At 44.3% G+C, this 60,948-nt stretch overlaps 1 protein-coding gene across 1 annotated transcript; it reads right to left on the reverse strand.

Moving 5' to 3' along the window:
- Positions 1-12,147: 12,147 nt before the first annotated feature.
- On the reverse strand, positions 12,148-39,357 carry TIPARP (TCDD inducible poly(ADP-ribose) polymerase). The gene is made up of 6 exons (XM_073579006.1): positions 39,203-39,357; positions 33,252-34,196; positions 19,297-19,465; positions 18,996-19,177; positions 15,416-15,691; positions 12,148-12,806 (listed from the first exon to the last, which is right to left on the reverse strand). Exons 2-6 carry the CDS (start codon positions 34,169-34,171, stop codon positions 12,359-12,361), a joined length of 1,995 nt encoding a protein of 664 aa, XP_073435107.1. The 5' UTR covers positions 34,172-34,196; positions 39,203-39,357; the 3' UTR covers positions 12,148-12,358.
- Between the last annotated feature and the right edge of the window lie 21,591 nt (positions 39,358-60,948).

The raw sequence follows: 60,948 nt of genomic DNA on the forward strand, positions 1-60,948 counted from the left end.
GAACACAGATTTCATCCACGAATTGAGTGGACGATCAGTCCAGGAGGTGAAAGCAGCACTTTTTTTTTCCGGTACTACAGATTACAAAATAGTTTATTTTCAGTTGTACTATTGATTTATGAAATAAAAATGATGGCTACTCCTAAATAAAACAGGGCAAATTGTATTTTCTCCTAAAGCCCCTGAGCTGGGATGTTTGGATAAGGATTGTTATATCCATCCTGTCCGCCTGTACAGGTAAGCGCATTGCCCCCCTATAAGAGATAACCCCCGGCGGCATACTTATGGAGACCACCCAGAAGCAGAAAGGAAATCTAAATACTCTTACAAAATGGTTCCAGAGAGCAACACTAAGGCACCAAATGTTAGCACAGTGCAGGTGTTTGCACCACAGGTTCTGGGTGTTTATTTCTACGTTGTTTGGAAAGTGTACCTAACAGTGTATTAGGCAGAAACTGCAGTCACGCAAATGGGATTTGAGGAACAGATGCTGAGTTTCCTTTCCTGGAGAATGGAGAACAAGTAATTATGCACAAGCTTACTCATCTAGTAGCTAGCGAAATAAAACTAATTCTATGGAAGCATTTGCTTTGCAACCTTAGACAATAGGACATGGGTGTAACCATTATGGCCGTTACGGTAGCGGCCATGACTCATTGAATTGCTTATCATATAACAGCGGAAAATCAGATGTGCAGTGCAAGAGCTGGTGCAGGTGAGCCGCTCTCCGCTGTGGCTCAGAGGAAAGTGTTGAAAGTAAGGGCGTATTCACACAAGTGCATACCTGCTGTATTTTACGGCCTGTGTTACAACCCCAATTCCTGGGGGTGAGGTGGGCGTCTCTTTAGGAGTCACCGTTGTCTTAACCTTTGTTTCATAAATCAGTTGTACACAAGAATAAACTTTGCTATACATCTTACCAGGGAACATCTAAGGCCGGGGTCACACTGGCGAGGAATACGGCCGAGTGAGAGGCGTTAAAAGCACGCATTACACACAGACAAATGATTCTCTATGGGGCAGCTCCCAACAGCCATATATTTCTCGGGCGTATTCTACGGTCCGTGCCAATCACAGCATGCTGCGATTGTCAGCGTACTACAACCATAGTACGCCAACGAAAGTCTATGGGTGCGCAAAAAATACGCATTACACACGACCACTTGTGACTTGCGAGAAATACGCACCCGGTGTCTTTTAGAAAAGCCGGCAATTCAGTGCACGATACAGTAAACTCACACTGACAGGTTTAATAAAGAAACGAAAGAATGGATATATACACATAGAATACATATATATATATACACATACATGTCATTGTGACATACACATATATATATTTATATTTCACAGAGTTCTTCATAGCAGAATAGCCGCTAATTAAATTGCCGGCTTCTATCAAATCATTCCCCAGCCCGACATGAAATGACACATGGTTTACATTCAGTAAACCATTTCATTTCATGTTTTTTAATATGTCCCTGACTAATAATTAGTTGACGGTTTGTGTGCAAAATTTGGGTTAATTCGTTGTTACAAAAAGCGTGGGCTTCCAATTGCCCAATAGTGGTGGCGAGTGGGTTAATCTAAGGTTAATGTCACCATTCGATTATAAGGTGACATTAACCCTTTGTTAGATTAACCCATTCGCCACCACTACAGGGCAATGGGAAGCCCACACATTTTTTAACAATGAATTAACCCCTTAAAATAACAACTACAACTCCCAAATTTTGCACACAAACCCTCATCTAATTATTAGCCAGGGACATATTAAAAATCATGAAATGAAATGCACATATATATATATATATATGCATTCTATGTGTCTATATCTATTATTTCGTTTCTGTTAGAAACCCTATTCTGTGTGATACTGACTGCTGAGCCGTGTATCTAATCCTATCCTGTGTGATGAGCTGTGTATCTAATCCTATCCTGTGTGATACTGACTGCTGAGTTTTGTATCTAGTCCTTTCCTGTGATACTACCTGCTGAGCCATGTGTCTAATCCTGTTCTTTGTGATACTGAGCTCCCCCTGCAGTCTGTGTCAGAGGGTGGTCTGTGTTGGCACGGTAATAAATTGTGTTATTTCCAGCTTTACAGAAGGACGATAACACCATAGAAATAAGACTAATAGGTCTCAGTTACCACAACTGTCTACAAAGAAAACTGTTGCTGATAGCAACCAATCACAGCTCATTATTCATCTTTTAAACAGCTCTGGGACAGCGTGGCGAGTTTTGAGTGGCGACTTTTGTGTTTCGACTTTTATGTGGCGAGGTTGGTGTATATGTGGTGAAATGTGTGCCGAGGGTGGTATATGTGTTGAAGCACGTGGTAGTATGTGGCGCATTTTGTACAAAAAAGAGAAAGGGACTATGCATAAATGTGGGATCACCACGCCAAAACCAAGTATTTATAAAAATATAATTTTTATTATGAAATACAAAAAGCAGCAAGGAAGCAGCAAAAAACACCACACATAAAAACAATTAAAAAAATCTGATCAACATGTAGACCGCTGGCTGCAGAATGTAAAGGCACCAATATCGAATAATAACGTTCTCAATATCATAACATATAATACAGACAATATGATGGAGACGAAAACAACACACTGATGACTGGCCAGTTCAATAAGATCCTATACCAACATGTAAAGTGCATAGCACATAACCCAGAATATCAATCAAACCTTCCTGAAAGGAGCCCTGTAATACTTGAAAAATATATCTAATATGAGGAATATGAATAACAGATGTAACTCCCCATAGAATAAAGTCAGTAGCCCAAAAAAAGTGGAGGAGGGCTAGTAATGTATGGCAATTGAAGATCCCAAACAGGCATAAAATACATCACCCAAAGGCACAGTCAGTAAGTCCAGTCAAAGGTCGCCCCAGCGTCTGTGTATTGTGCCAGCAGCCACCGCGGTATACAAGGACCCACGCGTTCCGACACCGCTAGGTGTCTTTCTCAAGGTGAGTGCTATTACAGCCTCTAAGCGCCGCTTATTTAAGTCAGAGAAATCACAAATAAATCCAAACCAGGTGACGGCTGGCGGCGTACAGAGAGAATCATGAAGGCGGATGTGACCTAACAGCTTGATACGTATCTATTGCGCAGGCGCCGTCGCGCGGCAACCAGAGCGTATAGATTGAAGTCTCATGAGACTAGAGTATCCCGCGCGTGCAGGGAGAATCATGAAGGCGGATGTGACCTCACAGGTTGACACATATCTATTGCGCAGGCGCCGTCGCGTGGCAACCAAAGCATATAGGTTGAAGTCTCATGAGACTGGAGTCTCCCGCGCCTGCGCAGTACGGTCAAACGGATAACCACAACCAATCTTGTGAGCGCTATCAGCGTCCATCAAGGGTCAACGTCTCATAAGATTAGCGAATCACACGCATGCGCAATTCAACCCTTAGATGGCCATGATGAGAGGGCAAGCAAAGTATCAAACATACATATGCATAAACACCCTTGCAGCATGATGAGTAAATGTTAAAATAGTACACGCTCAAAACCTGTGGGGGATGTGTATCCCACAGAAACACACTGCAGCAAAATGGGCACTAAGTTAAATATTTTATGGGTAATAGCATTTATAGGTGTAACAGCAATTTATTGAAACACAGGAACCCACACCTGTTTGGTGAAGCACACGCATGCACACTCCCCCACAAGAATGTTTATCAAGACAATAAAGACAAGTATTATTCCATCAGCCAGATCCGCATTTGAAGTGGACTGAACCATACAAGCAACATAAGTAATAGTAACTAGGCACCAATCCGGGTGTATACTAGTTGGCCCTAGATCAGGGTGTCAAGAAAGACACACATAGTGCACCGTTGCTACTGTAACAAAGGGGCAGCGCTTAATGAGATGTTCACCTAGATCTATACACTCAAAAAGGTAGTGGTCAAAAACGCCACACCAAGATGTCATATAGAACAGCAGCAGTATGGAGCGCATTAGAGTTGATCTAAAACGACGGAAGACCGAACATCGTTATAATGACAAAAACGGAAAATCCCAAAGAAAAAAAGAGGGGGGGGGGGGGGAAGCAGCCACGTTATAATGCAGTCCTCATGATTTTTTCTCTCATAAGATTTTCTTTTTTCACAGGGTGAATTGTAGCATCATGGCAAGGGAGTATTGCTAGAAGACAGCCACATAAAGGAGAATTGAAAATCCAAAACCCGAGAGCAGTCACAGGCTCCAGTATAAGGGAAATCCCGGACCTAAAACCTGGGGGAGGAAGAACAAAAAAAGGGCGGCAGAAAAAGTTAGTAAATGAGATGCAACAGCCCAATCTATAGTTTCTTATAGAAGCCATTATACAGCAGCTCCTCGTTAAGACCACGTGGTGAAAGGCAATCCAGGTCATATATCCATCTCGCTTCCTGCCGGAGGAGTTCTTCTGAGATGTTACCCCCCCTAATGTTAACACGAACCCCCTCCAGACCCATAACCCTAAGGGAGTCAGGGGAGCCACCATGGTTGTCAAGAAAATGGGTGGCCACAGAGTTCAGCGGTTTCCCCTTACCTCTGTCAGCCCTTGCTGTCATAATATTCGAAAGATGCTGCTGTGTCCTGCGTCGTAGTTCCTGCGTTGTCTGCCCCACATACAATTTCTTGCATCCGCAAACCAGGGCGTAGACCATGTTGCGAGAACGGCAGTTGAAATACGCCTTCGGCTGTATCTGTGAGGGCAGACAAAGCGCCGACAAAGATCTGTTAGTCAAAATTCGAGGACAGATGGAACAGTCCCCACATGGAAACGTACCCCTAGTGTCATTACCAGTACGAATCTTGGTAATTGGGCGTCTGAAATGGCTATTGGATAGAATATCCTTAAGGTTCTGCGCCCTTCTAGCCACCACACTTGGGCGTTCATCTATAAAGCGACGTAACTTAGAGTCACTCAACAGGATGCCCCAATTGTTCCCAAGAATTTGGTAAACATCATTCCACTGATTGTGGAATCTCGTGATGAGACTAACTCGATTGCGCACTCCCCTTACCCGTGGATTGAGGAATTCCTCCCTGGGTCTGTTCCTGGAAAACTCAAAGGCCCCAGATACAATCCTCCTTGGATACCCTCTCTCACGAAATCTGTTGGATAATTGTCGTGATTCCCTCAAAAAATCTTCCGTACAGCTGCAATTTCTCCTAATGCGAATAAATTGTCCTTTCGGGATACCCTTGCGTAAATGTGCAGGGTGAAAACTCTCAAAGTGTAATACGTTATTAGTTGCCGTTGTTTTACGGAACAGCGTTGTAGTAATGCGATTTTGGCACACTCCAATCCTAAGATCCAAAAAATCCACCGAGCTGGAAGAGAAGGTGCAGGTAAGCCTGATGTTCCAACAATTCTCATTTAGCGTTGCTATAAAATCCATTAACTGGGTTTCAGATCCCAGCCAGATGATAACAATGTCATCTATATACCTAAACCACTTGAAGACCCATTTAGAAAAGCCATCTTGTTGATAAACGTGTGTCTCCTCCCACCAACCCAAAAAGAGGTTGGCATAGGAGGGCGCACACTTAGCCCCCATGGCTGTCCCAGATATTTGCCTAAAGAAAGCCCTGTCAAAAACAAAATAGTTTTTTTCGAGGACAAACTTTAGGAGCTCCAGAATGAACGTGTCATGACCTCTGTCACCCGTAGTGTGTTGATTTAAAAAATAAGAGGCGGCCTCCATACCAAGATTGTGACGCGCGGGATACTCTAGTCTCATGAGACTTCAATCTATACGCTCTGGTTGCCGCGCGACGGCGCCTGCGCAATAGATACGTATCAAGCTGTTAGGTCACATCCGCCTTCATGATTCTCCCTGTACGCCGCCAGCCGTCACCTGGTTTGGATTTATTTGTGATTTCTCTGACTTAAATAAGCGGCGCTTAGAGGCTGTAATAGCACTCACCTTGAGAAAGACACCTAGCGGTGTCAGAACGCGTGGGTCCTTGTATACCGCGGTGGCTGCTGGCACAATACACAGACGCTGGGGCGACCTTTGACTGGACTTACTGACTGTGCCTTTGGGTGATGTATTTTATGCCTGTTTGGGATCTTCAATTGCCATACATTACTAGCCCTCCTCCACTTTTTTTGAGCTACTGACTTTGTTCTATGGGGAGTTACATCTGTTATTCATATTCCTCATATTAGATATATTTTTCAAGTATTACAGGGCTCCTTTCAGGAAGGTTTGATTGATATTCTGGGTTATGTGCTATGCACTTTACATGTTGGTATAGGATCTTATTGAACTGGCCAGTCATCAGTGTGTTGTTTTCGTCTCCATCATATTGTCTGTATTATATGTTATGCTATTGAGAATGTTATTATTCGATATTGGTGCCTTTACATTCTGCAGCCAGCGGTCTACATGTTGATCAGATTTTTTTAATTGTTTTTATGTGTGGTGTTTTTTGCTGCTTCCTTGCTGCTTTTTGTATTTCATAATAAAAATTATATTTTTATAAATACTTGGTTTTGGCGTGGTGATCCCACATTTATGCATAGTCCCTTTCTCTTTTTTGTACAATTGTCTAGTTAACTTGCATGTGGTGATCCCTGCATGAGCATTTATTTGGTGCCCGCTCACCTGCTCTCTATGTGGCGCATTTTGTGTGTGTGTTCATATCCCCGTGTGTGGTGAGTATCCCATGTCAGGGCCCCACCTTAGCAACTGTACAGTATATTCCTTGGCGCCGTCGCTCTCATTCTTTAAGTCCCCCTTGTTCACATCTGGCAGCTGTCAATTTGCCTCCAACACTTTTCTTTTCACTTTTTCCCCATTATGTAGACAGGGGCAAAATTGTTTGGTGAATTGAAACGCATGGGGTTAAAATTTCACCTCACAACATAGCCTATGACGCTCTCGGGGTCCAGACGTGTGACTGTGCCAAATTTTGTGGCTGTAGCTGCGATGGTGTGGATGCCAATCCCGGACACACACACACCCACTGAGCTTTATATTAGATGAATATTGAATCTTATCCATTTGCTGTAGAATCATGCTTGGCCAGTGCTTTACCGCATGACATTTTACTGCATTGTTATGTATATTTATTCAAGCCGGTGCTAGAAGTGCATCATAAAAGTAAACCAAATCATATAGGAAATAACTTTTTTAATTCACTATATAAGAACCTTAAAAAGCTTCATAAAAGTCTGCATCAAAACCGTACATGTACAGGTCATGGCCAAAAGTTTAGAGAATGACACAAATTAATTTTTACAAAGTCTACTGCTTCATTTTTTCTAATGGCAATTTGCATATACTCCAGAATGTTATAAAGAGTGATCAGCTTAACAGCAATTACTTGCAAAGTCAATATTTGCCTAGAAAATTAACTTTATCCCCCAAAACACATTTCAACATCATTGCAGCCCTGCCTTAAAAGGACCAGCTAACATCGTTTCAGTGATTGCTCCATTAACACAGGTGTGGGTGTTGATGAAGACAGGGCTGGAGATCAATCTGTCATGATTAAGTAAGAATGACACCACTGGACACTTTAAAAGGAGGCTGGTGCTTGGCATCATTGTTTCTCTTCAGTTAACCATGGTTATCTCTATAGAAACACGTGCAGTCATCATTGCACTGCACAAAAATGGCCTAACAGGGAAGAGTATCGCACCTAGAAAGATTGCACCTCAGTCAACAATCTATCGCATCATCAAGAACTTCAAGGAGAGAGGTTCCCTTGTTGCCAAAAAGGCTCCAGGGCGCCCAAGAAAGACCAGCAAGCGCCAGGACCGTCTCTTAAAAGTGTTTCAGCTGCGGGATCGGGCTACCAGCAGTGCAGAGCTTGCTCAGGAAAGGCAGCAGGCAGGTGTGAGTGCATCTGCACTTACTGTAAGGCAGAGACTCTTGGAGCAAGGCCTGGTGTCAAGGAGGGCAGCAAAGAAGCCACTTCTCTCCAGAAAAAACATCATGGACAGACTGATATTCTGCAAGAGGTACAGGGAGTGGACTGCTGAGGACTGGGGTAAAGTCATTTTCTCTGATGAATCCCCTTTTCGATTGTTTGGGACATCTGGCAAACGGCTTATTCGGAGAAGACCAGGTGAGCGCTAACACCAGTCTTGTCTCATGCCAACTGTCAAGCATCCTGAAACCATTCATGTGTGGGGTGGCTTCTCAGCCAAGGGAAGGGGCTCTCAGTCTTGCCTAAAAACACAGCCATGAATAAAGAATGGTACCAGAATGTCCTCCAAGAGCAACTTCTCCCAACCGTCCAAGAGCAGTTTGGCGATCAACAATGCCTTTTTCAACATGATGGAGCACCTTGCCATAAAGCAAAGGTGATAACTAAATGGCTCACGGAACAAAACAGATTTTGGGACCATGGCCTGGAAACTCCCCAGATCTTAATCCCATTGAGAACTTGTGGTCAATCATCAAGAGACGGGTGGACAAACAAAAACCTTCAAATTCAGACAAAATAAAAGCATTGATTTTGCAAGAATGGACTGCTATCAGTCAGGATTTGATCCAGAAGTTGATTGAGAGCATGCCAGGGAGAATTGCGGAGGTCCTGAAGAAGAAGGGTCAACACTGCAAATATTGACTTGCTGCATTAACTCATTCTGTCAATATATCCTCATTGTCGAGCTGCCTCGACCCTTTACCTTTTTTTTTTTTTTTTTTAAACTATGAAGCAGCAGTACAGCTGCAGTCCAAATAATGCAGTGACTTGTAATAATCTCGTGGCTTGTAGGGAGTAGTTAAAGGGCATCTGTCACTAGGGCTCAACGCTCCTAAGCCGTCTATACAGGCATGTAGGTCATAGGAAGCTGAACAAAACGATATCTGCAATCCAATGTCTTACTCCAGAGAAATCCATGTTTTACTTAATATGTAAATGAGCTGTTAAGATCGATGAGGCAGACAGATCTTCCGGAGAATTGCTACTAGAGGTGATTTTAAATTAAAGGGATAGTTACTATCGTTAGACAGGTAGATCAAGAGAGCAGACTAGCAGTCATTACATGTCTCACACTGGTAACTCCCCATTCTGGTGTGAAAGAATATCTGAAGGCAGATTCTTGGGCAGATCAGTGTCCAACTCAGATATCAGCAGCTCATTTACACATTTTAAACATGTGGATTTGTCTGTAAAGAGAAATCAGATCGTAGCTATGAGGGCATTATTTTGATCAACTTCCCATGACCTTCTATACATGCGCAAACTAGACGCCTTAGGAGGCTAGTTCCTACTGACAAATTCCCCTCAACAATAAAATAACAGTACTGTGCGGTCTTTAAGCTTTAACCTCTTAACAACCCCCAATATGCATTAAAACAGCAGCTGCCAAGGGTACCTATTCCCTCATTGCAGTTTTAAAACAGTGATTGGGACTAAGACTGTAGTGCCCCCCAGGCAGAAAACCTCCGGGGTCACGGCTACCCGCGATCTTTGGTGCATGCCCGAGCACCCGATTCAAACGGAGAGTAGCGTGCACTTACGCTCAACACTAATGACGACATAATCGAATAACCTATCAAATTCGGTGTTGTACCTGTGGGTTCAAAGTGCTCACTATACCCCTGGATAAAATCCTTGAGGGGTGTGGGGTTCCAAAATGGGGTCACTTGTGGGGGGGGGGGGGGGTTTCTACTGTATAGGCACATCAGGGGCTCTCCAAGCACAACATGGCATCCACCAATTATTCTAGCAAATATTATATTCAAAGTCAAATGGCGCTCCTTCCCTTCCGAGTACTGACATGCACAAAAACCATAGTACTCCCCCCACATATGGGGTATCGGCGTACTCAGGAGAATGCCACAAATTTTGGGGTCAATTTTCTGTTACCCTTGTGAAAATAAAGTTTAGGTCTAAAGTAACATTTTGTGAAAAAAATGTAAATGTATATTTTTCGTTTCACATTGCTTCAGTTAGTCAGTCACTCACCTGAAGGGTTCACCAACTTTTGAGCACCTTGAGGGGTGCAATTTTTGGAAGGGTGTCACTGTTGCATATTTTCTGTCATAGTATACAGGCCCCTCAAAGTTTTCCGGTTGAGGTGCCACCTGCAGGTCATGTGTCTTTCTGCAGGTTTATGAAAGAGAATGTTTAAACTGTATTTAGTGATAAAATTGTGAATGTGTGGTTTGTTTGGCCGTTTTCTCGCTGAAGGGGGCAAGTTTACCTTTCAAATGGTGTATCGTATGGGTTGAAGTAATCGAAAAAGCAGTGCACATTTACAAATGTGTTGTTAGTGTGCTTTTGGGTACTGTGGTGCAACCTGCAGGTAATTTTTCCTTACTGCAGGTTTATGAAAATTAATGTTTAAACTGGATTTTGTGATCAAATTGTGGATGTGTGGTTTGTTTGGCTATTTTCTTGCTGAAGGGGGCAAGTTTACCTTTCAAATGGCATCATTTGTGTGTGGTTGCAGTATGAACGGGGATACAAAGGAATCACCGAAAAACTGTTTAGAAATAGAATCGATTTCCAATTTCACAAATAAACGCAAGTCATAAAGAAAATTTACTACCATCATGAAGTACAATATGTCATGGAAAAAAAAAAATAAAAATCTCAGAATCAGTGGGATACGTTGGAAGTATTCCAGAGTTAAAGTGACACTGGTCAGAATTTAAAAGTTTGGCTTGTTAATAAACACCAAAATTAGTTCAGTCATCAAGGGGCTTAGTTTCTAGATGTAAAGTTCAGCACATTTCTAATTAGTCTATAGTAATAATTTCAAACTCTTGATGCTGTGTAGTCTGTTACTCTATGAGCGAGTGCAGAAAAATGTATGAATAAGGCTATGTGCACACGCTGCGGTTTTTGCTGCAGATCCGCAGCAATTCTGCAGACGTGTACAATAGCATGTAAATCTGTGATTTACAATCTGCGGATTTTTAACTAAGGAAAAGCTGCGGTTTTGAATCCGCAGAACGAAATGACATGTCACTTCTGCGGATTCTGCTGCGGTTTTACCATCTCCTCCATTGTAGAGGTGATAAACCGCAGGCCAATCCACAGGTCATTTTACCTGTGATTCCACAGATACAAGTCTGCAGACCAATCCGCAGCGTGTGCACATAGCCTTAAAATAGTCGGAGGTCAATTTAGAAAGGTTTTACAATTTATCATATCTTCATCCTCGTGCCAGTGTTTACCTCCTTTTGCGATCAGTTTTCATAGAAGCAAATTATGATCATGTAAAATGTTTTAGTCTCAGTTTATAGTCTTCGGGGAAAGTACTGCATGCTGCGATATTTCTCATGGACAAAGGGGAGGGGTGAGTTTCTGAACAGCATGTGTCAGTGTACCATCAGAATAGAAAAAAAAAAAAGTTCTATCTTCTAGCACAGATTTATAAGCTTGTACGCAGGCTCCATTACACAAAGCTTGCCATCATGTTCAACACCACACTGGCTGTTCTCTGATCTTTTCCTCCCTTCTAGAGATGAGGGAGTCTGAAAGCAACAGAGTGTATGCCCAACCGCCACTTCATTAAGTCTCTATGGAGTTGCTAGTAAAAGCCAAGCGCTGCGCTCAGGAGTCCCATAGAGCAGGGTTCCCCAACTTTAGTCCTCAAGGCCCACCAACAGATCATGTTTTCAGGATTTCCTTAGTATTGCTCAGGTGATAATTGCATCACCTGTGCAATACAAAAGAAATCCTGAAAACATGATCTGTTGGTGGGCCTTGAGGACTGGAGTTGGGGAACCCTGCCATAGAGAACAAATGGAGCAGTCAGGCATGTGCACTGTGGCTCCATTCCTATAGAAAGAAAAATGCCCTGTTCTCCAGATTGGTGCAGGTCCTAGTGGATAGGTGGTCATTTCATTTCACTGGACAAAATGAAAGAAAAGAAACACCAGTTTTCCCCCCACAAAGTGCAGCCCTCACAACCACCAACAGAAAAGGTTTCCTGGATTTCCTCAGTATTGCACAGGTGAGGGCATTCTAATCAATACATCAGAACTACAATACTAAGAAGGGCCCGATACCGTGATCTGTTCAGGGCCATGAGGACCGGACTTTTGGAAGCCACGTTCTACAGAAACTCTCCATATAGCCCTAGCCTCAATGTGTCTGTCTGAGACATCAGATATAAAAGTATCCAGACCAGAACAAATTAGCCTTTCAACGCAAGGACATTTACTCACATAAATAAAACATTTTATTAACAAAAAGGCACACAATGAAACTGTTAACAATGAAACATATTTACAATATGCACATAAATTATTAACAAGTGCACTGTTGGTCATTATCACAGAGCTTGGAAGTTTCAGGGAGGTTTTGCCTTAGTCTCTTTGTCAAATTAAATAAGGATTCCTAGGCCCGGCTGTAGCAGCATCCTTTCATTCAGATGGAAACCGTGTTACCAACTTCTTCATACTGAATAATAAAATACGGGTAGCTCTGGTCATCGTTAAATATAACAAAGATCTGAGGTTCAAAGAAGTTGTCCACACAAGAATCATATAGGTCGCTGGTTATGTCTCCTGGGTTGAGTGGAGGAGGCCTCCTCATGGTGTGATTCCCTACGATGTATCTTCCGGTTAAAACCTTTGCCAGGAACATGTAGTGAACTCCTTTTTGTGACCTCTTTGAGAAATTGTGAGAATAACTTGCTTTCCTGGCAAAGTAACTGCCCTGTCCAAACATAGTGGCATGTTTCCCACAGACTCGTGGGTCAAAGTTATGTTTGCAAATCCCATCAACAACGTCCTGGGAGGTCCCGTGAAACAGATGTCTCTCGTTCATAATCCTGTCCAGTCCGGTCATCTTCCTGGCCATGAATTCTTTTTTCCTAGGAGAAAGGCGATAACACAAGTTATAATTCTGGTTCAAGGAGGCCTGGATTTTCCATCACAGTACTCCGCTTATGAAGACAATGGCAAGACTGACCACCATTGTTATACCACACCTTAAGTGATCGGTCTCCTATTTTAAAATCTAACCCTTTATAAGTCCCCGTCTCACTAAGCGATCTCGGTAGCGAGATCGCTGCTGAGTCACAACTTTTGTGACGTAACAGCGATCTCACCAGCGAGATCGCTATGTGTGACAGCGATCAGCGAGCGGCCCCCCTGCCGGTATCGCTGCAAGAAATCTCTGGACATTTCTTTGGTCGTTAGTCTCCCGCTGACCAGCACGCATCGCTGTGTGTGACAGGCGGGAGACCAGCGATCAGGTGTAAAAAATAATAAAAATAAAAAATAGTTATTCTCACCTTCCGACGTCCCGTACAGCCATCCTGCCTCTCTCCACGCTCCGGTCCCAGTGATCCGTTGCACAAATGACCGCGACACTGTCTTATTCCTCGAGACCGTGACATCTCGCGGTCATTCGTGCAAAGGATCACTGGGACCGGAGCGTGGAGAGAGGCAGGATGGCTGAACGGGACGTCAGAAGGTGAGAACTATATTTTTTATTTTAATTCTATTTTTTTCAGCGATGGCCAGCGATGCCGGGCGCTCGGCATCGCTGGTGAAGCTGTCTGTGTGACAGCTCACCAGCGATCACATAGCGACTTACTAGCGATCCTGACACCTTGATATCGGTGTCTGGATCGCTGGTATGTCGCTTAGTGTGACGGGGCCTTTAGAGTTGAAGCCTGTTACCAGGTCAAAAGGGACCAGTTTTAGTCTATTTTTTAAGCCCTTAACCCTAGGGCCATTTTTAGTTTTCATTTTTTGCTCCCCTTCTCATATGGCCATTTTTCATCTGAAAAAGGCCATATGAGGGCTTTGCTTTTTGCAGGATATTTTGTACTTTTGAATGACACCATTGGCTTTAACATATTGTGTACTGGAAAGCAGAAAAAAAAAAAAAATAAAAAAAAAAGACTCCAAGTGCAGTGAAATTGCAAAAAAAAAAAGTGCAATTCGTCTTTTTTTACCATGTTAGCTAAATGCTAAAACTGACCTGTCATTATGATTCTCCAGGTCATTAAGAGTTCATAGACACCAAACATGTCCAAGTTCCTTTTTATTTAAGTGGTGGTGGTGGGGGGGGGAGAGAAAGCCTTTTTCTGAGCCTTTCAGTGTTTCAATTTTTTGTGATCTAGGGCTGGGTGAGGGTTTATTTTTGAGCGCCGAGATGACATTTTTATTGATACCATTTTGGTGTAGATACGACCTTTTCATCGCCTGTTATTCTGTTAATACATTTTATTGCAATGTAATATAAAAACAAAAATCATATAGGACAACATCAATGTAGAGGTGCCAAAGAGACCTTTCCCCATGTGGTTGTCTCCAAACTACACCTAAAGGATACTCCTGAGCATAATATTACCATCAAAAGAAATTAGAGTAATAGGTCCAAATGTATAAAAAGGTATAAATTTATTGTCAAACCACAAAATACAATTAAAACAAATATACGACTAGGATCAGGTAATGATGGCAACAAATGCCTCAACACTCAAAGATGTACCACCATATAGGTAAAGTGCCTAGTGCAAATACACATATGGGGACTAGATGAGGTAGAGGTAAGAACATTCCAAAAATTCTTGTAAGTGTGCGCTAAATCATTGGAGCCTCCCTCAGTCTCCCTAGTGCTACAAATGCTTACCCATAATGTAAGGAGTCAGGGCACGCGCCGGACAAATCATTGTGCCCCAGGGAAGCAGCGGTTCTGAACTCTCATTGATGCAACAAAGGACTAACAAGGAGCCAAGTGCAGAGCTGGAGTGGCATTGCACATGTATGACAATAGCTCCAGTCACACATTACAGGAACCATGTTCTCATTACCGGTGGTGGTGGTGGGGGGGGTCTCACTTTCTCGCAAGATACCTAAAGTATTTTCTGAACTCTAACTTCAGATTAGTCCATGTTATATGTGGATGCAAAAGGTGGAAATAATTAACTACAACCTTCAGATATGAACCATGAAGTTACAATGACAGAGCTTTCTAGAGCCAGCCAGTAACAAGTAATATGTAATCTACCCCCTCTGTTATCGACCTCTCACATCCTCCCACAAGAATGTGATTTAATAAACTGAAGTGCAAGGCAAAAAAGGAATTTAAACTCTTGTGCCCTCAGTTCCCCAACCCCCAGTGTAATTCTGGCTGTTTGCTTATTTAGCCATGAAGTGCCACCCTCTGCAATGCAGCTGGAAGCGGCTGACATTTCCTTTGTGCATAGGTCAGAAGACATTTTGCAAGGTCTGAGACTATTGTAGCACTTATGCTTTTGGTTGGAATTCTCCTTTAAGATCTTCTCCACTGAATCGCTCATGAATGTTAGATTGGTGGGGTCCTCACTATTTGTACAAACACTGATGCACAATAATTGGGATTCATTCAAATTATGGACAGCTAGAATAACGAACTGCAACCAGGGGGCATACGCTATAAGTCAGGCAAGAGTCTCATCACACCTGCCACATTACATCAGACATTTACCTTTTATACTTTTCCCACAAGAAGAGGTTCTGAACTCGGATTATTTTTAATATTCGGTACTTGGTTTCGGGAACAGTTTTGTGAAATAAAGAGTAAACTGTTCTGTAACTTTTATCTTCCTTTGGCATAGGCACTTGGACAAACTCCTGAGATGAGTCCATGGGAATCCAGGTTTCAGGGTAGAAATTTGGGGCCGTGACAGCAACAGGAGATAAGAATTGCAGAGCTGCAGTTTCGGTTATTGCAGGGGCAGCTGGGGATACTCCGCTCAGTGTCCTAGGGCGAGACAAACAGGAAATTCAATACAATGTTTTATGGGACATAAAAAGCATATTGCAACGCGCTAGTCCAATTAAAAAACTTTCTGCAAATCAAGATAACAAGCGATGCAGCAACAGGTGCCGACACCCAGCTTTCCTACAATCCTGAACAGGAAACCATTCATAAGGCCTCATTCACACGTCAGTATTTGTATACCAAAACCAGGAGTGAAACTTACAGAAAAAAAAACTATAACTGAAAGACTGACACATGTTCTCTGTTTGGGAGACTCCTGGTCTTGGCATACAAATACTGATGAAATACTGATGTGTGAAGTAGGCCTAAGGGAGTGAGGAATGTATTCTGGTAAATCTAGGCAGACTTCCCAGCGGAGGTGGGGAGCCCTGTCGTCATGTTGATTACCGCATAGCACTTAATAGGATGAGAAACTCAGACTTGTAATTTCACATACTGTGCACTGGGTTCTTTTTTTACCCTACTCTTCACAAGAGGGAAATTTTAGCCAATGCTAAAATAAGGCAGAGGTTAAAGTGTAGCCATAAAATAAATGGCAAACGAGCTGAAAGCAGTCAGAAAAGGAGAGTTGCCTTATGTAGACCGTTGGAATACATTTTGTAGGGGGAACCGATTTCAAGCTGAGCCAACACTAGAATTGTAAAACCATTCATTCTGAAATCGCTCAGAAGCGGTATGGGGAGCGAGGCCAGACGAGCGCTCTGCCCACACACAGACTGGATAGGCAACCAACTCGGCTTTTAATGTAACCCATTCATATCGTTAATACCGGGAGAGGCTCCAAGCATAAAATCTGCTGAAAAATGATGGACCCCTGAGTGGAGATTATGCTCTTCTTTTAATCCTCTACTTACATTAATTCTCACAGATTAAGCTTTAATATCTTCACCTTTTATATGGTTTACATGTACAGTATATACTGTAAGATTTATGCACAGTGGCTACCTAATACTGTTAGCTTCTTTTACATGTACCATGTTTTTGCTGGCCGTTTTAGCGGCCCCAATAGATTTCTATGGGGGTCGCAAAATCGGCCTCCAAAAATTCCACGGTGCACCATGTGCTGTATGGCTGTGAGGGCCATATTTGTGGCCGTGGAAAAAAAAAATCAAGCCCGGTCAATCTTTTTCACGGCTTACAGACACTGCCCCCATCCAACATCAATGGGGAGGGGGGGGGGAAGAGTCGCAAAAACAACAGAAGTTTGTTTTTGTGGTGCAGTCACTTCAGGTTTTGCGGAATGCAGTTTTTCCCCTCCCAATACTTCTTCCATTGAATAGGAAACATGAAAAACGGTGATCCGCAAGTTCTTTGCAGTCAGTTATGGCTCCAGACAGTGAAAATTACAGCGATATGGCCCGGGAGGAGAGCACAGCTGATCGATTCGGATGAATTTACAAGAAAAAAGGCAGGAATACACAAGTGTGCTCCAGTCCAGGCTGGACTGACATTTCTTATGGTGGTGAGCAGCAGATAGTAGATGCACCAAGTTCATTAGATCCTACACTTTTAAGCCACGTTCACATGACCAGGATTTAACATCAGTATTTGCAAGCCAAACCCAGGAGTGGGTGATAAATACAGACGTGGTGACGTGTTGCCATTATACTTTTCCATTGATTGCTCCACTCTTGATTTTGGCTTAGAAATACTGATATAAAATACTGACCAAATACTGAACGTGTGAATGTGGCCTTATGCATGCGTTGAATATAAATACATAATATCTAAATATATATAATATCTCAACTTAGTAATAAATGTACAGGATGAAAAGGAAAAAAAATGCAAGATTATAAATACTGACATTTATACCAGGTTAAAAAAAAAAAAAAAAAAAAAAAGGCAAGTGACAGGTCCCAATAAGGTATTACTTAGTAACCAGACGGACCCCTACTAATCAGAAAAGCGGGCTCTGAAGTGCCCAGTTTGTATGGAGCAATGCCTGTGGATGCTTGCCACGGCTGCCTTCATTTTCTATAGGACTGCTGGAGAGCAGAGCCAACTAAATGCTCTGTTTGTTATGACCAAACGGCTTTAATCAATTAGGTATTTTTCACAATGTCCATCCAAGCCAGTGGACATATACAGAGTGGACACAGCCCAAGGAGAGGAATGAGAAGGGTAAGGCCTTACCGCCAACAAGGGCCTTAGTAATGACAGAGCGATGGACGTAACAGAACATAAACAGGAAGATAAAAGCAATGTTCTCCATTGGCAACACAACAAACTGTACCATTTATGACCCAGTAATGAATCATGAGCTTCCTCCTAGCAGGGTGCCCAGTTGTCAATACAAACAAAGGCCGGTGTCACATCGTGTGATAAACAGAAGTGAGCCGCCTGCCACTTCTGCCGTACAGGGCATGTGATCAGCCACCGCAGGGCAATGCACAATGCCAGAGAATTATACAGATACTTTATATGCTGCAAGACAGATATTAAAAAACACAACACATTCCTGTAAATGCTGATGGAGATTAGGACCCCAGCCCTGCTGCCTCCACTCCATTACCTCTTCATAGCAAGAGGTGATCAAGCTCAAACTTGTCAGACTTGCGTATACCTCCAAACTAAAAATAGCAGACAAAACATGTGCCATTTTTTTGCCTTTCATTCACCTCCTACGTGCAGCTTGCTAACGAATCTATGGAGACTAAGAACTCTGATAATGTGTAACTGCTCAGTCTCCTTCTGTAACCTGGGGCCCTTACTAGACCATGCATGTCAGGCCTCAAGGATAACCGCGTGTTCCCAGATACAGGACTGCACAATCCTGCTGCCAGCTGTGCATGAAATGCCATAAACCGCTTCAAATCAAAACAGATTACACCGGGGGACGCGCCAGATAAACGGTGACATCCACTCAAGTCATCACTGCCGTGGAACGTGACAGATACTCTGACAAGGTTCACAGTGTAGGATGTTACCGGCGGTCAGGACTATTCTGGTTCAGACCCAGCTGTGTTTGTGGAAAGCCAAGAGCACAGAATTTGTACCGTCATAACACTGAGATCATGGAGTCTGATAAGAGAATACAGCCAGGCAGTGTGAACGGATAAGAGAACAACTACCTACATAGATGTGAAGAAACACGAGTACACAAATGGAGGAATACACCTAGACGACAACTGGCAAACTATAAAGATTAAAATATGGACCGCCACATCAACAATCGTTAAGCTGATCCTTTACAACACATAGGAGATCAGTTTCCCGATTTTAAATCAGAGCACTTGAAATATTCAGTGGCATTTACCAATAGTAAATCATTTCCACTTACTGGAGATGTGGCAATAACAGGACAGAAGACCGAAACAATGGCCGCCTTTTGATCTCCTTTCGGAAACAAGCGTTCTGCTGGAAGCCATCTTTAATGTTCAGGATATATTGGTTGTGCCATGTAACAAATCGGACTTCCTTCAGGCCACGACAGTTGGCTTCCTCTATCAGCTTCACAACAGGCTGTCATACAAAAGAAAAAAAAAAAAAAAAAATACAGGGTCACCACCATAGACAGACAAGACATTTTGAACAGTTCGTGTATTACTATAATGAGTTAATAGACTGATAAGTAAGTTTACCTCTGAATACTCTCGCCACCCAAAGTGATCTCTGCAATAGTATTTCCAAACTGTATGGTAATTTGAGGCAGTGCCGGAGGTAGACGGGGTAGACAGTCGTCGGATTTGGTCAAATTCAAGGCTTTCAAAAATAGTCATGGAGTCCAAGTTTAATACACAGTCATGTCCCCTAAAAAACAAAGTAATACATGGTTAGTCATCAGTGGAAACTAGCCATCTAAGATTATACTATATGGAAAAATTACTACAGTGTAAACGCATTACTTACAATAGGGTGCCTACCCGAGTGTCTAAATCTCATTCCCAATTTACATAGACTGCACAGAACTCACATAACCAATGATTTATTGGCAAGTGACAGGACTACGGTGGACATAGTTTACCTTGCTGTTACTCAGAGGCCATCAGTTAGGACCAAAAGTAAAATAGCTCCAAATTAAAAATTCTATTAGCAAGTAGTAGATAAGCCCTGTTGTGGCTATGGATCCACCCTGCCCACAGGAGAAAAAAAAAAAAAAAAAAAAAAAAGATTGGCAACCTATGGGCTCCATATGGAGATGGCACACAAGACAGACTCTTGAAGGGTCCTGCAGAGCTGTGATGGGGTGTAGCCTTTGCCCTATGTGTATATTCATACACAGATTTACTGCAGAAAGATCTGTGGCAGAACATGAATGGGACCTTTGAAATCCAAACCACCCTGTGATAGCAACAAGATGTGGTTCTCTCTAAAGAGGCTATATCCAGAGTATACCCAGAACGCTGCAGTGATCACTTGACTCCACAACAATTTTTTTCTTCATTTTTCCAAAATTGCTAAACAAGTCTCTGAACAATTTCCCAATAGCTGGCTAAACCAAACACTGCACAGATCCAAGACTGGGATCTGAAATCCATGTGCGATTTTCTTGTACAACCCCATCTGAATGGAAAGTGAGGAATTAGTGATCTAAATGGATCATCTGTTCGACAGCTGGAAGCAGAAACGTGAGCTAAAAATGAAACTGGGCACCGTTCAAGAACTGAAAATGCTCAGCCCTCCCGTGTGCTAGTCACTCTGGTCTAACACAGCCCAACTAGTTAACCTTCACATCTCCAAGGTAACGCGCACCCCATATCCTTATTAACCGGTAATATATCCGACATACGACGCAACACTGAAACAAAGGAAGCGGCAGCTCGTGAGAAGCTAAAGCCACGCAGAGTGTAGAGAAGAAATACGCGGTATACTAGGCAGAATTCCCAGTAAAATACTGTCAGGCCCTATACAACCCGGCATGCATGTGATGTGTGCATGCTAGGAAGGAATTTCTGGCATCAGCGTAACTGGGCAGACTACTGCTATCTAAATATGTGCTTAGCACGACTATAAATAATAATTTGCATGAGAAAGACTGAGGCTGCAACAGTGTCTCTCACGCTAGCTCGCTCAGGCTGAACATTTTGCAATACAGAGACTTCTTAGAATAGGTGTCATTAACCATGACTTCACCGCAGTACGTCAGCCTCCAACTGTAAATTATGTCGGAGGAGTTTATCCAGTCCATGCCTAAAACTTTCCATCTGCGATTAGAAAGGATATAAAAAAAAAACCGCAATAGGACATGATAATAGGGCTCAGTATTTAATGACAAAAGGAGCCAATAGAAGGGAAAGCATGTGAGGAAATAAAGTTTGACAAAAGACAGTGTCCGTAATAGTGGAGTTATTACAGGAGTCAAACAAGTATCTGCCTCTTTGGGTCAATAAGACGGAGGTTCACACAGTGATCAGACAAAGCAGAGTTCAGTTTTTGGACACCCCTGCTGGTCAGGAAAGAGACCTGTAGCCATGTAGGGATAGGAACGGTGTTCACAACATATCAGATTTAATATGCTGGGCTTCCATGGCACAAGCCATGCTACATGACAGCCAGTTGGCTACATACAAGTAGATCGGCGGTGGTGCACTGGCCCACAAATTTTCTATGTGCACAGAATAGTCAATATGATGTCATGTTATTGACAGCACATCTGTATACACCGAACAATGTGCTGCTGATCATTTTTAAATTTGCTTAAAAATTATCGCAAAGGGTATTTGCTTTGCTCACCTGTTTACACTGGCTGCTTATCAGGAAACAGAATTCCCCAGTTACTGGCTAGTCTGAATGGACCATTGTTCTACAGTGACCATTCACTCCCAGTGGGTAGAGAGCTACATTCAAACATGTGGGCAAGATCTGCTCATTAATGCTATGACTAAAGGGCCTGTCACACTAAGCGATATCGCTAGCAATATCGCTATAATGTCACTGGTTGTGTAACGTTATAGCGATATCGCTAGCAATATCGCCATGTGTGATACTTACCACCGACTGCTCCCCCGCTGGTTATCGCTGATTGCGCGAGAACGTCCTGGGCTGTTTCTCGTCGTCAGCTTCCTGCTGTGACGACGAGCGACGCATGGACGCTGGCGGGAGGACATCTTCATCGCCTCGTCTGACACGCAAGTAGCGACCCCCGACCCCTGCGATGTCGCTGGTGAGATCAGTCTGTGTGGCAGCTCACTAGCGACCACTTAGCGACGTACCAGCGATCCTGACCGCGTCATATCGCTGGTATATCGCTAAGTGTGACAGTACCTTAAAGCCCCCGTCACACAGCAATCTCGCTAGCGAGATCGCTGCTGAGTCACAAGTTTTGTGACGCAACAGCGATCTCACCAGCGAGATCGCTGTGTGTGACAGCCATCAGCGACCGGCCCCCCTGCCGGGGATCGCTGTTGAAAGGTCTGGACATTTTTGGGGGTCGCTGGTCTCCCAGGTACACATCGGGTTTCTAAGGGGCGGGCGGTGCCAAGAAACCCGATGGGTACCTTAGTTACCAGCGCGCTGATGCAGGGAGCTGGTAACCAAGGTACACATCGGGTTTCTAAGTGCCATGCGCCCCTTAGAAACCCGATGTGTACCTTGGTTACCAGCTCCCTGCACCAGCGCGCTGGTAACCAAGGTACACTGCGGGTAACTAAGCGACGTGCGTCGCTTGTTACCCGTATGTCGCTGGTCCTGATCGCTGGTGAAGCTGCCTGTTTGACAGCTCACCAGCAATCATGTAGCGGCACAACAGCGATCCTGACAAGGCGATATCGTTGTCGGGATCGCTGGTGAGTCACTATGTGTAACGGGGCCCCAAGGGTCCCATCACACACAGCGATCTCGCTAGCAAGATCGCTGCGGAGTCACAAGTTTTGTGACGCAACAGCGATCTCACCAGCGATATTGCTTGTGTGACACTTATCAGCGACCGGCCCCCTGCCGGGTATCGCTGATCATCCTCAAATGGCCTGGACATTTTTTTTTTTTTTTCGCTGGTCTCCCGCTGGCCAGCACGGATCGCAGTGTGTGGCAGGCAGGCGACCAGCGAGCTGGTAACCAAGGTAAACATCGGGTTTCTAAGTGCTGCGCTTAGAAACCCAATTACCTTGGTTACCAGCTCCCTGCACCAGCGAGCTGGTATCTAACGTACACTGCAGGTAACTAAGCGATGTGCGTCGCTTGTTACCCGTGTGTCGCTGTCCTGATCGCTGCTGAAGCTGCCCGTTTGGCAGCTCACCAGCGATCATGTAGCGACACCAGCGATCCTGACAACTTCATATCGTTGTCGGGATTGCCAGTTGAGTCGCTAAGTGTGACGGGGCCCTAAGGGTCACGTTTCACTTAGCAACGCACCAGCGATCCCGACAACGATACGACCTGGTAGGGATCGCTGGTGCGTCGCTAAATGGTCGCTAGTAAGCTGCCAAACAGGCAGATCTCTTCAGAGACATAGCAACGATCCAGCGATCCTCGGCGGTCGTTGGTACCTTGTCACAGCAGCTTTTCTGAACGATTCCAGTCCCTGAGTTCTGCATCGCCAACGAGGTTGCTCGTTGGGTCAAACACAGCGAAGCACGCTGGTCAGCAGGACACAAATTAAAAAATGGCCCAGGACATTCGAGCACGATAAGCGATATCCAGCGGGGGAAGCCGGTCACCGCTGCGTGTCACATGTAGAGAGATCACTGGCAAGGTCACTGTTGGTGACGCTTCAGCGTTCTCTCTATGCGAGAAGGGGGCTCTATTGGGTAGGGGCCAACTACCATCTGAACCAGTGGCTGATGATTACCATCTAAATTGATTAGCTCTATGATAGTTTACTGTCACACACACTTTTGACAGTCTTAATGTCCCTCTACATCTGTATTTATACATAGATACTGATTGAGTAGCTCTTCAAGCACATAAGTGGACATACGCTCTAAATTTATGTTGTGAAGCCCTAAAGAATACACATCCAGAATGCAGCTTCACAGCGCCGTCAGCTGCTCGAGAGCAGCCACATGCGGCTGATCTGTGACAGGAAGCCTGACAAGTTTACATCCCATGATGTGGTCACAAACTGTTGAAAAGTGATGGTAATCTCTTAACACCTCAACATAAACAAGCATGGGCACATCAGTTATCACCACAAGGATGATTAATAGCCTGGTTTTCTTAAGGGCCTGTCACACTAAGCGATATCGCTAGCAATATCGCTATAACGTCACTGGCTTTTGTGACGTTATAGCGATATTGCGAGCGATATCGCTATGCGTGATACTTGCCTCCGACCGCTCCCCCGCTGGTTATCACTGATCGCGCGAGAACGTCCTGGACTGTTTCTCGTCAGCCTCCTGTGGCACCGACGAGCGACGCGTGGACGTCTTCATCGCCTCGTATGACAGGTAAGTAGCGACCCCTGCTATGATCTACCTATGTGGCAGCTGACTAGCAACCACAGCGATGTACCAGCGATCCTGACCGCGTCATATCGCTGGTCGGGATCGCTGGTACATCGCTAAGTGTGACAGTACCTTTAGATTCTCAAGAGTCACATCTTCCCAGTCAGCTTGGATTAACTTTGTTTGCAGTGATATCACTTGGCCACATAATCCTCATTACCGCGCACGGTACACTGGTACAGCTTAGCTTGTTCCTACCGGGAGCTACTAGGTGTCCCGACTTCTGTAACAGTGTTACATCAGTGGGTTGTACTCTGCACAGGGGTATAGCTATTAACAAGGTGTGGATTGATAAGATGCCAGTACTGGGCAGCATGGTGGCTCAGTGGTTAGCACTGCAGCCTTGCAGCGCTGAGGTCCTGGGTTCAAATACCACCAAGTTTCAAAAACTGACCGTCACATCCAAGCATAAGCATAATGTAAACAGATGCTTAACCTAGAGTCACCAACTCATACATTCAAACAAAAAAGGAAGCACACTGTAGCGCCATAACATGCAAACATGAAATATGAAAAAGGAATTGCATTACTGCATTAGAAATATAAAATTTGAGAAAGTTTAGCGCATAAAATGGCCAAGTTATGTGTACCTGGAAGCCACGGTAAGGCATTTCTCATTTTCCAGGACCCTATCTAATGCCAATCCTCACTTAGGTTCCCATTTAGATGACAACTTCAGTCTATGTAAATTCTCTGTTTAGACTGAAGTTTTATGCGCTAAACTCTCATTTTTTTCATACTTCTAATGCAGTAATGCAATTCAATTTTCATGTTTGCATGTTATGATGCTACAGTGCGCTGCCTTTTTGGTTCAAATACCACCAAGGACAACATCTGCAAGGAGTTTATATGTTCTCCCCTTGGGTTCTCCAGTTTCCTCCCACATTCTAAACACATACTGATAGGGAATTTAGATTGTGAGCCCCAATGGGGCAGTGCCAATAAGGTCTGTAAAGCGCTGCATAAGTGAGTAAAATAAATAAATACACGTGTATTTTAAATAAACCCGCCATCTATGCATTGTACAGGTGCACAGATACATGCTCCGCGAGTTACGAAGAAGAGGGGTTCAGCAGTCGCTGAATTGATTGAACTAACTAGCTCAATCTACTGTAAATTCTCCTGCAATGACAACTACACTATTGTTTAATGAGAACAGTTTGCATGTACTTTGTTAGAATTCCTTCCTCATTTTGCTGCTTATTATCCTTATTTTGAGCCTTGTACTTCTTGCTGAGGTGTTGCGTGCCGCCTACCCTGTGGGAAAGCTGACTGGCCAATTAGAACGGATATTATAGTGCATATTTTAATCACAGCACTATGCACTTACACCTACGGCTCCTCAGCCCGTAATTACCCAGGCTGCTGCGTGACACTACAAGAGGACAGATGAATGTAAAGCACGCGCAGCAAGGACGGCAGCGAGGGTGTGGAAGAGGAGGTCACAGGCTGAAGTTTAATAGATTGTCATGCTCCTTGTACCTTTTCTAAGCTTGCTCTACAGATTTCCAGAGAAAGCAAAGCCTAGTGTAATTAGTTTACGTTATATAGGGAAAGGAGATGGAGGTGCCGCATAAGGCGAGGCCAATGGTCCCTAGTAACGCATCTATTTCTGGGGTCCAATGACAGTACTGAATGTTACAATCCCAACATCATAACAAGTCCCAATCACATTGGCAGGGTCCACCAGCAATTACGAGTTATGTGTCCATCAGCTGTCTGACAAACAATTTAGTAGGAAAAGTTGACGTTTCTCTACAAACACCTTTTGAAATAGTGGATTTTGTTTATAACCAATTTTGCAAAAAATTGCTACACACAAAAGCAAAGAAAAATAGTCAGACACAAAGGAGTTACATGCAAAAAACATTTGAGAAAGTCTTTGCTGCCCGTGGCTGTAGGACAAGTCTTATCTGCTACGTTTTTTTCTCTCTCCGTACAGAAAAAAACAGGAGCATAAATCCCATACACTTGCGCTGTTCCATATACAGACATCCCACATATGTACTGTGCAGGGCTATAGACTAATACGAGAAGCTACAGCCTGGATTAAGGGATTATTTAGGACAGAGTAAGGAGACTGACACACACGCAATGTGCCGTTTTTCAATGCTTTGTAGGAGAAAGCATTTGTACTGCAGAGTTTTCAGAGGCTGTAATCAGACAGCACCATTTCATTACTGCAAGTGTCACAAGGCTGGGAACGCCTGAACGAGGAGATACAGATCAACAGTTGCAATGACTTGTATAAAACAAAATATACATGTCCTTTATTCTAAGCAATATGATGTGACTGGTAATCAACATGTCTGTCCATGACAGTCCTTGGGTAGAGCTTGATGTAAGGACCATCTGCGGGTCTACTGACCAACAGCCCCAAATATGCCAGTGTATTGTGGTCTGTACTTTTACTGTGTTTTATGAATACCACACCTTTTTCCAACGAAGACCATTTTTTTTTTATCAGTGCTTGGATAGGAAGATCTACTAGACGCCGGGGAAAGCTGAGAAATAAGGGTGGCTATATGGATTGTCACTCAACGGAACCACCAGAAGACGGTAACTCCAGAGCTTCTACATAGATGTTTTAATTTTATTTTTTCAGCACATGAAAGTGTGGAGAGTCAAATTTGTGAAGTCATGAGCTACCTTTTCGTACACAGAGGTTCTCAAGTTCCTGAATTCTGTTTTTCATTGTTCTCAAAGCACATGAGATGCTGAACCTGAGACAACGATCACTTCCTTTGTATACTATGATGCTTGAGGAACACGTGTGAGAGAATGTATATACACACACTTTTAATAGCAGTAGTGTTTAGTGATATCCACATGGATAAAGTTTTACCGTGATGTGCCTTCACCTGGAGTAGAACGTTCGGTCACTCAGAAGTACAGGTAACCTCAGCTCCTTGGTAGGCACATATGGACAACCAATCGATAGTGTGGTCTACACAAAGGCGATGGACTAATTGTCACAGTTGACAACTGATAGTGCAATAGCTGTATATTTCAGGGAACTCTAGCAGTCTATATAGAACTACCAAAGAGCTGATGTCAACCAAAAGAAACAAGGGTGGTCTACAGCAGCGCTTCTCAACTCCAGTCCTCAAGGCTCACAATAGGTCGTTTTTGGGATTTCCTTAGTACTGCATGGATAATGGAATTCGCAAAGAATCCAACATTTTTCTCTCTCATACTCTTGAATCATGACCTGTTGGGGGCCTTGAGGACTGGAGTTGAGAAAATCTACAGGATCAATTGTCATGCAGACTACAATGCAAGGCAGCTCAAGTGTCCTTCAACCCCACTAAATCCAGTTTGTTAAATTATTCCTTTAAAAAAAAATAAAAATTCAATTTTATACAATTGGAAATTCCCATAGTAAGTAATGGGAAATTGCTGGGATCATTAGGCTATTGCAAATCCTATAGGGCCTAACTTTTCAGACTCGCACAGATCCAGATAATGAAGGAACCGCATTGCTGCTTTATGAACAACTTAAGGCATTATGCAATAAATAAAAACAAAAACCCTTCTACTTTGTGAGAAACTGCACAACATAGGTTGAATGAGATTTCCACCATAGTCCGTGTGAGACAATGCTCTACAAACTATATCCTGCGGTATAACTGGCTTATACAAGCTTCATGATCTCATAGGAGACAATCCAATCAAGAAATTAGAGTAATAAACTTGATCGAAGGTAAACAGCCCCTACATGAACCGCTTAGTCTATGGCTCGGTGCTTCATGACAGTCAGAACTAGTGAGGTTTATATAGAAATAGGCAATATGGAGAAATGCCCACGTTAGATCGGTGCGGCACCACTGAGGAATGAGCCGTTCACGTGCAGTTGCTTGTGTTACATCCTGTTTTAGTGATAAGGACTTGATAAGCAAAGTGGAATCCATTAGTAAAGATTGTTTGCAGTTCTCTAATTGACAGCTTTGTTCCTTGGTCCATTTATCTATTATACAAAGTTGGGTGTTTTCTTTTGCAGACAGACCCTACATAATGACTTGTGCACTGACAAATGAAACCATAGGGCCTTGCAGAGATCAGAGTGGGCATGAACACATAGCACTTGACTGCAGAGCTAACCTACATACAGCAAGTCTCATGTAAAATGCAGGTCAGCCACAGTGCATGCCATCTGCAGACGACGCGTTTGGCAGCCTAGTTATGAGCCCTAAACGCATTAATAGAATCAGTTTTTAGTTTCCCTAAACATCAGCTAGCTACAAACCCATTGCTTTTTATAAAGTAGGCACAATTTGCCCAGTATGAAAAAACTTTCCCCAAAAGTGTTCAGGTTTATATCTAGTTAATTTATATTCAGGAACTGCTATATAAAGATTCTATGGAGTCCCCCCACTACCCCTTTATTACAAAGCGGAAGTGTTTGGGTATGTTCACACAGGAGCTACAACTCTACTCCAAAATATACTTTAAAAAATAAGCCTCTTATTCATTTCAATGGGGAAAGGTCCACAGCGATTTTCTTCTCCAGGCTTAGGTCACCTGGAAGCTGATTTCTAAGGATTAAACAGCAAAAATAGTGGAATTTGGGAATATGAGAGACCACGGTCAGCATGATGTCCGAGATGAAGCCAGCCACGGTTCCCACAAGGGATAATGGGGTAGTGGACATTGGGTTATTACAGAGTTTGATACCAATGCGAGAGACAACTGAATAGTAATGAGGAATACAAGAATCAATATCCTTTAGTTAAAAAAAATAAATAAAGTCAAACAACGTGTTTGCAGAAAACGTGGCTATAAATAAAGGAGCGTTTTGCTTTGGATCATCATTAAAGGTAATTGCCATCGGCCCGATAGCTCTCATCTTCTGTAATCTGCAGGAATGAATGAGTAAGCCGCTTTGTACAAGCCCATAAAGTGTGCTGATAGCACGAAAGCAGGAATGTTATCGCGTACCGCCCTCAGTAAACACATCACGAGAGCGCTCCTCACTTTGCTGTATATGGCGGTATACATATAGCAGAGGTCAATTGTGACGCTCCAGATTCCACTGTACCCGTGATTCAGATGGAAGATGGGGGGGCAATCCTGCAGCTTCTAGACAAAGTATAGGACACAGAACATAAAATGGGTCAATGGGACCGGAGCGCTCAGCTGTGCCTGTTAACACTGCATTACAGCGCATTTACACCGGCTCAGGAAGCAGAAGCACTTGTTCATGAATGGATAGCCCTCTGGGGGAAAAGAGGGAAATGCTGCTGCATGCACAAACTGCTATGCAATAAGCGCTAAGCAAAGGGTTAAACTAGAGCCTCAGCGACTTACAGGTGCCAGGCACTCCCAAAACTGACCAGATTATTAAATAATGAAGCCACTTGTGGTTGCAGAACCTCCAGGACGACACTTCAAAGGGCCCCAGCTTCTGGGATCGTCGGAGTAGAAACCAATTAGTCGGATTACATATGGAAAAGGCAAAACGTGAGGCTGATGGGACCCACACTGCTAAAAGTCGTAGCCGTCAGGTGACAACTCAGAAGTCCTTTCCAGATGGACGCTAGTATTGTATAAAACGAAACTGGGATGTCAATGGAAAGAAAAGAAAGGAGCAGGTGCACACGTTCAGGAATTGGCAGCGCTTTGGAAGCAGCACATGTCCACTGCATCCAAAGCAGGTGAATCTACATGTGCTCATTGAATTGTGCGGATTCACCGCGTCCAATACTAGTATGGATGACATTTATCTTGTGGAGACTCGTGTATCTGCAAGATAAGTAGACATGCTGCTGTCTGGAGAGACATGCCACATGTCAGTCTCCACAGGTAAGCTGCAGACACCTAGTGGGCATGCGATTTCGAGAAATGCCATTCACTATGCTGTAACATCTGGAAGCTGCGTGTTGAACGCTGCACAAGTACGCAGCGTCCAACCCACAATGTTTGCCAATCGGCTGCACATACCCTTAGACTGACTGTTGGCTTCAACAATGGGATTACATACAGGAAAGAACAATGTCTACCCCGATGGTCACTTTGTTTCCCCCCTCTCCATAAACAAGCAGGAATTATCAGCCTTAAGATTTTCACTTATAAATTAGCATAGCGTGTTTAGACTGCGGAGGAGACCCATGCTGCGGATCTGCCACACTGGGGGCTGTGAGGTCACGCTGCACAGGTGTGCATTCCTTCCATGGGGAATAATTAGGCAGCAGAGTGTAATTACAGGGAAAAAAACATCTTTCCCAAATAGGATGGGACGGAACAGGTTTATTTTGCAAGATTTCGCTAATGTCACAATGTAATTTTATGTAAAATTTTATTCACCGCTCAGTCACCACCCCTTCACTAAATTACAGTTCACAACTAGACAGGCGGGCTTGTCATTTGGGTTTTGTCTAGAAAGTGCCATTACACAACATGGTAATGGAGGGAAGAAGAGAAAAAAAAAAAAAAACAAACAAAAAAAAAAAACTTACAGATCTGGTAATCATAGTTGTGATTAGTTACACTATATGGAAAACCATGGCTCTCTTAAGGGGGTTTACGAGAGCACAAATAAAGATCTGATTTTGCTTCCCCCCTTAAAAAACAGCTCCGCTCCTGTCCATGAATTGCGAGGTATTGCAGCTGAGCCCTCCTCAATTACAATGATCCCGAGCTGCAATACCAGGCCCAGCCTATGGGCAAGTGTGGTGCTCTCTCTTTGGCAACTTCCCTTGAAGATAGGCTGATTACAACTCCAGCAATCAGTTGGAATCTGTGGAGAATCTGCAATAGAGGGGCATTTACACTGCAAGATCATCATGAACAAGAGTTGTTAAAACACTCATATCACCCAGTGAAAACAGGCTGCCCATCATCCAACAATGAGCAAAATGCTCATGTATTGGACCAAATAATCTTTTGCACAGCAAAGAAATAAAGATTCTTGCCAGTGCGCAGTCCTGTATAGTCAGGACTCACTGCCGAGAACTATGGCAGTCTGCAGGCACTGAGTGATCTAGTATAAATCGCTCAGAGGGTAGTGTTTATTTTGGTCTCCCTGTATAAATTGCCAATGGGAAAGTATTCAGATTGATAGTCATATCATGCTGCTAAATTTTCACTACAGCGCCACCACAGGAGAAAAAGCTTTACACATGCCCATTTATACAAGCGAGTGGAATAATGCAGGGCAGAAATGGTCCAGAGGAATGTTCAGCTCTGAGAGGAGGCTCCTAAACAGATCACACATCCCTAATATATGCGACACCTCAATTTGCTCACATGACTTGCGTACCTGCCGGTCTCAATGTACGCAGGTCGGATTAATCCATCATGTACATTGCCGCTTACGCGGACAATGGGCAGGTCGTCTCAGGACGTGCTCCAGGTGCCTCCATTAAGTAAACGATTACCAAATTGTGAAATCAGAATAAGGCAGCGATGGCAAACGGGGAAGCTGTTTTTCTAAGTTACTGTATCAAGGTAGAACAATGGGTAGTGTTATGGATGATGGGGCACTACTTTTTTGCACTGCCAAGGAAACGAGGTTTACAACCAAGAGGAACAATATAATCCTAGTAGCCACTGGTTACCAGAGAAGTCACCTCATCCTTGGACTCTTGACCAAGTAAAGTGAGGAGCTGGCAGTTTCCTGGTTCAGTACATGGCTCAGCTGTAAATCCACAGGAGATTAATTGCTCCAGCCAAGTAATGTGGCGACGATGCAAGTCATATGCTGGGTTGGCTTGTTTGGGAGCCTCTGAGGAAGGATCAACACTCAATTATTTGTGTCTCGTCACCAGGTAACTCAGCATCGCCTTGTGTTCACTTGGAGACGGAGGTTGAGGTGACCAAGGAACCTATTGAGCGACTAAAAGGCCAACAGTAAGACTGACTGAGATCAACCTGAAGATGTAGGTGCACATAATCACGAGACTCCTTGGATCATTCAACATCACATAAAACAGGGATATTCTTGGAATAGATACCTTACACAGAAACTGACCTGAGGCTCATCACGCACCCACGAGACTACTAGAGCAAATTACTGGCCAGTGACGCCTGTATGTATGGTAGGAGAGCTGAGGCCAATGATTATCTTCAGCAGTCATGTGCATAGAGGACATGAGATAAACTGCAGAGAAGGAAAGACTTGGGGGGCACACGATAGAGCTAGAACACCCTCACTTCAGATCCTTGTTGCCGGGGGGGGGGGGGGAATCTTGAAAAGTTTTTCTCCTGGGCTCCATTCTGTACCCATGCATCAGATTAGCCTCTGCTATGGATGTGTAATCAACTATTCCAGGGTGTTACTGCTGAACCTGCATGCATTTTGGATGGGGAGAGCAGAGTGAGCTCGTGCCAGACATATCTACCATAAAAATAGAAGAATCGGATGTTGGAATTTGAAATGAGTGACCTTTCTGTCCCCCATTAAACTAATTTAATCAGGGTCAAAAAACTCCCAAACACAGATAGTAGCTGGCTGAAAGTTTAACTGGCAGCCATATCTCCCAACTTCTCCATACACTAGAGCACTTGATCTCCCGAGCGCTCCCGTGCTCTCTACAACATTTGTACTCATACTAATTAGACTGTCAACCTAGCTTGCCAACATTAGGATAAAGTGTATGGGGGCCTAAAATAATATACCTAATTTCCAGGCATATGCAACTCTTGAAGGTCAAAAGAAGTTAAACTGCCTAAATCGTAGTTCAAGCAAAGACAAACTACACTAGTATACAGCCATCATTGTAACTGCCCAGTGGTAGAACGGTTTGAAAATATCTGACATAAGAAAGGTTCCTGGAGGTAGCCTTCCCTCACTTTTCCACTTCACCACAGTGACACTTGTACAGTTGCATTATTTGCTATGAGGCTGCAGAGCCACAATAGCGGCTTTGTGAATTAAGTAGGGTTATGAGATTTAGCAAATCACATCAAATAAAGTGTTTTGAAATATTCTAAGTATCTAAGCCAACACGATCCCTCCTTAATTGCTGAGGCTCGAGTTATCAGAATACTTATAGGAATTCTAAGGAGAAGGACATGGCCATATTTCACATGTAACATTATACTTTGGGGGAAAGTTTGGAAGAATCCTGAGTGGCTTTTAGCCACATTCTTACACACCATTACTATAGGCAAGAAAACAAAAACAACCAAGTACAATGAAGAGATTAAATACTTACTGATATCGCAGTTTGATCCGGTCACTATCTGGGCTACAGTATAGTCTTTCCATATGTTCCTGGGAATCGTCATTTACACTTTGCCACGTGCCTGTGGCTTGCCTCCTAACTTGCCAGTGATATGGCAATACCGTGTGATGCTTTTGGCAATCTTTACCATAAAAACACAATCCTTGTAAAAAGTCCACACAAATGTCAACTCCATCCTTATGATGGACGTGATATTGCAGCTGGTTTAGAAGTTCAAACACAAGCAGAAGAGACGCCTCCTCAGTTTTGTCCTCAAATATCCCGACCTTACTGTTTTGGCTCACATTGTATTGGTCCAGACAGCTGGTGTCCTGGAATAACCCGGATGAGTAACTTTCTAACATTTTGTCTAAGGAGTTGGTGGAATCACTAGAATTCGCTTGTAAGAGAGGATCCTGGAAGGAGCTGTTGGCAGTGGTAGGAGCGGGTCCACTAGTGCTTTCTGATGGAAATGTTGGTTCGGTGCTCTCTAATCCACTGGTCTGGTCTTCATCAAGATCTTGGGTTGCGTGAACAGATGCTGTATGCTCAGTCACTGGCCCAAGACTGGAATCTCCAGATATTAGTGCATTATTCTGAGGGCAATGTTGGTCTATATCTAGTGCCTTTTTAACAAGGGGTTCGCATAAGTTACTAGCGTTCCCAGACTGATCATTGGACACAAATATTCCATTAAGAGTCCCAGATCCTAAGAAACTTGTAAAGATTGGCCGCAGAGCTTGAAGGGTCTCAGGGTTTAAGATTTTTGGGGCTGGTTTCTTCTTGAAACAGGGTTTCACTGGAGGAATTTTCTCCGACCGTCTGGAACAATCCACACTAGATGCTTCGGGAACCTTTAACGTACAGTCTTTATTTCTTTCAGAGTCCACTAGCTGCAATGAGCCTTCCATTTTGCTCACCAGTCTCCAGTCTGTCCTATATACACGGACACAAAGACATAATATATAACTACACAGCGAGATGTATGTTTAAAACCAGACTCCTTAAAGTACACAACCATAAATGAGCCAACGTTGAGACGACGCCACCATTCGTTATCATCCGCACATATGGAAGCAGACATGAAGGAATGTACGTAGCACATTGCAGTGGTTTGCTTCTCGGTATGTGAAGCCACAAATACCTTGAGCTCATCGCTTCATGAGATTTTTGTACACATCTTACCTTTTATTTGCACTGCAGTGTATCACAAGCAGGCCAAGCAAAACACACAGGCACAAGCTGCGTACAGACATAAGGTCACATACGTACGCGCACACACCCCGTCTTGCTCACTATCTCGCGCTCTGACACACACCCAGTCTTGACACATTCACATGGACAGTTTTTCATTCCCAAGTGTAAGACTTGGTGCCTCACACACACCCAGAAATCACACATCAGTGGGAAGAACACTGGTTTATTTTCCGGAGACTTTGCAGGAACCACAGTTAGTCACACTGGAAGCAATAAGTTTATTCATCACCTTATGGAAAAGAGCAAGATGGTAAAGTTAATTTAGCGTGGGGGGGTAAGATCCCTCACTAACCAGGTGCTATCCACCATATCTGCATGTGCAATTCTTCAAATTAAAAAGGGGTGAAATCCAAGAGGAAATGGCCATACGCCGTTTCTAGAATCCACACTGTGCGTAAAGTTCCGCAGAATGTGGAGGGGATCTTTCCGAATTGCATCTGAACGGTTGGTACGCTAATCCTCAGCTGTCTTTCCATGCGCACAACCACGGCACAGCTGACCAGTGTGGTGATCACAGCACAGCCCGAAATCACGCTGGGCGAAACATCTGAATAGGAAGGCTCGGGTCATTGCAACTAGGTCAACGCAAAGTGGTGTAAGAAGATCTCCGCTGGCCGTAATATACACCGACATGGAGTCCCTGCTGGCTGGCCATAAAATGGCTAGCCTTGCCAGTAGGGTGCCACCCTTCATGTGTGGTGGTTAGATAACAGTACAAACCCATTACACAACCACAGACAATATACATAAAAAAGTCCCATCTAGGAAATCAGAGACTTCTGGACCAAGGTCCAACACTGGGACAAGTCAAACATCAGATCATTCTACCTTTACTGAAAACAATGTAAAGTTCTGACAGATGACAACTGCAGACTGCCTTTTTACTATCACTACTGAAAAACAAAAAAACAAAGGAAAAAACAGAAACCATCTGATAACAGCAGACAATAACCTCTGTTCAGCCATGAATTCAGTACACGCAGGGGCCAGGTTCTGTTATAGTAGCTACAAAGACCCCTATACAATAATTATGTGTATTGGGGACATTTACAAAGCCAAGTCTGGCCTAGCATATGTAAACCAGTGCCTTACTGGGTACACCATGTCCAATGGATTTAGGAAAGTCAGGACAAAGAAAGGTGCAATAAGGTATTGTTCATCACATGCATTTTGGGCTGGGAGGATTAGGGCAAACTACAGAGGAAGGGTCAGCAGGTATGACACTTGGAAATTTCCCCCCATTGTATCTACTTAAAAGGACCACTAAACCTAAAGAAGATAAGCCCCCAATATCATTCCCTCCTTAGGTTGTACAATGCACTAATTTCCATGCCCGACATGGCTGCACAGGGAATAGACTATTCTACTGTACTGCAAGTGGCTATAACAAACATTAGGATAGTACGGTCCCTTTAAAAAAAAAAAAAAACCCACAAGGCTTGGAAAAAGAAAAAGTTCAGTAGGACGACTACTTATTGTACGAAATGAAGTCGTGAAAGGAGTATAACGGGGAATACAGTACATAGCCCTATACGATGTCTGCCCCACTTCACACAAGTGGTCACTATGCGGTGGAGATTTTCTCCAGAAATTGGGAGCCTTAGGCTGTGTGCACACGCTGCGGATTAGGTGCGGATTCATCCGCGCGGATTTTGTACAATCCGCAGGTTAAACCGCAGGTCAAAAGACCTGCGGTTTTACCTGCGGTTTTGCCCTGCGGTTTTTCATCTCCTCAATGGAGGAGATGGCAAACCGCAGGAGAATCCGCAGAAAGAATTGACATGTCAATTCTTTCTGCGGATTGAAAACCGCAGATAATCCGCGCGGAAAATTCCGCACCGTCTGCACTGCGGTTTTTGATTCCCATAGGGAATCATTGTACTGTACACCGCAGCAGAAACTGCTGCGGGTCCGCAGCGGCCAAAACCGCTGCGGAACCGCAGCAAAATCCGCAGCGTGTGCACACAGCCTAATGAATGAGGGAATCTTCCTAGTGGAACTGCATCAGCTACGGTAATAGTGACCATTGTGGTACAGAAGGGGCTTCTAACAAACAAGTATGAGATAATTCTCAGTGATGTTTTCATGGAATTGCATCGAGAAAAAAAAAAAAAAAAAAAAAAAAAAAAAAAAAAGCGTAATGAGACCTCATTAAAGCCTAACAAGCAGGTCCCATGAGCCCCCTACACTAGGTGCAAACCTCCTCACAGCACCCATATTCGGCTAACGAAACAGGCCCATAGGCAACTATGTAAGGAAGAAGAGGAAGGTCATTATATCCCTGGTCACCAGTACAGGATAGAAGAAGGACTTATTTCATGGTGGGTCCAGGGCAGAAGGTCCACATTCCAGGGTAACATGATAAAATAATGAGGAATCATTGTCTATTGTGCTGCTATCTCCATGCACAGTACACATTCTTCACAGAGTACACCACACCAGCGACAATGAAATGACAAGCTACGAATACACAGCCACCATGGACGTCACAGTAACCAGCACTGATCGGCCCTAAAAGGAACCAGCAACTGGAACAATGGGAAGTGTTCTGTCCACATACGGAGCCCATGATCAGCCATCATTGTCTGCTGTGACAACCAACGATCAGACGCAACAGACTCAACTTTCAGCTTTTCATATCAGATCTTGGTTCTGCAGGTTCTGTATTATATAGGATATGGTCCCTATATGGCACTGTAGGCATTTACAGCTCTGGATCATGTAGGACACTGTCCCTGTGTAGTCCTGTAGGTATATACAGCTCTGGATCGTGTAGGACACGGTCCCTGTGTAGTCCTGTAGGTATATACAGCTCTGGATCGTGTAGGACACTGTCCATGTATAGTCCTGTAGGTATATACAGCTCTGGATCGTGTAGGACACTGTCCCTGTGTAGTCCGGTAAGCATAGACAACTTATATAGCTATGGTCCGTCTGTAGGACACGGTCCCTGTATAGTCCTGTAGGTATATACAGCTCTGGATCGTGTAGGACACTGTCCCTGTGTGGTCCTGTAGGTATATACAGCTCTGGATCGTGTAGGACACTGTCCCTGTGTAGTCCTGTAGGTATATACAGCTCTGGATCGTGTAGGACACGGTCCCTGTGTAGTCCTGTAGGTATATACAGCTCTGGATCGTGTAGGACACGGTCCCTGTGTAGTCCTGTAGGTATATACAGCTCTGGATCGTGTAGGACACGGTCCCTGTGTAGTCCTGTAGGTATATACAGCTCTGGATCGTGTAGGACACGGTCCCTGTGTAGTCCTGGAGGTATATACAGCTCTGGATCGTGTAGGACACGGTCCCTGTGTAGTCCTGGAGGTATATACAGCTCTGGATCGTGTAGGACACGGTCCCTGTGTAGTCCTGGAGGTATATACAGCTCTGGATCGTGTAGGACAGTCCCTGTATAGTCCTGTAGGTATATACAGCTCTGGATCGTGTAGGACACTGTCCCTGTGTAGTCCTGTAGGTATATACAGCACTGGATCGTGTAGGACACGGTCCCTGTGTGGTCCTGGAGGTATATACAGCTCTGGATCGTGTAGGACCCTGTCCCTGTGTGGTCCTGGAGGTATATACAGCTCTGGATCGTGTAGGACACGGTCCCTGTGTAGTCCTGGAGGTATATACAGCTCTGGATCGTGTAGGACACGGTCCCTGTGTAGTCCTGGAGGTATATACAGCTCTGGATCGTGTAGGACACGGTCCCTGTGTGGTCCTGTAGGTATATACAGCTCTGGATCGTGTAGGACAGTCCCTGTATAGTCCTGTAGGTATATACAGCTCTGGATCGTGTAGGACACGGTCCCTGTGTGGTCCTGTAGGTATATACAGCTCTGGATCGTGTAGGACACGGTCCCTGTGTGGTCCTGTAGGTATATACAGCTCTGGATCGTGTAGGACACGGTCCCTGTGTGGTCCTGTAGGTATATACAGCTCTGGATCGTGTAGGACACGGTCCCTGTGTGGTCCTGTAGGTATATACAGCTCTGGATCGTGTAGGACACGGTCCCTGTGTGGTCCTGTAGGTCTATACAGCTCTGGATCGTGTAGGACACGGTCCCTGTGTGGTCCTTTAGGTATATACAGCTCTGGATCGTGTAGGACACTGTCCCTGTATAGTCCTGTAGGTATATACAGCTCTGGATCGTGTAGGACAGTCCCTGTATAGTCCTGTAGGTATATACAGCTCTGGATCGTGTAGGACACGGTCCCTGTGTAGTCCTGTAGGTATATACAGCTCTGGATCGTGTAGGACACTGTCCCTGTGTGGTCCTGTAAGCATAGACAACTTATATAGCTATGGTCCGTCTGTAGGACACGGTCCCTGTGGGGTCCTATAGGCATATACAGCTCTATTATATAGGATCTGGTCCTTCTGTAGGACTGACCCTGCAGAACACACAGTAGGTGGTGCAGACAAAGCTTCCCCTCTCTGCAGCCATCACACTGACATGCTGTGTCCACCAAGCGCAAGTCGCCGTTCTGCAGAAGCGCCGGCCCGGGGCAGGGAGAGTCCGGGCCCCCGCACATGTCCTCTGTACAGACACATTCCAGTCCCGGCAGCAGGAAACCCCCCGCTTCCCGGCCCCAGACTACGTGACCCCAGGACTGGCAGCGCCTGTGCCCGCTCCGCACAAAGTTCTAGATCCAGCGAGAGGTCCCGTCAGGGCCACTTACCTCCCAGAGAGCAGGAGGGTGGCTCCGGAGGCAGCAGCCTGGTACGTGCTGTACGGGGAGGCTCCTACCCGGCTCTGCGCTCAGTACGTGTCAGCCGCCCCATCCCGCTGTGTCCTGTGTGAGCGCTGCCGGCGCGTCCTCACATGTTACATTAATAAATATCGCTTCCTGTGGCCCCGCCCACCGCGTCTGTGCACGACTCAGGGCGGAGCCGCACCACAGCACGGACAGCACAGGCTTCGGCGCCACCTGGTGGACACAGACATAGTCGCTGCGCGTGTGGTGCACTCACTGTAATGTACGGAAACATGGAGGACACGGCACAGGAAGAGAAGAGCAGACTGTGACACGATGCATGCGGCAGCTGCTGTCAGCCAGTGTGAGACGGCCAGAGCCTGCCATACACGCACTGAGGCAGATTGCCTGTAGATCAGACAGTGCACTAGTTGTCGGCTCTCTGTCACTCACATTATAGCTACATCTGACGTATATGCAGGGAAATCTGCATGTAAAGGCCTGACAGTTACCTCTTTGTGCCATACTGGGAGGGATTCTTAATGTTGCTGTTTACAGCTTGTTGCCTAGGTTACAGCCACCTCTGAAGTGTAGCAGCAGTGGCTGACCATGTGCAAAGGGAATCTGTCGCCTCATTTTCGTGCTGTATGTAAAATAGTTGGGTCCGGTCCGATGGGCGGTCTTTTTGCTCCATCCCTCCTAGGCCGCTATACGCAATATTTCAGGTCATTTCCGTAGTTCTCATCCATATTTTGCACCTGCGCATTGCAATCTCCACTCGCTTGTACAGTATGCTTTGCCCAACTGAGGGTAAAGCCGAAAAGCATTAGTGCGCATGCGTCGGTGAACTGTGTCCTGGAACGCAGAAATGGCAGCGAAATACTTCCGGGACACAGTACTTCCGGCACATCTTCCCACCTGCCTGTTTTCCCTCTGTCTCCCTTCTTTGATTGACAGGTCTGGCTTTATAGAGGCAGAGATAGATGGAAACCAAGCATGTGGGAAGTTACACTGAAATGTTTGGCAACGCCATGGTGCTCCGAGCGCGCACTTGGTTTGGTCTTTCTGTGCTGATAGCCCCTTTAAAGCAATTTAAGAACTTAAGAATACTGCTCCAAAACTCTTTCTTATAGAGCTTGTAAGCACTGTTTGAAGATGGCTGGGATCACTGGGGCACGCTGTTACATCTGCGTATAAAATCAGCAAGTGCACGGTGAGAAAAAAAATAAAATCGCCTTGCACTCGCAACAATGTTATTTAATTAGGCAGCATTCATCTGTGAGTTTTTCCTCACCTGGAATTGGGATGAGGAAAAACTAGCATCATGCTCTGTATGGCCACATAAAACAGCCGAGACTCACAAATGCAAGTCATTGGGTACGAGAAAAAAAATTGTACGGCACACTGACCATTCATGTGCCGTGTGATTTTTAAGCACCCATCTCGTAGGAAACCCGACATGTCATAAGCCACGTACACTTAATTCACAGAGTGAACCGTCAGAATAAAATAGAAAGATGTCATTGAGATATATAATTAGTGCAGTGTGTGTAGCTTATTGTACTTGTATTTAGCTAATAAATAAAAGAAAAAAAATGGTGTGGGGTTCACCTTATTTTTCTTAACCAGCTGAGGGAAAGCCGACAGCTTGGGACTGTTGTTTATAGTCTGAGAAGCGGGTGATAAACATGGAGCTTCTCAGGCCATTAATATCCGCTAATACAGCTGTCTACTTTGCCTTTACTGGTTATTAACATGCCCCCCCCAGAAAACAATGACATGGGCCCCCCTATTTTTTATAACCAGCAAAGGCTAAGCAAACAGTAACAGACTGATATTAATAAGCTGGGAAGGGGCCATAGATATTGGCCCCCTCCCAGACTAATAACATCAGCCCTCAGCCACCCCAGAAGTAGCGCATCAATTCTGGCACTTAGCCTCAGCTCTCCTGTCTTGCCCTGGTGCGTTTGCAAATGGGTTAATAGTTTTAGGGTTGATGTCGGTTGTTTTATGTTCGCTGACAACAAGCCCAGGGGTTAGTAAGTTTAAGTAAAAAAACACACACAGAACAAAGTTTTTATTTGAACAAAACACTTTATTAAGATCCAAATAAAAAAACAAAAAAAAACAAAATAACCCTCACCTGTCCGCAGATAGTGGATGAACCTTGATGTCACCGCTCGTCACTGCAGGCACATTACATGAAAAGTGGACATATCACCACTCAACACACTATCCGGATGTAGCCGACCTGGAGTTTGATATGGGACATCATCATTTTGGATTATCTGCTGACAGTTCAGGATTACTTAGTTTTATTTTTAATTGGATCTTACTAAATGGGTAAAAGAGGGTCAGGGAGAGTTTTGTTCAAATAAAGGACTTTGCTCTGTGTGTGTTTTTTTATTTAAACTTACAGTGTTAGTAATGGGAGTGTCTTGGAGACGCCTCCCCATTACTAACCCCTGGGCTGGATGTCAGCGGACATAAAACAGCTGACATCAATCCCAAAATCATTACCCTGCTTGCCAATGCACGAGGGCAAGTGGGAAGAGCTGAGGTTAACGAATGCACCATTTCTGCGATGTCTAAAGGCTGTTGTTATTAGTCTGTGAGGTGGCCAACATTCATGGCCCCTTTCTAGTCTATTAATATCAGCCTACAGGTGTCTGCTTAGCCTTTGCTGGGTATTAAAAATACAGAGACCCCATGTCATTTTTTGGGGCGTTTCCCCTTGTTAAAAACCAGTAAAGGCTAAGACGACAGCTATGAGCTGATGTTTTGTCTGGGAAGAGGGTAATAAACATGGAGCTTCCCAGGCTATTAATAACAGTCCTCAGCTGTCGGCTTTCCCTCAGCTGGTTAAGAAAAATAAGGGAGACCTCATGACATTTTTTTATGTTATTTATTAGCTAAATACATGAACTGTAAGCTACACACGCACTGCACTAATTATATATCTCAGTGACAGCTATGTATATATGATTTTTTATTGGTTTGAAAACTATCTTGAAATGCGGATTGTATACACGTCATACAGATACTAGGTGAGGGGAAAAACGCACACTTGCATAGCACTAGCATGGCAAATGGATGCTAGGTGAGGGAAAAAATGCACACTTGCATAGCACTCGCATGTCATACGGATACTAGGTGAGGGAGAAAAATCACACAATCGCATAGCACTCACATGGCTTACCATGCTAGGTGATAGAAAAAAACTTATGACACTCACCTGACACTCTCCAACTTTTCTGGCTGAGTATCTCAGGTACTTTATATTTGTAGCTGTGAGCTTACCCTTTAGCTTGCGATCCTGCCCAGTTTCTGTGCCGTTATGCTCCTCTGATGCTGCAGAGGTAAAGCTGCTTCTCCTTTCAGCATCAGAGAGCGCACAGTTCAGGCCGGCAGAACAACAATGCCGTTGGTCCAAACTGTCAATCAAACAGAAGTGCACAGCCCCTGGCAACAAGGCAGATGGGAGGCAGGGGAGTGGTGGTCTCCTGTAGACAAGAAAGAACAGGATGGTGTTTTGATTTTTACCTGAAGGACACATGCTCACATTAACTCAACAAATGCCAAATTACCAATCTTTAGGCCCACATCAGGGGAATAGGTGCCTATACATACTTAGAGGTTCCCAGCATGTATGAGGAATGCAAAGGAAGAATGAAATGAGAACAGAGCAGACAGATCAGGTGGAAACGTTCCCACAGAAGTGAGAATTTACCTGATCATCGAGGAGGTACTGAAGTTATGTTGGCAGGACGGGCTGAAACTCAGAAGGTTTATGATTAAAACATGCTGCTTTTATAGTCAGCCGCAGAGAGCGGAGACACGGAAGAGAAATGAAAAGGAATAATAGAGTCATTTCGATGAAGAACTTGAAGTTATTGCTCCATAGTTGCTAAAATGGACATTATACCTCCTCAACATGGCTACTTAGTGATTTTTTACCTGAGCTGGGATCCTCATTTGAGGTTTGGGGAACCGACAAGAACAGCAAACAATTTCTGACATCAACGTGGACATTGACCACCAACACTTTACTACATCTCAGGTGCTTGCAGATTATATGTAGGTAAATTATGTTAGTCAGTTCCCTTTCTGCATTATTAGCCTCGCAGCTTCTGCACCTCTGAGGAATCTAGATGAAGAATAACCAGTTCAGTCTATACAGATTAGTTCTTCTTTCTGTACATGGTGTGCCTATGCATGTGACATATGTGCAGAAACCTGACATTTCCTTCCGCATGTGTGCACACAGAGACCTCACTTCATGAACACACCTAAGTGCCTTGTGATTTCCTCCAGAACGTGAAACAAGATTAGAAAAAAACAAACAGCAGTGTGCACCCTGTACAGGAACCATCAGAAACAGGCAGAGTAAAGTGTGAGTCTACACTGTGTGCTGTGGTTTCTTGCACGTGACAGGTCATATAAGTGCACACTTCCTGGTACTATTCTCCCGGGCACTTTATTACCACATATCTATTCCAGGATATATAGTCATAACCAAAAGTGTTGGCACCCTTGAAATTGTTCCAGAAAATGAACCATTTCTCCCAGAAAATAATTGCAATTACACATTTTGTTATACACATGTTTATTTCCTTTGTGTATATTGGAACAACACAAAAAGGCAAATTCAACATAATTTCACACTTATCCATAAAACTGGGCTAGACAAAATTGCTGACACCTTTCAAAAAATGTGTGTAAACAACTTTGTCTCAAGTATGTGATGCTTGTTCAAACTCACCTGTGGCAAGTAACAGGCGTGGGCTGTTAGGCATCAGGTTTCTGCGTCTGCTCTGCAGGAATCCAGAGCCTCACATTCCACGGTCTCCTGCTGTCTATCTCCTGCAGAGAAGATTACTTTGCAGCAGACCGTTCCAGAGACTAAGTTCATTTGTGCTCCTACTGGGCATGCTCACGAGACGATCTCCCATTGGAGATCGGGAGTCATGTGCCCAGGTCCTGCTCCAGAGCTCATTGGTCCATCTCGGAGATCTGGAAGGTCACGCACGGCTATAAAAAGCGCGCATGACCGGTCTGCCATGCGCTAGTATAGACTTTACTTGCTATGTGTGAATGGTGATGGATGTTTGTTTCTGGTGACTGACTCATTATAAAACCCCTTCCCTTTGATGTTACGTATGTGGTTAGGGAGTTAGAGTTATAGTCAGCGCCAGTCAATGGCAAGCCATACGCTACAGTGCATACCGCACCGCTACACTAGCGTCCGATAGTGTTATGCCTCACGGCACTGTCGTACAGTGGCAGTAGTGACTGCCGCGCTGCAGTTAGCAGCACTTACCGGCATCCGCAGTAGCAACACCGCGCGCACGGTAGTTCAAGACAGACACCGACCTCTGCCTTGGGCCGTGTCCTGTGACCATATACCGTGTGTGCACACCAGCTGAGACCTGTGAAGTTAACAGGCTCGGCGTTTATGCTTTATTTATTCTAAAGTGCCTCTGTGAGTTTAACAGAGTCCGCTCTGCGCACCTCGGGTGACGTTTAACCCGAGTGCAGTATACCGCCATATAGCGAGTCTGCCATTACTCAGCAGCGGTTGTTACACCTACTGCACGGTGGACCCTGAGCGGCGAACACACTTTATTATTTATTTTTATTTAGTGCGTTCCGCCGTTCCTAACATGGGCAATATGAAAATCCCACCTGAAAGCAGATAAATAGGGTAGAAGTAGCTTCAATCTTTGCATTCTGTGTCTGTGTGTGTGCTACTCTAAATATTGAGAACAGAAAGACCGGAAGAGAACTGTCACGTGACTTGAGATCCAAAATTGTTAAAAAATATCAACAATCTAAAGACTACAAGTCCATCTCCAGAGATCTTGATGCTCCTTTGTTCACAGTGCGCAACATAATCTAGAACTTTACAACTCATGGCACTGTTGCTAATCTCCCTGGACGTGTGTGCAAAAAAAAAATTATGAAAGGTTGCAATGTAGGATAGTCCGGATGGTGGATAGGCAGCCCCAATCAAGTTCCAAAGAAATTCAAGCTGTCCTGCAGGTTCAGGGTGCATCACTGTCAGCGCAATCTATCGGTCGACTTTTGAATGAAATTAAACACTATGGTAGGAGACCCAGGAGGACCCCACTACTGACAGACATAAAAAAGCTAGACTGAAGTTTGCCAATATGTATGTGAGTAAGCCAAAATCCTGCTGGTAACACATCTTATAGACAGATGAGACCAAAATAGAGCTTTTTGTTAAAGCACATCATTCTACTGTTTACCAAGAACGGAATGAGGCATACAAAGAAAAGAACACAGTACCTACAGTCAAATATGGTGGAGGTTCAAAGATGTTTTGGGGTTGTTTTGCTCCTGTTGGCACTGGGTGCCTTGGCTGTCTACAAGGCATCATGAAACCTGAAGATTACCAAAGGATTTTGGATGGCAATGCAATGTAGTGCCCAGTGTCAGAAATCTGGTTTTGCATCCTAGGTCATGTGTCATCCAGCAAGACAATGACCCCAAACATACTTCAAGAAGCACCCAGAAATGTAAAAAAACAAAGCGCTGGAGAGTTCTGAAGTGGCCAGCAATGAGTCCGGATCTAATTCCCATTGAACACCTCTGTAGAGATCTTAAAATTGCTGTTGTTAGAAGGCACCCTTCAAATATGAGAGACCTGGAGCAGTTTGCAAAAGAAGAGTGCTCCAAAATTCCATTTGAGAGGTGTAAGAAGCTTGATGATTGTTACAGGAAGTGATTGCAGTTATTTATTCCAAAGGTTATGCAACCAAATGGTGCCAACAATTTTATCTGGTGGCCCATTTTTGGGGTTTTGTGTGAAATTATGTCCAATTTTTTCTCTGTTTTTGTGTTGTTCTAATACACACAATGGAAATAAATATGTGTATAACAAAACATGTGTAATTGCAATAATTTTCTCTGAGAAATACTTCATTTTCTGGAATTATTTCAAGGGTGCCAATACTTTTGGCCATGACTATCTCATATCATGGGTCCCGTTATCTGCTTTATTCAGTGTTTTTCTAAGTGGAATGGTGTCTCCATGCGCACACATCTATAGTCTGACATGATATGTAGCCCATTGACGGGGGCTGATATTCCATACACTTACTTAATTTAAGGGGTTCAGCACTGTACCCCCTTTCCCTCTTGATGGCGCTTCTTGTCTCATGATAGATATTGCTGGGCAGAGCCGGTTTTAGGCAAAGTGGGGCCCTAGGCAAAAGTTTAAAATGGGGCCCCAAATGCTAACATATTGCATCACATGGAAGCATTTCTGTTGTATTTATGTGCGCTGAGTTCAGGCCGCTAAACGAGTGTGATTGACATTACTGAAGTCATTCGACGCTTGTTTCCTGGCCTCTTTACACCAACTGAGAAAGAGTGATAGGAACAGAACAATCACTATTAGATCAATCTGTTTTCATACAGTATCATATTATCAGAGGCACATCTACAGTTTACACCGGGCGAGGTGCTGCCGAGAACAATGATTTTTGTTCCAGCATAAACAATCCAGTCACTCGATGAATAGGCAGCATTTTGCTTGTTTAGTATAATACACCCCATAATCCTCCATATATTATAATGTGCCCCACAGTCCTCCATATAGTATAATACACTCCCCATAGTCCTCCATATAGTAAAATACACTCTCTATAGTCCTTCATATAGTATAATACACTCCCTATAGTCCCTCCATATATTAAAATATACTCCTCAGTCCGCCATATAGTATAATACACTCCTCATAGTCCTACATATAGTACAATACACTCCTCAGTCCTCCACATAGTACAGTTGTGGCCAAAAGTATTGACACCCCTGCAATTCTGTCAGATAATACTCAGTTTCTTCCTGAAAATGATTGCAAACACAAATTCTTTGGTATTATTATCTTCATTTAATTTGTCTTAAATGAAAAACACAAAAAGTATTGTCCTAAAGCCAAATTGGATATAATTCCACACCAAACATAAAAAAGAGGGTGGACAAAAGTATTGGCACTGTTCGAAAAATCATGTGATGCTTCTCTAATTTGTGTAATTAACAGCACCTGTAACTTACCTGTGGCACCTAACAGGTGTTGGCAATAACTAAATCACACTTGCAGCCAGTTGACATGGATTAAAGTTGACTCAACCTCTGTCCTGTGTCCTTGTGTGTACCACATTGAGCATGGAGAAAAGAAAGAAGACCAAAGAACTGTCTGAGGACTTGAGAAACCAAATTGTGAGGAAGCATGAGCAATATCAAGGCTACAAGTCCATCTCCAAAGACCTGAATGTTCCTGTGTCTACCGTGCGCAGTGTCATCAAGAAGTTTAAAGCCCATGGCACTGTGGCTAACCTCCCTAGATGTGGACGGAAAAGAAAAATTGACAAGAGATTTCAACGCAAGATTGTGCGGATGTTGGATAAAGAACCTCGACTAACATCCAAACAAGTTCAAGCTGCCCTGCAGTCCGAGGGTACAACAATGTCAACCCGTACTATCCATCGGCGTCTGAATGAAAAGGGACTGTATGGTAGGAGACCCAGGAAGACCCCACTTCTTACCCCGAGACATAAAAAAGCCAGGCTGGAGTTTGCCAAAACTTACCTGAAAAAGCCTAAAATGTTTTGGAAGAATGTTCTCTGGTCAGATGAGACAAAAGTAGAGCTTTTTGGGCAAAGGCATCAACATAGATTTTACAGGAGAAAAAAAAGAAGCATTCAAAGAAAAGAACACGGTCCCTACAGTCAAACATGGCGGAGGTTCCCTGATGTTTTGGGCTTGCTTTGCTGCCTCTGGCACTGGACTGCTAGACCATATGCATGGCATTATGAAGTCTGAAGACTACCAACAAATTTTGCAGCATAATGTAGGGCCCAGTGTGAGAAAGCTGGGTCTCCCTCAGAGGTCATGGGTCTTCCAGCAGGACAATGACCCAAAACACACTTCAAGAAGCACTAGAAAATGGTTTGAGAGAAAGCACTGGAGACTTCTAAGGTGGCCAGCAATGAGTCCAGACCTGAATCCCATAGAACACCTGTGTAGAGATCTAAAAATGGCAGTTTGGAGAAGGCACCCTTCAAATATCAGGGACCTGGAGCAGTTTGCCAAAGAAGAATGGTCTAAAATTCCAGCAGAGCATTGTAAGAAACTCATTGATGGTTACCGGAAGCGGTTGGTCGCAGTTATTTTGGCTAAAGGTTGTGCAACGAAGTATTAGGCTGAGGGTGCCAATGCTTTTGTCTGGCCCATTTTTGGAGTTTTGTGTGAAATGATCAATGTTTTGCTTTTTGCTTCATTCTCTTTTGTGTTTTTTCATTTAAGACAAATTAAATGTGTTTGCAATCATTTTCAGGAAGAAACTGAGTATTATCTGACAGATTTGCAGGGGTGTCAATACTTTTGACAACAACTGTATAATACACTCCTCAGTCCTCCATATAGTATAATACACTCCTCCATCCTCCACATAGTATAATACACTCCTCTCTCCTCCTTATATTATAATACTCTCCTCCATCCTCCACATAGTATAATACACTCCTCTGTCCTTCATATAGTATAATACACTCCTCAGTCCTCCACATAGTGTAATACACTCCTCAGTCCTCCAAATAGTATAATACACTCCTCCATCCTCCACATAGTATAATACACTCCTCAGGCTTCCATATAGTATAATACACTCCTCAGTCCTCCACACAGTATAATACACTCCTCAGTCCTCCATATAGTGTAATACAGTCCTCATAGCCCTCCAAATATTAAAATACACTCAGTCCTCCATATAGTATAATACATTCCTCAGTCCTCCATATAGTATAATACACTCCTCAGTCCTCCATATAGCATAATACACTCCTCCATCCTCCACATAGTATAATACACTCCTCTCTCCTCCTTATAGTATAATACTCTCCTCCATCCTCCACATAGTATAATACACTCCTCTGTCCTCCATATGGTATAATACAATCCTCAGTCCTCCATATAGTATAATACAGTCCTCATAGCTCTCCATATATTAAAATTCACTCAGTCCTCCATATAATATAATTCATTACTCAGTCCTCCATATAGTATAATGCACTCCTCATAGTTATCCATATAGTATAATACCCCACCATAGTCATCCATGTAGTACAATTCACTTCCCATAGCATAATGTACCCCATAGTTCTGCATATAGTATAATGTATTCCCCATAGTCTTCGATACAGTATAATGCAGCCCACATATAGTATAATCCAGCCACCCCATAGAGAATAATGCAGCCACCCCAGAATATAAAACAGCCACCCCATAGTATAATGAAGCCTCACCATACAATATAATATAACCCCCATAGAATATAATGCAGCCCCCCTCATATAGTATAATGCAGCCCCTCCATAGAATATATGGTAGCCCCCTCATAGAGTATAATGCAGCCACTCCATAGAATATAATGCTGCCCCTTATATAGTATATTGTAGCCCCTCCATAGAATACAATGTAGCCCTTCTCATAGAGTATAATGCAGCCCTCATATAGCATAATGTAGCCCCCTCATAGAGTATGATGCAATCACCCCTTATAGAATATAATAAATATAATACAGCCCCAATAGATTATAATGTAGCCCCCATAGAATGTAATATGGCCCACTTCTCCACAGAATATAATGTAGCCCCATCAAAGAGTATGATGCAATCCTCCATCATAGAATATAATACAGCCCCCATAGAATATAATACAGCCGACCTCCCCATAGAATATAATGTAGCCCCATCAAAGTGAATGATGCAATCCTCCCTCACAGAATATAATACAGCCCCCATAGAATATAATACAGCCCACCTCCCTATAGAATATAATACAGCCCACCTCTCTATAGAATATAATATAGGCCTATAGAATATAATGTAGCCCCCATATTATTATTATTTATTATTATAGTACCATTTATTCCATGGTGCTTTACATGTGAGGAAGGGTATACATAATAAATACAAGTACAGTAATCTTAAACAATACAAGTCACGACTGGTACAGGATGAGAGAGGACCCTGCCTGCGAGGGCTCACAATCTACAAGGGATGGGTGAGGATACAGTAGGCGAGGGTAGAGCTGGTCGTGCAGCGGTTTGGTGGATCTTTGGTTACTGCAGGTTGTAGGCTTAGAATATAATACAGCCCCCATAGAAAATAATGTAGCCCCCTATAGAATATAATACAGTCCACCTCCCTATAGAACATAATGTACCCCCCATAGTATATAACACAGCCTCCCCATAGAATATAATGTAGCACCCCCATAGTACATAACACAGCCTCCCCCATAGAATATAATGTACCCCCCATAATATATAACAGCCTCCTCCATAGAATATAACACATCCTCCTCCTCCCATAGTATATAACACAGCCTCCTCCCCCCATGGTATATAACACAGCCTCCTCCCCCCTCCATAGTATATAACACAGCCTCCTCCCACCTCAATAGTATATAACACAGCCTCCTCCATAGAATACAACACATCTTCCTCCCCCCATAGTATATAACAGCATTCTCTCCCCATAGTATACAGTCATGGCCAAAAGTATTGACACCCCTGCAATTCTGTCAGATAATACTCAGTTTCTTCCAGAAAATGATTGCAAACACAAATTCTTTGGTATTATTATCTTCATTTAGTTTGTCTTAAATGAAAAAACACAAAAAGAATTGTCCTAAAGCCAAACTGGATACAATTCCACACCAAACATAACAAAGAGGGTGAACAAAAGTATTGGCACTGTTCGAAAAATCATGTGATGCTTCTCTAATTTGTGTAATTAACAGCACCTGTAACTTACCTGTGGCACCTAACAGGTGTTGGCAATAACTAAATCACACCTGCAGCCAGTTGACATGGATTAAAGTTGACTCAACCTCTGTTCTGTGTCCTTGTGTGTACCACATTGAGCACGGAGAAAAGAAAGAAGACCAAAGAACTGTCTGAGGACTTGAGAAACCAAATTGTGAGGAAGCATGAGCAATCTCAAGGCTACAAGTCCATCTCCAAAGACCTGAATGTTCCTGTGTCTACCGTGCGCAGTGTCATCAAGAAGTTTAAAGCCCATGGCACTGTGGCTAACCTCCCTAGATGTGGCCGGAAAAGAAAAATTGAAAAGAGATTTCAACGCAAGATTGTGCGGATGTTGGATAAAGAACCTCCACTAACATCCAAACACGTTCAAGCTGCCCTGCAGTCTGAGGGTACAACGGTGTCAACCTGTACTATCCGTCGGCATCTGAATGAAAAGGGACTGTATGGTAGGAGACCCAGGAAGACTCCACTTTTTACCCCGCGACATAAAAAAGCCAGGCTGGAGTTTGCCAAAACTTACCTGAAAAAGCCTAAAACATTTTGGAAGAATGTTCTCTGGTCAGATGAGACAAAAGTAGAGCTTTTAGAGCAAAAACATCAACATAGAGTTTACAGGAGAAAAAAGAGGCATTCAAAGAAAAGTACACGGTCCCTACAGTCAAACATGGCGGAGGTTCCCTGATGTTTTGGGGTTGCTTTGCTGCCTCTGGCACTGGACTGCTTGACCATGTGCATGGCATTATGAAGTCAGAAGGCTACCAACAAATTTTGCAGCATAATTTAGGGCCCAGTGTGAGAAAGCTGGGTCTACCTCAGAGGTCATGGGTCTTCCAGCAGGACAATAACCCAAAACACACTTCAAAAAGCACTAGAAAATGGTTTGAGAGAAAGCACTGGAGACTTCTAAGGTGGCCAGCAATGAGTCCAGACCTGAATCCCATAGAACACCTGTGGAAAGATCTAAAAATGGCAGTTTGGAGAAGGCACCCTTCAAATATCAGGGACCTGGAGTAGTTTGCCAAAGAAGAATGGTCTAAAATTCCAGCAGAGCATTGTAAGAAACTCATTGATGGTTACCGGAAGCGGTTGGTCGCAGTTATTTTGGCTAAAGGTTGTGCAACCAAGTATTAGGCTGAGGGTGCCAATACTTTTGTCCGGCCCATTTTTGGAGTTTTGTGTGAAATGATCAATGTTTTGCTTTTTGCTTCATTCTGTTTTGTGTTTTTTCATTTAAGACAAATTAAATGAAGATAATAATACCAAAGAATTTGTGTTTGCAATCATTTTCAGGAAGAAACTGAATATTATCTGACAGAATTGCAGGGGTGTCAATACTTTTGGCCATGACTGTATAACATCCTCTCCCATAGTATATAACACAGCCTCCCCATAGAATATAATGTACCCCCATAGTGTATAACAGCCTCCTCCATAGAATATAACACATCCTCCTCCCCCCATAGTATAAAACACAGCCTCCTTCCCCCTCCATAGTATATAACACAGCCTCCTCCCCCATAGTATACAACACAGCCTCCTCCCCCTATAGTATATAACACAGCCTCCTCCCCCCTCCATAGTATATAACACAGCCTCCTCCATCAAATACAACACATCCTCCTCCCCCCATGGTATATAGCAGCATCCTCCCCCCATAGTATATAACACATCCTCTCCCATAGTATATAGCATATCCTCCTCCCCCCATAGTGTATAACACAGCCTCCTCACCCCCATAGTATACAACACAGCCTCCTCACCCCCCATAGTATACAACACAACCTCCTCACCCCTCCATAGTATACAACACAACATCCTCATCCCCCATAGTATAGAACACAGCCTCTTCACCCCCCATAGTATATAACACAGCCTCCTCTCCACCCATAGTATATAACACAGCCTCCTCACCCTCCATAGTATATAACAAAGCCTCCTCCTCCCCCCATAGTATATAACAGAGCCTACTCCTCCCATAGTATATAACACAGCCTCCCCCCACAAATAGCGCCACAGTCCAGTACTCAGGGATATATTTAAAAAAAAAAAGCACAATCCTCTCCTCTCCTCATGCCCCGCGCTGCTCCCAGCTCTGGTCTCAGAGGCTGCACTGCAGTCTGCCCGGCACACAGTGGGTACGTGATGATATGACGTCATCACGCACCCGCAGTGTCAGAGGAGAATGATGGGAGAGGGAGCGCTCTCTCATCCATCATTACTTTGAACTCTACCAGTGTCTATGTGGTATAGTTCAACCCAGCGGCGGCGGGGGGAGTCAACGCTGGCGGCATGTGGGCCCCCCTGCCTCACAGGCCCCACAGCTGCTGCATGCCGCTAGCTGGGGGCCCCTGGGGGAGCGGGGGCCCTAGGCAGCTGCCTGGTCTACTTGCCGCTAACGCCGGCCCTGTTGCTGGGCCATTAATATGAGAACATTTTATTTATTTTACTTGCTCATATAGCGCTATAAATTTCAACATCACTTTACAGATATCACCCATTTTAATTATTTATCTACAGTTAAAGGAAATTTATCAGTAGAATCAACTTTCCTAAGCCGATTATATGGGCATGTACTGTAGATGATAGGAAGCTGAATGAAATGATACCTTGATATCTGAAATCTGACATCTTATTCCAGAGAAATACACAGTTTTTTTTTGTTTTTATATTTAAATGAGATGTTAAGATCTATGGACCGTACACTGATCTCCCTGAGAATCTACCTCCAGAGATTATTTTTGATAAAAGGGGTTGTTACCAGTGTGAGACAAGCAACTAGCACAGGACAGGAGAACTTAACTTTGTCTCATTGCAAAAACTTTAGAAGCTGCAGGTCTCACAGCTCTGCTGTATTGCAACACTGCCTGTGAGATACCTGCAGATGTGTCAGGTACAAATAATCACACATAGCTCTGCAGTGAGATCAGGAGAACAGAGAGCGGCCATTACTCATCAGACTGGTAACTCCCCCTTTCATTTATAATATTCTCTGGAGGCAGATTCTCATTCTCATGCAGATCAGTGTCCAGCCTGTACTCCTGAAAAGTTAATTTACATACAAGAAAAAAGTAGATTTCTCCGGAATAAGACATCAGATTGCAGATATCAAGGTATCATTTTATTCAGCTTCCTATGACCTGCATGCCCATATAGACAGCTTAGGAGAATCTATAATCAGAAAATAACCCATTGTTTCAAGCAAGCTTTTGTTTTGCTTTTATTTTTAAATACGTGTTTTTTTTTATACATATTACAATCTATGTTAGAAAGTATAAATCTTGCAATTTTCACATTGGCCTCTGGAGGTTTTGTTTAGACTCTAATATCCTATTACTTCAGGAAACAACACATGTACATGGTCTAATGAGCGTGATCAAAGTTCATTGTGATGGGAAGTGGAGCAGGGTCTGTTGTTACATCACTAATTTTGATTGGAGGATCCTGTGTTATGAGTTGTGGCCAGTGTTAAAACTGTGTGAATATCTTTTGTGTTTTATTTATAAAAAAATTGTAATATGGAAAAAAAATTACAATTTAACCAATAGGTCATTTTCATAATATTCTGATGATAGATTCTCGTTACACGGTTTACCCAATTAAACATTGCATTATAGCAAAGGTTCACACGAGTACAGTTTTATGTCTTAAAGGGAATGTGAGATCAAGCCATGACTAGGGATGAGTGACTACTGAAGTATTCGGACTCGCTATACTCGTACCGAGTATACCCTAATACTCGGGTATTCGGTACGAATAGTGAGTCCAATGAAAGTCAATGGAAAATGCGAGTAATTGTCTGCTGGACCCTACAAAGCGGTCTGGGGGCTGAGGAAAAGGCTAAAAAAATGTGTAAATGTAAAAAAATGTATGCTGTAAACAAATGTATATAACATGGGGGCACCTGGTCAGGGGCTGCACGATTGTTTTTACACCACTGCTTCACTAGAATGTATAAACACTATTTGAAGTCTTGTGGTTTTTTGCCGGAAGAGCGGGACTCGTACACCACTTACGCAGTTCCAGTGATATATTAGAAGTGCCGTAAGAGCAACTGATGATGGAGGCGATCTTCTGACAGCTAAGGCCTCTTTCACACATCCGGTTTTTTTAATCCGGCATGATCCGGCAAAATTTGTAGAGTTGTATTGTCGCCGCATCGTGCCGGATGGGTATGCGTCGCATCCGGTTTCCGGTCCCTGCAACTTTTTTGCCTTCGCCGGACCAGTTTTCTGAACAGCGCATGCTCGGAGTCTGTGAGTTTTAACCCTTGGTGTGGCGAATTCTCTCTTTCCCTCTCCATACCTGTGCGCGCTGCTCCTTTAAATCTCTGCTACACCGTATCCGGCCACGTACAAGCATCCGGTGTCAACGGCACATCCCGGATCCGCTCCTGCGGCTTTTCGCCGCACAGCGCCGGACTCAAAAAGCCAGATGTGTGAAAGTAGCCTAAGTGTGTAAGTAAAGTAAGGAGAGCAATCTGCCCTAGGGGTTGTGTTATGGTTAACGCAGGGAAAAGCCACCCATCATCATCATCATCATCACAAGGGATTCACAATTATAAAGCTTGGACTACTGTCCTTGTTGTGCCACTGCCCAATGTGTAGGCATAGATATAGTGTCTTCAAAACATTAGTCCTAGGGGCTGTATCATGGTTGATGAAGGAAACAAGGCAGGTCTGAACGGCCAAACAATTATGATAAAGCCAGGAATACTAGCATAGAGGTGGCCGTGCCCAGTGTCCAGGCATAGCCATAGTGTCTCCAAAAAGTAGACCAAGGGGCTGTGTCGTAGTTGATGAAGGAAGCAAGACAGGTCTGAAGGGCCAAACAATTATGATAAAGCCAGGACTATTAGCATAGAGGTGGCCGTGCCCAGTGTCCAGGCATAGCAATAGTGTCTCCAAAAATTACCCCAAGGGGCATGATACCATGGTTGATGAAGGAAGAAGGGTCTCATTCTCATCACAAGTGCCTCCTATGGGAAATATTAATTAACGTAACATTGTTTTTAGCTTATTGACCATGAGGTACATGTGTCAGAAGCAGGTTTTGAAAACATGTGTAAGAAGAAGAAAAGGGGCTTGTATGTGAAGGGATGGAGGTGATCACCAATTTAAAAAAAAAGTGTTGGGTGACTTTAGGTTGGGATACTGTCATTTGAAGGACTTAAATACTGTTGCGAAATCCAGTCCTTGTTAAATTTTATCAGAGTCAGCCTGTCTGCATTCTCTGTTGTCAACCGTGTGCGTGTATCTGTGATGATTGCCCCAGCGGCACTGAAAACACGCTCTGACATCACACTAGCAGTAGGGCAGGCCAGCACCTCCAAGGCATAGAAGGAGAGGTCGGGCCATCTATGCAGCTTGGAGACCCAGTAATTAAACGGTACAGAAGCGTCAGGAAGGACGCAGGTATGGTCACTTAGATAGTCGTTGACCATCTTGTTCAACTTCTCCCTCCTTGACACTGCTACTGTTCCAGCTAGTCCTTGATGATGAGCCGGTTTATGGAAGATAGCCCAGTTTGTGGACATTTTACCACCACTTCTTTTTGACCTGCTTGGTGTATCTCGCCCCATTAATGAATGCTGTTGCACAGAGCTGGTATCTCTACTAGCAGTGGTGTCTGAGGGTGCTGTTGCCATCAAATGATCGACAACGGCCTTCTTGAAGGATTCCATTGTGAAACCCCTTGGTGACTGCAACAGTAGCAAAGGAAATTTGTCCTTGTACCGTTTGTCTAGAAAGGTGCCCAACCAGTATAGGTTGCTATTGAAAATGTGGATTACGTGAGGGTCTTGGCACAGTCAGTCATATATGAAGTATGGGCACAGACAGTCAGATATGAAGTGTGCCCTGTGTGCCAAGCTGCAAAGAGGCAAATGTTCTGTGACCCCTGAAGGAAAAACAATACCCATCCTCTCCTCACACTGACTATCCACCTCCTCCTCTTCAGCCCACCCATGCTGGACAGACATGAAGCTGGGGTTGGGATTCCCCTCTGTAGCATGAGGCGTCACCTCGGTACCACTGAAAAAGAAGTCCTCTCCCTCCTCATTTTCATCATCATCTTCATCCCCCAATCTTACCTGATGATATTGGCTGGGCTGGGTAGGATCACCTATTATGAAATCTTGCTCCATATCCAGCTGCTGGGCATGCAAAGATTCCATTTTTTGATTCTGCAGCGATTTTTTTCAGCAGACATAGCATAGGGATGGTTACGCTGATAATAGCCTGATCACCACTCACAAGCTTGGTGCAGTACTCAAAGTTATCAAGCACCTCACAAATATCAGCGATCCACACCCACTCGACAGTTGTTATGTGTCTTGGCTGAGTCTCAGTGTGACAGGCATGTTTAAGCTGGTATTCAGAAAGTGCCCTCTGCTGCTCACTTACCTTTGCCAACATATGATATGTTGAGTTCCACCGTGTTGGCATGTCGCAAATGAGTCTGTTGTTTCGCAAATTAAATTGCTTTTGAAGCGCTGCAAGGCCGGCAACAGTGGTTGAGGAGTGGCGGGAATGGACGCAAATACGGCGCACCTTCTCAAGTAGGTACGGCAAGTAAGGGTATGTTTTTATAAATTTGTGCACCACTAGGTTCAGCACGTGAGCCATGCATGGCACGTGTACCAGCTCCCTGAGCTTTAAAGCCGCCACCAGGTTACGCCCATTGTCGCAGACAACCAGACCAGGTTGAAGTTGCAGTGGGGGAGAGCCACTGATCGGTCTGTTGCTTTATTCCTTGCCACAGCTCTGCTGCAGTGTGTGGTGTTTCACCTAAGCAGATCAGCTTCAGCAGAGCGTTTTGCCACTTTGCCGATGCGCTGCTGCACAGCTCCCAACTTGGGAGTGATGTTGAGGGTAATTCAGCATAGGATGATGAGGCGAAGGAGGAGGAAGAGGGGAGACTGGACGTATATGATGAGGCGGAAACCCTGATTGAGGTTGGGCCCACTATTCGTGGCGTGGGTAGGATATATGTTGATGGTCCAGTTTGAGACTTTGTCCCACCCTCCACCAGGTTGTGCCAGTGTGCTGTGACAGAGATGTATCATCCCTGGCCACAAGTACTTGTCCACGTGTGTGTTGTAAGATTGACCTTCCCGGTTACGGCGTTGGTGAGAGCCCGCTTTAGATTGTTTAAGACGTGCTAGTGTAACGCGGGGACGGCACACCGGGAAAAATAGTGCCGGCTGGGAACCGAGTATCGTGGGGCAGCCACAGCCAAAAGATCACAGAAAGACTGTGTCCCCACAAGCTTAAACGGCAACATCTCCACTGCTAGCAACTTGGCAATGTGCGCATTCAGCATTTGTGCTTGTGGGTGTGTGGCTTGGTATTTACGCGTCCTTTCATACATCTGGAGCATGGACAATTGGACTCTATCCTGGGACAAACAAGTGGATGAGCTTGTTGTGGCCTATGTCTGTGCAACCGCAGCTTGTGAGCAAGAGGTATGATGATCACCTGCTTCCTGCCCAGCAGATTGGAAAGGACGTATCACAGGTGACATGGCAGTGGTTTGACACGCAGTCGCAGACACTGATTTGGTACCCTGTTGTTCAGTCCACCAACTAGGGTGCTTGGCTGCCATGTGTTTCCGCCTACTGGTGGTGCTTTGGTTGCCTTTGCCCTGGCCTCTGTTGAGCTTCCAAAGGCAGATGCTATAGATGACAACATTTGGTTCAGAAGGACTATCGGAAAAAAATTTCCAGACAGCGGCTGAACGCACCCTTGCCTTAACTTGGGGCACAGAGGGATTGCTCTTGGCAACAGTTGACACAGTTCGCACTCTGCTCAAACCAGTAGCCCTTGGTGCCTTTGTTGGTGCTACGTATCCATCTTCATCCTCTATGCTGCTGTGCTGGCTATGCGTGCCAACGGCCCAGGTCGGATCGGTGTTCTCATCATCGACCACCTTGTCGTCCATGTCATCCTCCTTCCGTGTTGATATTGGCGACTGGCCAGATGGCAACTGTGTGTCATCACCCTCAGCCTCCACCTTTTCTCTTGGTATATCACGTGGATGAAAGTGGCTTTCTTCTGGATGTGGGGTTTCAAATATTTGGCCATCTTCAACAGACGATACCCTCTCACGTTCCTCTTCAATGTCGCGCGGTGAGAGGCCAGAGGCAATGCAAGGAAATGGATCAAACAGATCCTTAGAGTGACCAAGGTTGGGGTCAAATGTTTCCTGTGACTCCTGACCGGGTGATGAACTAGGAACAGGTTGATAATAGGATGACCCAGCGTTATCTGTAAGGACAGTAGACTGTTTTGTCATGGACAATTGGGTGCTGCTAGAACATTTCGTTGAGGCCTTATCAGCCATCCAAGACAGTATCTGCTCTTGTTCTTCTGGCTTGCAGGCCCGTTTATGTTCCAGACCCTGAAATTTCGCCAGGAACCTAGATGCATCAACCTTTTTCTTAAATCTCAGATTCTGTGCCTTGTTGGGCAACAACTCCACGTCCACGTCCCTGTCCCTTTACAACAGCCTTTTTGTCAGGACTCTAATGTCAGGACCCTGTCGGTGCCGGCAAACTGCCACGCCGAGCAGGGTGACTTACCCACACTATGGGAGAGCGCGGTGTCCAATACATTAGTGACAGTTCAAGTAGACAGGACCTGCTGCACTGAAAATAATAAGGAGTCCCAGGACCTCGATCATGTGACTGCAGGGGGCGGGGCTTAGCGTCCTATTGCTGCAGATGATATAATGTACCTACTGCAGGGAAACTGTAGAGGAGGAGAGGAAAACGCAGGTCAGACAAGCGAGGGTTCGTACACTGAGAGGGCTGTGCGGTACCAGAGGGAGGAGCAAAGAATAGTCAAGGCAGAGGGTCATACACAGAGAGATAGCGCAGTACAAGAGGGACAGGCAGAACTCGTTACAGGGTCAGAACCGGGTCAAAACCAAACAAGCAAGCAAGATATCCGGCACAAGGCACACGTACGCATGAGGTCAACTAACTCAGCCGAGGGCAGGAGTATAACTGACACCGAACCTAGGTCAAGTGAGCATTAAATAGCCGCCCTCTGCCAGAGAGAAGCAGAAACATTTAACCCCTGTCTAACCAGGATGGGCCAAAGACAAAGCCCATCCTGGATCATGACAGTACCCTCCTCTCAATGGGGGGCCACTGGACCCCTGGGTCTCTCAGGATACTTGGCGTGAAAGACCCGGACCAACCGATCCACATGAACGGATCGAGCAGGAACCCACGACCGGTTTTCAGGACCATAGCCTTTCCAATGTACAAGATATTGAAGGGCACGATGGACCAACCTAGAGTCAACAATTTGTTCCACCTTGTACTCAGACTGCCCGTCTACCAAAACCGGTGGTGGGGAAGACGATGATCCCTCCCCACAGGACCTCACAGGTTTCAAAAAGGCCCTATGGAAAACATTAGGGATCCGTAGAGATGGCGGGAGACGCAACCGAAAAGCTTCCGGGTTAACCCCTTCGGTAATTTCATAGGGACCAATAAACTTGGGTCCAAGCTTCGCAGAGGGGACCTTGAGCCTTATATTCTTGGTAGATAACCATACCTTATCCCCAATCTGGAACACCGACCCCACGGACCAGTTTTGTCTGCAAAAAACTTATATTTATCCTGGGCTTTTGTAATGTTACTCTGGACCTCCCGCCATACCTCCCCCAACCGCTGGATAGTCTCATCCGCCCCAGGACACCCAGAGTCCAAATGGGAGAACTCTCCGAAATGAGAATGAAACCCATAGTTGCAGAAAAAGGGAGATGTTCCAGTAGACTGGTTAATGCGGTTGTTAAACGCAAACTCGGCCAAAGGTAATGCAGTACACCAATTATCCTGTCGGGCTGAGGTCAAGCAACGCAGAAT

Source organism: Dendrobates tinctorius, unplaced genomic scaffold (assembly GCF_039654945.1).
Source record: "Dendrobates tinctorius isolate UK_male_01 unplaced genomic scaffold, ASM3965494v1 ptg000060l, whole genome shotgun sequence".
Lineage (NCBI taxonomy): Eukaryota > Metazoa > Chordata > Amphibia > Anura > Dendrobatidae > Dendrobates > Dendrobates tinctorius.

What these genes read in the sequence shown, in the direction of transcription:
- TIPARP (XM_073579006.1), bottom strand. Translation starts at nt 34,171, where the DNA reads ATGGAAGGCTCATTGCAGCTAGTGGACTCTGAAAGAAATAAAGACTGT. An exon ending in CGGATCAAACTGCGATATCA is followed by an intron (nt 19,466 to 33,251) that starts GTAAGTATTTAA and finishes TTTGTTTTTTAG; the next exon opens with GGGACATGACTGTGTATTAA. An exon ending in CTGTTATTGCCACATCTCCA is followed by an intron (nt 15,692 to 18,995) that starts GTAAGTGGAAAT and finishes GTCTCGCCCTAG; the next exon opens with GACACTGAGCGGAGTATCCC.